The 60,948-nt window shown below is 42.2% G+C and overlaps 1 protein-coding gene across 2 annotated transcripts; it reads left to right on the plus strand.

Annotated features, from left to right (window-relative positions):
• Positions 1–26,955: 26,955 nt before the first annotated feature.
• On the plus strand, positions 26,956–53,865 carry RGMB (repulsive guidance molecule BMP co-receptor b). Of its 2 annotated transcripts, XM_048850369.2 has the most exons (6): positions 26,956–27,101; positions 27,267–27,555; positions 28,478–28,569; positions 32,606–32,817; positions 37,940–38,448; positions 50,584–53,865. In XM_048850369.2, the coding sequence occupies exons 3-6, from the start codon at positions 28,565–28,567 to the stop codon at positions 51,250–51,252; spliced, it is 1,395 nt and encodes a 464-aa protein (XP_048706326.1). In that variant the 5' UTR covers positions 26,956–27,101; positions 27,267–27,555; positions 28,478–28,564; the 3' UTR covers positions 51,253–53,865. The 2 variants fall into 2 exon arrangements, with proteins under 2 accessions (XP_048706326.1, XP_048706327.1); XM_048850370.2 differs by having other exon boundaries at positions 26,970–27,555; positions 28,509–28,569.
• The last annotated feature ends 7,083 nt before the right edge of the window (positions 53,866–60,948 follow it).

Consider the following 60,948-nt stretch of genomic DNA (forward strand, 5'->3'; position numbering starts at 1 on the left):
AAAATGACCTTAAAGCGGGTTATTAGTCGTATTGAGCAAGTAAGGTGAGGGCTTTCAGCAATTAAACCATATACATTGGTTTACCTCTTTAACTCAGGGATTTCTTGACATCATCAACATTATTAGAGCAAGGTGAAAAACAGAATATTCTTTATTTTTGTTTTTCATTAAAATTCAGTATTTTTATTTTGTCTTTTTTTTTTTAGCCATTTCTGCTATTTATTTGTGTTACAGCAGTGCCTGGAAGTTTCCCATCAAGATTGAGATTCCACTGTACTAGGTGATATACAAGCCTACAAAAAGGCAGTCTGCCCAATTTTTTCTTCAGTAGCTCTGACCTAAGGATGTGGTGGAGGAAATATGGATGACAGTCATTTTTTGTAGGTCAACACCCATTGTTTGGCAGCTGTGAACCGTGAGGAGTAAAATGCTTAAATGAGGTAGATTCCTAGATGTGTAGGAGCTAATATGAAGTAGTGATCAATAAAAATGAGGTGTGATCAACTAACCAATCGTAACACAAGTGGTAGCTACTGTCTGCAACAGTATAGCATTTGACTGCATGGCTATAGGTTAAGATACATATTACCTGACCTGCTAAATTTTCCACTATATTGTCTTTGCCAGACAATTAAGCTGTAGAAAATTTAGACCCTGGTTCAGCAAGGTACTTAAGCTTGTGCCTAACCAAGTATGTGAAGTAGTCCCATTGGCTCCCAGGAACCTACTCCCATGGTTAAAGGGGGGCACGTGCTTAAATACCTTCCTGAACTGGGTGCCTTATATATTAAAGCCCCTATCCTGCAGAGACTTATGCATGTGCTTTGATTTTGATACACATTGATTTCAATGGGACTACTCACAAGTGCATAAAGTTAAGCTTGTGCCTATGGGACCATGACTACATTCCTTATTCCAGAAAATCTCCTGTTGACTTCAGTGGGAATTTTGTCATGGTAGGGACTGCAGACTTGGGCCCATCATGGAGGAGACAGTGATATAAGGTAAATCAAGACATGTTTTTATTGACAGTTGGATGACCATTAAAATGAAAGAAATGGGATTTGGAGAGGCTCTGAAGGCCTCACACACCCTTGTGCAGCATGGATCACTCTTCTAGGAGAGCTCCCTGCATGCTATCATGTGTGGGGTATTGGCTGAAGGTCAAGGGTTGGCAGAGAGTTAGAGGCATGATAACATGACTCCACTGGCTGTGGCCTCCAAGGAGCAGAGGTGTAGTAACCTTAGAAATTACTGCAACCTCAGGACTGCAGTGCAACTGTGGAGGGCTCCAGAAACGCTCCACTACTCAGGGAAGGAGATTGTTTTATCCTCCGCTTTCCCAGAGGAGAACCTTGCCAGTTCAGACTGTGCACTGCTTTCCAAAATGCTTGTCTGAGGTTTCCCTACAGGGAAAGAGGAAGAGGGAGGGGATTGAAAAGCTTCTTCTCATTATTAGATGGATAAATATCACATAGACTTCAGGCATATGTGCATTCAAGCTGTGCAGATAGGAGGAAGGATTGTTGAATGGTTAGGGAACTAGCCTTGGACTTGGCAGACCTAGGTTTAATTCCTTGTTCTGCCCAAAACTTCCCACACATGACCTCTGTTCTTAAGTTCCCCAAATGGGGATAATAGGAGTGTTGTGATGCAAAATATATTAAACCTATTGTGAGATGCTCAGATACAACAGTGAAGAGGAACCTAAGACAGGCAGATGTACGTGAAGATTGAATTTTGGCCTCCTGATATCAAAAGGAAGGCTAAGCTGACTGATTAAAAGTAAGCCTGAGTTGGGATCAGTGGCATTACACCAAAACTGAATTTGCCCTCAGATTCCAACACAAACTGGTGTGCTTGTTCTCTGTTTGCTCCCCTGTGGTCTTTAAATGGTCGGCCAGACTTGATCTTTTTAACACTTTTTTTTTTAAACAAGAACATTTTTAAAATATTTTTTCAGTGTTGCATTTTTCAGCGTCTCCCAAATTGCTGAGCTAGATCGCTGTTTGATTTAGTTGCAAACTGACATTTAGATCTGAAAAAAATAGGACACTCCAGTGGCTTGAAATATCTCTCTGCTATGCTTAGTGATTACTGGAGTTCTTCAGATGCTTGTAAGTGTTTGACTCTGAAAAGCATAGGAGATCTGGGGATGTACCATAGATTGAGTTAAATGTACTGAGGTACTGCTTCAACTTTTTATCAGTTCTTTGGTTAGGAAGTGATGAGGATCCTCTGGGCTTGCCCATGGCAGAATGATCTAAAATTATGTGAGAGACAGGATGATTTAAAATGCAAGGAGCTTCTCATTCCCAAAAATGTGGTTACAGTTACAGCGCCACAGTATTTAAAAAGTCTGGGAGCAATTAGGACTCAGATGGAATTTTATTTTCTTTACTTAAAACTGTTTTATTCCTACGTCTATAATAACGATAAACAGTGTTTGCTGTCTACTGTTTGCATTGTAGATACTGGAAGAATAAACATTACAATAGTAACACGCACGAATGCAGTTTATTAATAAACCAATAAGGAGACTAACAATTAAGGCCACAGGAAAAAATGTAAAGGAATGAGCAAATATAGATTCTGATTTTTTTTAAAGGAAGTACTGTGCAACTATCTGTTCATGTTTGGAACTAATACTGAATTATGCATGAATACCATATGCTATCTTGGCTATCCAACTTTATTTAGGTGTAGGACCTACAGTAAGTATCATATTTGGTTTTTTCTTTGTTTATATTATCTCAATTTTAAATTAAAATACTGAAAGATAAGCTCATTGAGCCACCTACGCAAATGACACAGCTCTACTCAAGTCAAGGCAGCTATGCTGATTTACACTGCTAAGGCCCTGCCTGGCCCACTTTTTCTTATTTTAATATAAATTAATCCCTGTGGGGGCTATTTTTAATAAATTGTAGTGTTGTGACATCAGTGATGCACATGTGAGGAACACCAAACCAAGCAGAGTTCTTCCAGTAGCCATACCTATAAAAGGAAGGCAATTTTAGGCTAGACCCTCAGCTCATGTAAATGATTATACAACTGAGGATGTGGCTCTCTAAGAAATAACTCCCAGCAGCGAGTATTAACTTATTACAAACCATCCAGGTCTTTTATGAGTTAATTTATATTACACCAGAAGGCAAACAGCTTGCCTCTTCACTAGTCAGCCAGTCACAATTTCCCATTGTTCCGAGATCTGCGCAAGATTGCTGTTTTCTCTTCCAGGCATAGGAGGAAAACACTTACCTCAGATTATCCATAGAACTTGAGGAGCTGCATTTCCAACACAGCATTCCCATTCCTGAATGGGTTTGGCAGTGACAGAATGTATGCAGGGTGGAGTCAGGCCACTAGTGTAGGCCAAAAATTTGTAGGGGTGTGGATGAGACCAAATGTGACCCTAGCACTGTGAATCTGCAGGCCAAGGGGCAAAGGTAGTCACTGGTTCTGGACTGCCCTTTTACCTTGCTCCTTCTTCCACTCCACAATGGCAATACACCTAGCACACTATAACTCCTCAAAGGTTGACTTCAATGGGAACAGAGTTAGGCTCATTCTGAATGAATGGCCTTGAAAATCCCACCTGAAGAGATTAGCTAATTCTTCTGCAAGCACCATTAACAAATCCCTTTTAGGACTGCAGATGTGAGGCCACAGAGGAAGGAGATCATTCCAAGGAAAGTGGCTCTTACTCACCGCCTCCCCCAACCTAGCTCTACTCCATTTCCTGTGGTGGGTGAGCCATGTGGATATTTGCTGAGAGGCTTCCATAAAAGCAAACGTGTGAGGCTGCCACCGGAGTTATGTAAGATTTGCAGATTCATTATTTAAGGTTTAAATGCAAGGAACTGCAAGGATGATTAAGAACTCATTTAAAAATTCCCTGTGTGCTAACCCCTGCTCCCATCCTTTGTCCGTCTTGTCTATTTAGATTGAAGATCTTTGGGGCAGCATCTGTCTCTTAGCATGGGTTTGTAAAATGCTTAGCACAATGGGGCTCCAATCTTGATTGGGGCCTCTAGTCACGTCTGTAACAGAAACTAATAATGATTGTCATATCCTTGCAGTACTCATGTATGACCCTTTTGTCAACAATGCACATGGCCAAAGGAAGGGAGCATATAGTTCACTCTTAGAAAAATAAGAATGCTTCAGAACATTAGAGATCCTGAACTCTGACTGGCTTCTGGGGGAGTAATGACTTATAACACACTAGAAAGCAAACTAGGGAAAAAAATTTAGTGCCCAGCATGCGAAAGCAATATAAAACTGCTCTCGGCCAGTGGTAAAATGCATGAGGAAGGGGCAACTGGTATGCCGTGTGCATGACAGCTGCACATGCCTCACCAGATGCACCTGGCATCCCAGTTTCCAGTCACAGCAGCATCACAGCTGAAGGGATTTGAAACTGAGATGATTCCAAGCACCCGCTGCTGCTCTGAGATCACAGTGTAGAGGCGTGTCAATTTCCAGCCAGTTCAGCTATTGTGCTGTGATGGGGTACATCTGGTTTGTGTGTGGGATAACACAACTGGGAAAGGGAGACCACAGAGACAGAGGAGTAGTTCAGAGGAAAACAGAGAGAGAACTGCTGAAAGGAAGAGAGTAGGAAATAGAGTAATCAAAGGACACTTGAGAAAGGCAAAAGGAGTATGCAAGAAACAGAGAAAAGAAAAGAGAGGATACAGAAAATGGGGTGAAATGGACACAATGAGAGAGAGACAGGGACAGAAATGGAAGAAACAGTAAAGAAATGCAAAGCAAAAATTGAATGGAGACCATAACAAAAGAGAGGGAAAACATCTGGGGAAACAAGGATTTGAAGAGGAAATTTGAAGGATAAATGTATATGGCGAGTAGACAAAATAGGGCCACTTCAATACTTTTTGAAATTTCAAAAAGAAAGAAAGAGAAAATTCCCACAGAACTTTGTTACTGTTTTTTTTCCCCTTCAACCACCTTTACTGCTTACAGTTTACAATAATGTTTACAATAACAATGTGTCAAGTCTTAGGAGTCTGTTTTCTTAGCTACATATAAAATCACACCTGGTTACTTACCTGGAACTTTTCCTATTAACCATTAAAAAAAAAAAACCCCCCAAACCCCTAATGCTGACATGAAAACAATGAGGCACAGGCACCATAACATGGTTAAATGCACAGGCTACAACCTCAAAGAATCAATCCTGAAGCACTTGCATGAGAGGAAAGTGATCAGGAACAGCCAGCATGGATTCACCAAGGGAAGGTCATGCCTGACTAATCTAATCGCCTTTTATGATGAGATTACTGGTTCTGTGGATGAAGGGAAAGCAGTGGATGTATTGTTTCTTGACTGTAGCAAAGCTTTTGACACGGTCTCCCACAGTATTCTTGTCAGCAAGTTAAGGAAGTATGGGCTGGAAGAATGCACTATAAGGTGGGTAGAAAGCTGGCTAGATTGTCGGGCTCAACGGGTAGTGATCAATGGTTCCATGTCTAGTTGGCAGCCCGTGTCAAGTGGAGTGCCCCAAGGGTCGGTCCTGGGGCCGGTTTTGTTCAATATCTTCATAAATGATCTGGAGGATGGTGTGGATTGCACTCTCAGCAAATTTGCGGATGATACTAAACTGGGAGGAGTGGTAGATACGCTGGAGGGGAGGGATAGGATACAGAAGGACCTAGACAAATTGGAGGATTGGGCCAAAAGAAATCTGATGAGGTTCAATAAGGATAAGTGCAGGGTCCTGCACTTAGGATGGAAGAACCCAATGCACAGCTACAGACTAGGGACCAAATGGCTAGGCAGCAGTTCTGCGGAAAAGGACCTAGGGGTGACAGTGGACGAGAAGCTGGATATGAGTCAGCAGTGTGCCCTTGTTGCCAAGAAGGCCAATGGCATTTTGGGATGTATAAGTAGGGGCATAGCGAGCAGATCGAGGGACGTGATCGTTCCCCTCTATTCGACATTGGTGAGGCCTCATCTGGAGTACTGTGTCCAGTTTTGGGCCCCACACTTCAAAAAGGATGTGGATAAATTGGAGAGAGTCCAGCGAAGGGCAACCAAAATGATTAGGGGTCTGGAACACATGAGTTATGAGGAGAGGCTGAGGGAGCTGGGATTGTTTAGCCTGCAGAAGAGAAGAATGAGGGGGGATTTGATAGCTGCTTTCAACTACCTGAAAGGGGGTTCCAAAGAGGATGGCTCTAGACTGTTCTCAATAGTAGCAGATGACAGAACGAGGAGTAATGGTCTCAAGTTGCAGTGGGGGAGGTTTAGATTGGATATTAGGAAAAACTTTTTCACTAGGAGGGTGGTGAAACACTGGAATGCGTTACCTAGGGAGGTGGTAGAATCTCCTTCCTTAGAGGTTTTTAAGGTCAGGCTTGACAAAGCCCTGGCTGGGATGATTTAACTGGGATTTGGTCCTGCTTCGAGCAGGGGGTTGGACTAGATGACCTCCTGGGGTCCCTTCCAACCCTGATATTCTAAGATTCTACGATTTAAAACTTTAGCTGATGTAGCCATCCAAAACTATCCAGCAGGGTTGTTCCAGTGCTGTTCTCAATGTTCACTAATAACCTCAGTGGACTATAAACCTGAGGAGGGATGTGAAAGTCACACCCCCTCTACAGGCCTGGCCAAGGAACCCTGATTGGAAGCCAGAGTCCTACTCAACTCCCCCCTTCCGTGCCAGAGGTAGGGGAGCTAAGGGATGCTACAAGTTGCATGAGAAGCAGAGATGTTCCCCACCCTCACCATGCAGGGTCATGCCCAGGGCCAGTTTCGAGGCAGCCCACTGGGTTCAGGGACCTCAGTCAGACACTTTCTAATGCCCCAACCACAATGGAACCCACCACATTTGTGACCATTGTAACTTAATCCTCTAAAATCAAACTTCCTGGATGCCAGTTGGGAGCTGAAAAAATCCAGGTGGGGGAAGGGTCGAGAGAAGACTAGCCCCCGTACACAGAAAGGAAAGGGGCCATATTGAACACTGCATCAACTGTTCCCCATCAAGATCGCTTTCCCGAAGAGTAGCTCCGCTGCCTGCAGTGTTACCAAAGCCCCACCCCATTTAGCGCGATAAAGCATTATTTTTAGGGGGGGGGGGAATCGTATTTATTTACAGTTAACTTGTGCCTTTTTGCATTCTTCCCTTCATTGTGTGCTTATGAACAGTAAATTAAGCCTTGCAGTAAAGAAACGAGGCCACTGTAGTTTGCTAACCTTTCTTTGGTTTTCATGTTATAAATTAAAGAAACACCAGCGGATGAAGAGTCCAGTTTTATTTCGCTTTCTGAACACAGCTAGATTTCATGAGCCATATGAGAGCAGAAATAATTAATGTACCTTTTATTCCTGACTTTTAAAAAAAAATCAAGTAAAAATCCAAGCTGCACACCAAATGAGCGTAGCAGCTGGTGTTTTGCTCTGTAAGACATGACAGGTGTATGTGTGAAAGTTTGGGGCTAGAGGTGTGTGACGCTGGCAGATACGAGCCGAGCACTGACAAATTCGTTGCTGAAAACCAGTCTGTTGCCCCTGTGTGTTAGTATGGTTATAACAATGAAATGCTTGTAAGTTGCTGTATGCATTAAGCTCCCTTATAGTGTCTTTATCACATGCTATAAGGTAATAATTAAGTTTTTGCTTTATGACTGTAAAAAATGTTTGCTCTGAAATTGTGAACCAGACAGGAGGGATGGTCTTCTAACCATCAAGAAGGCCCATCAAAACTAAATGGGCCACTGTAGGTCATCACAATACTTGTTAATTGCCCCCCTTCTCATCCATGAGGAGGCTATGTGCAAAAAGGCTTGTACCATCAGCTTGAATTCTGGAAGAAGGAAATAAAAACAACTGACAAGAAAATTTTTCTTCTCTCTCTTTTGCTGTTTGGACACCCATAGGTCTGGAGCTACGAAACAGAAGCAGAGATCCCCAGGGTCTGCATGGGTTAGCCCTAAAAGCCATTCACAGCTGAGATTATTACAACTCTATCACCCTTTAAAACCATAGACTGCAAGTAATTTGTGTGTATATGTTTTCTTGCTTTAACCTTGTAATAACTCTCATTTCTTTTTCCTAATTAATAAATCTTTAGTTAGTTTATTACAGGATTGGCTACAAGCATTGTCTCTGGTGAGAGATCTAAGGTACAAATTGACCTAGGATAAGTCCTGTGGGACTGGAAGCAACCTGTATCTTTTTGTGATCTGTGGTGTATAGCAACAACCTATCACTAAGTCCAGCTTGCCTGGGTGGCAAGAGAGACTGGAATGCCCAAGAGGACTGTCTGTGACTCCATGGTAAGACTGTTATAGTGCTTTAGGAGTTCACACTTATTACTGGGTTGGTGAAATCTAATTATAGAACACACAGTCAGTTTGGGGTCTCTGCCCTTCTTCTTGACAGTCTGCCCTGAGGTTGGCACTCACGGTCGTGAACCACTTCAGACAGCTTGACAGGGTGCATCTAGCACATCTGTGTGTGCACTGAACAGGATCAGAGAACATACGTTATTTACTTGTAAATTACTAATGGAGGTTTTTCTTGAAGTGTTTTTCAAAAGTAGGGTTCAGATATTAAAGACCGTCTCTGCAAAAACTCACAAGTTTGGCAACATATGTTTATAATGTGACATATTCATGGTCAGTATGCCTAAGGGTAACATTTAGCAAAAGCAACTTAACTTAACATAAATATAAAGGGAAGGCTAACCACCTTTAAATCCCTCCTGGCCAGAGGAAAAAACCCTTTCACCTGTAAAGGGTTAAAAAGCTAGGATAACCTCGCTGGCACCTGACCAAAATGACCAATGAGGAGACAAGATACTTTCAAAGCTGGAGGGGGGGAGAAACCAATGAAGGTTCTCTCTGTCTGTGTGTTGCTTTTGCTGGGATCAGAGCAGGAATGCAGGTCAGAACTCCTGTAAAGGGCTAATAAGCAATCTAGTTAGATATGCGTTAGATGCTGTTTTGTTTAAATGGCTGATAAAATAAGTTGTGCTGAATGGAATGTATATTCCTGTTTTTGTGTCTTTTTGTAACGTAAGGTTTTGCCTAGAGGGATTCTCTATGTTTTGAATCTGATTACCCTGTAAGGTATTTACCATCCTGATTTTACAGAGAGGATTCTTTTACTTTTTCTTCAATTAAAATTCTTCTTTTAAGAACCTGATTGCTTTTTCCTTGTTCTTAAGATCCAAGGGTTTGGGTCTGTGTTCACCTATGCAAATTGGTGAGGATTTTTATCAAGCCTTCCCCAGGAAAGGGGGTGTAGGGTTAGGGAGGATTCTGGGGGGAAAGACATTTCCAAGAGGGCTCTTTCCCTGTTATATATTTCTTAGACGCTTGGTGGTGGCAGCAATAAAGTCCAGGGGCAAAAGGTAAAATAGTTTGTACCTTGGGGAAGTTTTCACCTAAGCTGGCAAAAATAAGCTTAGGGGGGTTTTCATGCAGGTCCCCACATCTGTACCCTAGAGTTCAGAGTGGGGAAGGAAACTTGACAACTTGCTTGAAAAGTGAGGCCAGTTTGAGGCTTAAAGGTGGCTTGTAAAAGGAAAAAATGGGTTTGTGCCACCTTTTGTGCTTCTTTATCTGATATAAAGTGTGATGGGGCTTTTGTGTGTGTGTTTATTTTTTACATTAGAAACTCAGGGTTTGGCTAGCTTGGGAGATAGTCTCATGCTGAAATGCTGATATCACAAGAATCAAGAAATTGAAAGTTGACTGTTTAAAACTCATTGTTTTTTGTGTGGTTTTGTTTTAATACTTAGTTAACTTCAGTGACTAATGAACATTTTGGAGAAAAGATATTTTCACTAAAGACATAGCACCCTCACACCTGCAATTAAGAGGCAGTTAATCAAAACACATACCTGAGATATCCAGCAAAATCAAAGATCAGACTTCACATTCCTGATATTACCAAGGCATTAAACAAGAAGGAAAAAAAAACAAACAACACAACTTCTCAGGTCTTCTCTATACTTTAGAAAGAGGGTGTGGGGATAACAAAGATTTTAATCCTTTTCTGGTCTATTTAGGCTTCAGTCCTAAATAGATACTTAAGTAACGTTAAACATTAATAGTCCCACTGACCACAATGGTACTGCTCACATGCTTAACTGTACACGTGTGCTTAAGTGCTTTATTGGATCAGAGCCAGAGTGTTCAGCACCTTGCAGGGCTGAGGGTTTAGACCAGTCAGTCTCCGCTGATTCTATCTCAGAATGGTGCTGATCATCCCCAGGCTCTTCTTTGGTTATAGTGTTTGAATCACTGTGCGTGTTGAACCTATTGATGACAAGCAATCTAACAAGAATACTTTATTTTAAATGACCATAGAAGTCAAAATTCTCTGTAGATCCCAGGGGATTTATGCAGCTCTCATGTGACCCATTGACTGCGGGAGCTGAAACTCCTACTTTTCCCCCCGCAGAAGCAAACCCCTCACTCAAAGGGAAAACACAAAGGAAACAAATCAAAACTGGGTGCCTTCCTGAAAGAAGATACGCTTTAGTCAAACACAAGTTACTGCGGGTCAGACTCACTACAGAGTAACTGGGTGAAATTTAATGGTCTGTATTATGCAGGAGGTCAGACTGTTTGGTCTAATGGTCCCTTTAAAATATGTGCAAAACACCACAAGGGGAACTTCATGGCATAGTCACATAGGGGATGATGTGATTCAGAATGACTGTGAAGAAAGCATCAGAGTTTGGAGAGGGCACCCAGTTCTCAGCAGCCTAGCTTTCAGAGTGGGAAGTTAATCTCTCCAGGGGAGATTTTCAATGGCATCAGTGGCCGTTATTATTTGTATTATCATAGCACCTAGGAGCCCCAGTTGTGGACCAGGATCCCAATAAAAAAGACAATTCCTGCCCCAAAGAGTTTATAGTCTAAGTATAAGATGAGAATGGATGTTAACAGATTGGGGAATACAAGGAAAAACTGAGACAACATTGTATAAATAGACAAAACAGAACAGGGAAAGGCTATATAACACACCAGTAGAGTGAATGGTGGGAAACGCCATGTTAGTGCCATTTTTTTTTAAATTTATTTATTTAGGGCAGATTTACTTAGATCAGCTACATAGGAAGGGAGGTGGAGCAAGAGAGGAGAGGGTAAGGTGGGCAGATGAGGCAAGAAGCTAGTGTAAAGAGCTTGAGGGAGAAGGGGGGGTTGCAGCAAACAGCCAGTCCTCACAGGGCAGAGAAAGTCAGAGAACATTCTAGTTTTGACTGGAGTTTCTAAAGGTGCCTAACTCCCACTGAAAGTTGATGGAAGTTAGACACATCTGCTCTGTGTGCCTTAGAAAATTTTTCTCTCTGTCTCTCAAAGACAAAGACTTGACTTTAGCTGTAAAAACATTTTTTTTAAAATAGAATCATCCTTCAGAAATAATGAAAATATGGCTTTATATGACAGGTAGACAAAGATAAAAAACAATAACCTAAGGTTCAAAACACCCCCAAAAAAGGAAATCTTGAGGTTCACCCATCTCCTGCAGCCTGGAACTCTTAGATGGAAAGGTTCACTCATTCCTGCTCCTGAAGAGTGTTTCTACATTACAACAATGCTGATTAGCATGTCAGTCCTTCATATGCCATTCACTTGCTCTACATAGCAACTCGCAGAAGCTACTAGATTGCACGCCCTGGTTCTCATGGGTGACTTTAATTTTCCTGATATCTGCTGGGAGAGCAATACAGCGGTGCATAGACAATCCAGGAAGTTTTTGGAAAGCGTAGGGGACAATTTCCTGGTGCAAGTGCTAGACGAGCCAACTAGGGGGGGAGCTTTTCTTGACCTGCTGCTCACAAACAGGGAAGAATTAGTGGGGGAAGCAAAAGTGGACGGGAATCTGGGAGGCAGTGACCATGAGTTGGTTGAGTTCAGGATCCTGACACAGGGAAGAAAGGTAAGCAGCAGGATACGGACCCTGGACTTCAGGAAAGCAGACTTCCTCAGGGAACAGATGGGTAGGATCCCCTGGGGGACTAACATGAAGGGGAAAGGAGTCCAGGAGAGCTGGCTGTATTTCAAGGAATCCCTGTTGAGGTTACAGGGACAAACCATCCCGATGAGTCAAAAGAATAGTAAATATGGCAGGCGACCAGCTTGGCTTAACGGTGAAATCCTAGCGGATCTTAAACATAAAAAAGAAGCTTACAAGAAGTGGAAGGTTGGACATATGACCAGGGAAGAGTATAAAAATATTGCTCGGGCATGTAGGAATGAAATCAGGAGGGCCAAATCGCACCTGGAGCTGCAGCTAGCAAGAGATGTCAAGAGTAACAAGAAGGGTTTCTTCAGGTATGTTGGCAACAAGAAGAAAGCCAAGGAAAGTGTAGGCCCCTTACTGAATGAGGGAGGCAACCTAGTGACAGAGGATGTGGAAAAAGCTAATGTACTCAATGCTTTTTTTGCCTCTGTTTTCACTAACAAGGACAGCTCCCAGACTGCTGCGCTGGGCATCACAACATGGGCAGTAGATGGCCAGCCCTCTGTGGAGAAAGAGGTGGTTAGGGACTATTTAGAAAAGCTAGACGTGCACAAGTCCATGGGGCCGGACGAGTTGCATCCGAGAGTGCATAAGGAATTGGCAGCTGTGATTGCAGAGCCATTGGCCATTATCTTTGAAAACTCGTGGCGAACGGGGGAAGTCCCAGATGACTGGAAAAAGGCTAATGTAGTGCCAATCTTTAAAAAAGGGAAGAAGGAGGATCCTGGGAACTACAGGCCAGTCAGCCTCACCTCAGTCCCTGGAAAAATCATGGAGCAGGTCCTCAAGGAATCAATCCTGAAGCACTTACATGAGAGGAAAGTGATCAGGAACAGCCAGCATGGATTCACCAAGGGAAGGTCATGCCTGACTAATCTAATCGCTTTCTATGATGAGATTACTGGTTCTGTGGATGAAGGGAAAGCAGTGGATGTATTGTTTCTTGACTTTAGCAAAGCTTTTGACACGGTATTCTTGTCAGCAAGTTAAAGAAGTATGGGCTGGATGAATGCACTATAAGGTGGGTAGAAAGTTGGCTAGATTGTCGGGCTCAATGGGTAGTGATCAATGGCTCCATGTCTAGTTGGCAGCCCGTGTCAAGTGGAGTGCCCCAGGGGTCGGTCCTAGGGCCTGTTTTGTTCAATATCTTCATAAATGATCTGGAGGATGGTGTGGATTGCACTCTCAGCAAATTTGCGGATGATACTAACTGGGAGGAGTGATAGATACACTGGAGGACAGGGATAGGATACAGAGGGACCTAGACAAATTAGAGGATTGGGCCAAAAGAAATCTGATGAGGTTCAATAAGGATAAGTGCAGGGTCCTGCACTTAGGAGGGAAGAACCCACTGCACAGCTACAGACTGGGAACTGAATGGCTAGGCAGCAGTTCTGCAGAAAAGGACCTAGGGGTGGCAGTGGACAAGAAGCTGGATATGAGTCAGCAGTGTGCCCTTGTTACCAAGAAGGCCAATGGCATTTTGGGATGTATAAGTAGGGGCATAGCCAGCAGATCGAGGGACGTGATCTTTCCCCTCTATTCGACATTGGTGAGGTCTCATCTGGAGTACTGTGTCCAGTTTTGGGCCCCACACTACAAGAAGGATGTGGATAAATTGGAGAGAGTCCAGCGAAGGGCAACAAAAATGATTAGGGGTCTGGAACACATGACTTATGAGGAGAGGCTGAGGGAACTGGGATTGTTTAGCCTGCAGAAGAGAAGAATGAGGGGGGATTTGATAGCTGCTTTCAACTACCTGAGAGGTGGTTCCAGAGAGGATGGTTCTAGACTATTCTCAGTGGTAGAAGAGGACAGGACAAGGAGTAATGGTCTCAAGTTGCAGTGGGGGAGGTTTAGGTTGGATATTAGGAAAAATTTTCACTAAGAGGGTGGTGAAACACTGGAATGCGTTACCTAGGGAGGTGATAGAATCTCCTTCCTTAGAAGTTTTTAAGGTCAGGCTTGACAAAGCCCTGGCTGGGATGATTTAATTGGGGATTGGTCCTGCTTTGAGCAGGGGGTTGGACTAGATGACCTCCTGAGGTCCCTTCCAACCCTGATATTCTATGATTCTATGATAGCTGCTGTAATATTACATAACTTTCTTCCATCATAGCCTGAAACGGAAGTTAATAAAGTCGATTTATTAATAACTGTTTGTTTTAGAATAATAGGCTAGGAACTATATTTTCCTTTTTTCTTTTTTAATTTTTAATGTAATGTTTCTTGGCAGCACAGCAGTGCAAAGCAATCAAAGATAAAGTGTCTGCTAAAGCTCAGGTATGCACACTACACTGAGCACAGTGTGTCGCTATAAGAAACAATAATTCATAACGTTATGGTATAATCAAAAGCCTTTTTATGTATCTCCTAACAATTATGGCATAATTCAGCTAAAAAATAGATCAGAAATTCTGTGACACTAAATTGCAATATAGAGATAAAAATGGAACACTCATCATCAAGCTAATAACAGGAAGATGATTGGAAGCTCCAAGCATTTTATCAGCTGCCTGCTGTTCTTGGAACAAAGGCCAATAATAAAAGGAACGTGACTAACATAGAAGCAGCTTTCCCCTTGCATTCGAAGTGTAAGATTGCTTTAGGCTTTTAATTTTCCTGATGAAAAACATTTTCTGGGGGAAATGAAACAAAAAAATTGTTTTTACGTTTGCATTTTTAAAAAACGTATAAGGTTTTCAAAAAAGTTATATAGAAGGCAATCTTAAACACCATTCTCTTAATTTCCTGGCATCCAAGTTTAGCTAGTCTTGGAATAGAGCATTCAGATAATAGTGATGGGTCTGGTATAAAAACTTAGATACACAAATTATTTGTCTAAACTAAGATTTTGATAAATAGCTGGACTTAAAAATGTCAAGGCGAATTGCAGTTTTATTATTTTTAAGTATCATTGGCATCCTTTTCCTCATGCAAATAGCCCAGAAAACATCACTGATGGCTGAGTTTATGAATTTGGTACTGATTTTTCTTAAAAATCACAGATTTGGTGTTCCATACAGCCACGTATGACTAGCCTTTGATGCTTGTGAAAATCCTGCCCACACAGGTTCCTTGATTTCTGGAAGCACCATAGATCAGTCTGTGAGTGGGGCAGGGAGGGGAATGGCTGTGCTGCTCAGACTGCTGGTGATGGCCCTGGGGCTGATACATATTCCTTCATAATCTGTTGCCTTCAGCTCAGCCACTCTACTGGGCAGTCAGCACAACCTCTGCTCACAGGAGGGACAGATCAGTAGCATGAGAAGGAAATACTCGGAGCACAGGTAGGTGACTGAAAGCAAAGGGTTCCTGCATTCTAAATCCAGTGCTGATACTGACTCCCTCTGTACCCTTGATCAAATCAGTGAACTTTTCTGCTTCAGATTCTCCAGCCGCAAAAGTTTGACAATTAAGAAGTTAGGCCCAGATCCTCAAAAGGTATTAGGTACCTAACTGCCATTGAAATGAATGAGAGTTAAGCATCTGAATACCTTTGAGTAACAGGGACTTAATATTGATGAAGTAATGTATGTATTAAAATGTACTAGAATGCCACACAAAATCCTCCAGTGGAGGGAGTGTGGAGTGAAATGTGGAGAACAGAATGGGGACTAAAGCCATCTAAGTCCCACTTTATTTACATAATTAACCCTAGCAAAAGATTTTTTAAATTTGACTGCAGCTATGCACAGGCCCCAAGAGGCTGCGAGAATACAAGGAGAAACATAAAAATGTAAACCATTCAGGTATATTTGGAATATGTCCCAAAGAATCAGCTGGGAATCCTTCTCATCATCCACAACCTGGTCCTCTGACTAATGGTGTGATGATCATTGTGAGCAGAAGTCACTCACATATGGGGACTAGTGAAGCTGGCTCTAGCAACAGACCTATATAAGTATCATGACACAACACACCCACTAATGAGATAACACAATGTACCTCCTGGTCCAAGTTTTAGCTTTCATTTACCCAATATGAAATTTGTTTATAAGGTAAATTGTTCACAAACAACATTAATTTAATATTGTATTTAAAACTCTTACCTGTGAAATAATTAACATTGCTGTAATTACTATTCACTGCAGCACAGAACAAAGGAGAGGGGAAAAAAAACCCTCACAATCCTTATGCTGCCCTTTTGTATAATAGAAAAGTAAGATTGACAATATTAACATGTATAAACAATGTCACATTAGTTTTCACATTTGTCAGACAGGCATTTACTGTTCAAATAGGACATGTAGTGTTGCTGTTTGTCAACACAATACAATAATAAAATGTTTTAAAATGTATGCAAAGTTACAGATCAGTTGTTTGTAAGCGGAGGAACAGAGTAGAAGTATAACATTTTACCATACATCTGAGCAGTGGTACAGACTAAAAATTACAACTGTTTGGCTAATTTGCTTTCAAGTAATAATTCAGTGAGTTTAGTCCTTTATGCAGAGGCTGATTTTTATTTTATCTTTACACACACAAATGTATTCATTTGTTTGTTGTTTGATGGACAGTTCACGCAGTAGTAGCTTTGGAGAGGCTGGTATGTTGCACTGTAATTTCAATGAGGAGTTCATCCCTTCCACGCCCCCAATAGTCAGGCTTTGGCACGAAAGTTGTCCCTCAGCCCTGCAAACTGATCCACACAGACAGACCCTTATACTCACACAGAGCTTCTTTAAAGTGAGAGAGGCTCCACATAGGCACATGGACCAACTCCTGTTGAAGTAGCTTGCAGCATCAGGGCTTTAGTGAATGAAAATCAGTGTAGCAGATTTTGTGTGTCTTAATGATAGCAGGACACTTAATATTGTTCCACTGCACAGTCTCACAGGAAAACTACAACAACAAAAAGAATCTACTATGAAAGGAGAATACAATTAGCTACTGAAAATCAAATGCTGAGAAGAATTATTAATGGCAATGTGGTCTGGGGGAGAGGGCAGTAGATGGAAATTAGGAGCCCTGCCTTCTGATCCTGGCTCTACCACTGCCCTGCTTTGTGACCTTGAGTAGGTCACTTCACCTGTCTGTGCCCCTGTCTCCCTTCTCACCCTTTGTCTTGTCTATTTAGATTGTAAGCTCTGGGGCAGGGATGGTTTCTTGCTATGTGTTTGTACAGTGTCTATCAGAATGGAGTCCTGACCTTGGGGGCTCTGAGCACTACTGCAGTACAAATGGTTCATTGTCAGATTGGAGAGGTAATTATTCTGTACCCAGATACTTAAACAACTTGAAGGGGAGAATGCACTAATCAAATTTAGGGCTGTTATGAAGCCAGGAGGGGTTACAATTCAATTCATACAATATAGTCTTGAGAAACCGGAGACAAGATTTAAATTGATAAAGTCAAGGTAAGCAGGAGATTTCCTCGACCTTATTATGGAGGAGATTATTCTGCCCAGAAGCAAGAACCTTGATGATATTCCCGCCTGCCCGCCCCTGGGAACTTCTACAAAATTTCAGACCTTAGCCTATAAATCTCACCTGCTGAGGATCATCTATATCATTTCTCCCGGGACAGCCATGCTCTACCTTTCCACTCTTTTTCTACTCCCGCCCCTTCTTCCAAGCCTCCCCTCTCATTCTTCTTGCTACTCTTTTACTTAACCTAAAGCACAAAGGGGCCCATAGGTGCTACAGCAATATAAAAAAATTAATTAAAGCATTCATTTCAATAACCTCACTAAACTAAAAAGTGAACACATCCAAACTGATGCTACGTGCCATTGCATCAATGTAACTCCAATGAAGCCAATTAAATTATACTAGGATAAAACTAGTGTAATAGAGAGAATGATCTGATCCATGGTGCCAGATCTCTTATCTACAGATTTAACACCATTGATGATTTGTGTGCAAGTGAAATCAGAATCAGGTGTGATATATAATCACCTTGTCTATTTTGTATTAATGTACAATACATTCTTTATCCCTTCTACATGTTCAAGAAAGATTTCTTTTGCATTCAGCTTTTAATAATGTACCAGACAAATTTTCCTTCCCTAAAGCAAAGGGTGAAATCCTACCCCCATTGCAATCAATGGGAGTTTTGCTATTGGCTCCAGTGGAGCCAGGATTTCTCCCAGGGTGTTTAAGGGGGCTTGGGAAGTTGGTGGAAGTAGTTCAAATAGTGGCCGTACTGGCTAGGAAGTACCAAAGAAGGATCTGAGTTTTGTATGGATGATAAAATAAACATGAGTCAACAATGTGATTTGGTCATAAAAGAAAGCAATAGAACCCAATATGACATTTAACAGGAGAATCAGGGGTAAACAAGAGTAATTATTTTGCTTTACTCGTTAGTACATCGAGATCACTTGAAGCAGAACAATTAGTTGTGGGTACCTCATTTGTAAAAACACAGACAAATTGGAAAGAATTCAGAGAGCAACAAAACTGATCAAAGCTTTGGAAAATAAAAGTTGTGAGCACTGTTCCCTCTAAGCTGCGCACGTGTGCACGTACACACAGATCCTAAACCCCACGCACACGGCGAAACACCGTGTGCAGAAAAATTTTCACAGAAGCACAACAAATTTGAACAGAAGAAAATTTTTGTGCACACGGTCTGTCAAAAATTAGAGGGAACATTGGTTGTGAGGAAAGGTTATTCTGGGCACTGAGCATAATCAATCCAAAGAAAAGATGAGGAATTAGGTAATATACATTAATCAGCAACCTATCCATCAAAAGAGGCTGTCATAAATATAAAGGGAAGGGTAACAACCTTCCTGAATACAGTATTATAAAATCCCTCCTGGCCAGAGGCACAATATCCTTTTACCTGTAAAGGGTTAAGAAGCTCAGGTAACCTGGTTGGCACCTGACCAAAAGGACAAATAAGGGGACAAGATACTTTCAAATCTGGGGGGAGGTTTTTGTCTGTCTGTTCTGTGTGCTTGCCAGAGAGAGATCAAGAAAGCAAGCAATCCAACTCCATTAGAATTACTAAGTACTAGCAATTAGTTTACTTTTGTTTTGGCTTGTGATTTTCTCTGTGCTGAGAGGAAGGTGTATTCCTGGTTTTCTTTTTGTAACTTTAAAGTTTTTTGCCCAGAGGGAAATTCTCTGTGTTTTAAAACTGATTGCCCTGTGAGATTAGCTTCCCTTCTAATTTTACAGAGGTGCTTCTTTTACCTTTTTCCTTTCTAATAAAGTTCTGTTTCTTTTAAGAGCCTGACTGATTTCTCTATTGTCCTAAGACTCAGGGGTTTGGTCTGTGGTCACTTTGTAACCAATTGGTTAGGATATTATTCTCCAGCCTCCCCAGGAAAAGGGGTGTAAGGGCTTGGGGGGATATTTGGGGGGGAATAGGAACTCCAAGTGAATCCTTTCCCTGATTCTTTGTTAAATCACTTGGTGGTGGCAGCGTATCCTCCAAGGGCAAAGAGTTTGTGTCTTCGGGAAGTTTTACCCTAAGCTGGTAGAAATAAGCTTAGGGGGTCTTTCATGTGGGTCCCCACATCTATACCCTAGAGTTCAGAGTGGGGAGGGAACCCTGACGGATGCTAATAAGAAACTAGGGATCAGTTATTCCTTCAGTCAATAAGGACAGAAGTTATGGGATTAGAGTAAATATTGAGAGAGAAACAATGAAAATAGGAACAGTTATGTAATGGAGCCAGCAGCCAAAGGAGGCTGTGGAATTGCTGTCAATGCACATATTCAAGGTTAGTCCTGACACCCATTAATTAAAAAAGGTTTAAGAACAACTAAATTAATCCTGCCACAGAGAGATGGACTAGATGTCCCACTAGATATCTGTTCCTTACCAAAAGGATTCTGTGAACTATTTGAGCCAAAATTAATGACATGTTGACACTGTTGCACAGAGAGTATTAATATTCATTGCTTATCCGACATTCACAAGCTAGAGAGAAAGAGAGAGAGAGACTCTCCTTTCAAGCAGACAATCAATCTGCTCAGGTGTCTGAAGTACAAAGAACATCTGTAATATAATTTGAAGAAAAAGAAAATAAGCGTGGAAAGTGCTAAATGGAAGTTGCACAGTATGTGATTCATCCTGCCAGGTCAGCTGTCACCAAGCAGCTTGAGACACAAGACTTATGTCTCCCCAAAAGAGACAGTTATTTCCATCCTTATTAGAAATACCTCATCTGGCAAAATAAAAGAAGCCAGAATTGTTTATCCTCCAGTTATGCAACTCCTGTACCTTTCTGGACAGCCTTAGAGTTTTCTGCACTGCCATGTACCCGGACTGTGATTCAAAAGAGTGTTATCCCTTTTGGCCTGAGCAGTTAGCCACTATCCAGGGTCTTGTGGGTTGTTTTCATTAGGAGGATAAATCAATGATAGTCAGATATTTTTCTGATGCAATTCTGTTGATTTCCAAAGAATATACACAAAGTCCTGTTTCTCTGAAGACAGTAGGATCAAGCAAAAGGAGGCAGGTTGCTCACAATTCTACACTTGCCTTTCAAGCCAGAACTCTGCCCAAAATGCTCTCTCCTGGTTTTCTCTCAAGGCCACATTACAAATGCTTCTCTTGCTGTCTCCTGGTTTCTGCTTACTTCTTTTTTACCAAAAAGAAAAGGAGTACTTGTGGCACCTTAGAGACTAACCAATTTATTTGAGCATGAGCTTTCGTGAGCTACAGCTCACTTCATCAGATGCATACCGTGGAAACTGCAGCAGACTTTATATACACACAGAGAATATGAAACAATACCTCCTCCCACCCCACTATCCTGCTGGTAATAGCTTATCTAAAGTGATCAACAGGTGGGCCATTTCCAGCACAAATCCAGGTGTTCTCACCCTCCACCCCCCCACACAAATTCACTCTCCTGCTGGTGCTAGCCCATCCAAAGTGACAACTCTTTACATAATCAAGTCGGGCTATTTCCTGCATAGATCCAGGTTTTCTCACATCCCCCCCACCCCCATACACACACACAAACTCACTCTCCTGCTGGTAATAGCTCATCTAAACTGACCACTCTCCAAGTTTAAATCCAAGTTAAACCAGAACATCGGGGGGGGGGGGGAAGAAAAAACAAGAGGAAACAGGCTACCTTGCATAATGACTTAGCCACAGAAAGACAGATACAAGCAAGACAATTCCCAGCCCCTGCATTTGTAGTGGTGACTTCCATTGTTTCAGCCACAAAGGGTCATTGTGCTCTCATTTGACCTGCATGGAAGGTGGCTAACATGCCCATCAGCTGAATGAGTTCTGTGACTGCCCATATAGATCAAAGATGTTATGGCGAGAAGCCAGCCAACTTCTAGCATAATAACAGCATGTGGAAAAGGCTAATGCTTCAACTGCCTTCTTCCTTTTTTGACAACCAAGGCATCATGAAAAACAAGTTATCCACAAGCAAAAACAAACAAACAAACCTGGTGTAACTGTGGCTCAAGCAGTGGCTTCTTCAACATCCTGATTTGTAAATCTTTGGCACAGCAGTGCAGTAATCTACATGCTTGGCTTAGCTGGTAGAATGTATAAACAAACTTGTCCTTTGATTTGTTGAGTACCCTCAGCTTGAATGACTCCACCAGAGCTGTATCCTGCAGGAGGCACTCAACCCCTTGTAAGTATCATTTACTTGGGAACTTTTCACTGGACTAGAATGCGTATTCAAACCAACAACAAACAAACTGTGTACAAATTGTATATCTACATGTAATGCAATGGCTTGCAAATGTGTTATAATATATAGCTGCTAAGTGGTAAAAATGTCTGTCATCTCATGATAAATGTACTGTCATATGACTCAGGAAATACCTTGTAGCAAATAGCAGGCCAGGTTCTCAGCTGCTGTACATTGGCATAGTTCCATTGACCTCAGTGGAATTACACTGATTTCCGCCAGCTGAGAATGTTTCATTCTGTGAGGTAGTGAGTAATTATCCATGTATGCCTCACACTGCTTTCTCTCCTCAAACCAGAAAAGTCTCTTTTCCTCCCAAAGCCTAGTTAGAGTCAGTAGTTTTGAAGTTTATCAGTCTAATATCCTAATGTTTTTATTAAAAAGCATGTGAGATCTACAGCTTTGACATTCTATGATGTGGGTGGATGTAGTATATTTGTTTTGACTGGATGGATATAATTTTTGAAGGCAGAGGCAATTCTAAGACAAATGGAAGGTCTGTTTCTTACTGTACAGTGTAAATCAGAGAGTAACTCAGCTGAAGTATATGGAGTTACACCAATGCAAAAATCAATTGAAAAAGAGATTAGAATCAAACTCATAGGGGAGTCTGAGCCTATGCCCTATCTGGACAGACTGACTTTGAGGGTCTGATTCTGATTTCACTTTATATTGGTTTTACACCAGTGTAACTGCTTTTATGACTATAGTTATTCCTGATTTACACCATTGGGAGATCAGAATCAGGCTCAGAGGACATAACAGGAAATGTAAGGCCTGATTCTCCTCTTACTTAACACGGCATACATCAGGAGTAACTCCAATGAAGAGATTTGCAGAAATGGATGGCTCCTAAGTCCATAGGTAGGCCTCTAAATAAATGGCATGATGCCTACTTATGGACCTAGGAGCCACCTGTTTTTGCAAATCTGAGCTCACAGCAGCTCCCACTGAAATCACTGAACACCGGTAGTTTGGTAAATTACAGTGTATGTAAAAAGAAAAGGAGTACTTGTGGCACCTTAGAGACTAACAAATTTATTTGAGCATAAGCTTTCGTGAACTACAGCTCACTTCATCGGATGCATTCAGTGGTGGTTATGTTGATAACACTAACTGTGTGTGGATGAAGAATTCCTGTCCTCCTCCTCTAACTTTATGACTATCCCCCTTTCTTTTGTCATCCTCCATCACCTCATTTTGAATTTAAAACAAAAATAGTATTTTCCTAAAATCAATATTTGTAAAAGATTTTAGAAATGTATTACATTTTATTGGGAGTATATTTGTAATTAGAGGCGTCACCCTAATTGTGGTAATGATGCATATTTGCTTGTGATGATGAACTGAATGGAGTAACAACAAACACTATATGAAATGGATAGCATGTAGGTTAATAGTGAAGGCCCTTCCTCTTGAAGTCACACATGCTCTTTTGCATATCAAAAGGAAGCTTGATGTGTCACAATACGGAGTATGTTATGTGGCCAAAAAAAATATTAAGCAATTTTTTCTGTATAACTGCTGTATAAAATCCTGTATAAATGTATAAAATCCTTGGAAGTCTGGCAGGAAAAAAATGAAAACACTTTATGAACGGGTTACCTTGCTTGGAATATTGATTATCTGGTTTTAGACAAGACACAGTCCAGCTCTATTTAGAGCAATAATTTCCATAATCAAATATGGACACAGTGTTGCTATCCAGCCTTATTCTATCAGGCTAGGTATTCACACTCTACCTTTCACTGCAGTATGTGAGGCCCTGTCTACAGTAAGGAAATTTGCATTGGTGTAACTGATGTAATCTGTGGTGGTGGCATGTACGTCATCTCGGCCCTGCTTCAGTTTCCCTTCCCTATAGGTTATAAGCAAATCTAGACAAACCTTTTCATCAAAGGCCACCTGTTTCCAAAGGTCTCTTTTATTAAGAACAGTCATAAGCATAAGTAGGACCTTACTCAGATACACCCAGGGATATTCATCATCTCAGGCTCAGTCCAACTAGCAGTTGGATACTCTTCTTTTCTGCATCTGGAAAGAGTCTTTCCTTCTAGGACCCTGTCCAGTTCCTTCTCTGGGTTACTCCTTTTCAGTCCTTCCTTAACCAGGAATCTCCAGCTCTTGCCTTTGGAACGGGGCTGTATTAGTTAGTTAGTCCCACACTCTCTTCTTAACTAGGAATTATCCCCTCCAAAGTGGGTTTTGTTAATCAGATCCTCTGGTCCTTTCTAAGCAGGAGCCTCCTCTCTGGAGCTGAGTTGTGGGTTAGCCAGCTGTGGGGCCTTTGCCATGCCAGATTCTCCTTCAGCCAGCCTTTTCCTCAATTAGCCATCAGGCTTCAACAAGCTAGCTTTTCCCTGCTGCTATCTTCTGGTGTCTACCCAGCTCTGAGGAAGGAAGGAAGCTTTATACTGGTCCTCTTCTCCAAGTTCATTCCCAGTTGGTTGTGTGAGAGGGGATCCTTGCCCTCTGTAATGCTACTGGCCCCAGGCCCTTAAAGATATCGCAACAGGATTTCCTTCCAAGCACTACTCATTTGCAGGACTGCTTCCTCTCTATCTATAGCCCGTAGGTCCTTACAGTTATAGTGATCTATATCTATGTAGATCTATGTAGATATATTTAAAACTCTTAGGAGGCCATGTCATATAGCTGGCTGGGCTGATCACTAGGAACTACTGCCCCTAAGGGCCGGACTGCCCCATCACATATCCCCTAAAGTAGATGTTAGGCACTGGCACAAATTGGGGGTTACAGTTGTGCAGTTTATCCTGGTAACAAGGCAAAGGAAGCTGCACTGATTAAACTTTGTTTTGTACCAGCACAGCACATCAACATGAGGGGTCTGTGCAAATTCCCTAAATGTAGGTCAGGTCTGGGGCTCTTGCAAAATGCACTGTTTCCATATGAGTAGCCAACACCTAGGCTTGAGCATGTCTGGGTCTCCTGTTGTACGTAGGCGAAGATAGTCTTTTCTACCAGGGCAGAGCGTGGGGAGACAAGACAAGAGCTGGTGGGAATTTTTTATCTGAAACTGTTTTTAAAGTAAAAGGTGGCCTTTTTTAGAAAACTTTTTTCAACATTTTTTAGACTTTTTAATCAAAACAATTAAACCCCCCAAATCCCATGTTCTATTTTTCAGTATTGTTTTCCCTTTTCCCCTTCCTCCTCCACGTGTCCTCCTTTCCCCTTTTGGGTGGAGGGGGGCATAAGAAAGGAGGAAAGAACAAGATCTGAGAAACTGAAAAATAAACCTTTGGTATTGTTTTGTTTTTTGTTTCTTGGTCAAAAATGCAGAAAATTTTCATGAAAATGTTTGACAAAATTTTGAAAGAACAAATAAAAAAGCAAACCATTTCTGACAAGGGCATGTCATTCTTCCTTCAATGCTCCTACCTGTAAAATGGGTAATGTTTACTAGGTCAGCTGGGAGTGGGAATGCCTACTGAATGTGGACCTTATGCTTTCCCAGCATCTAATGATCTCTCTTCAGTCTTGTGTTTTGCGATACTGTGGGTGCAGCAGTGCTTTTACCACATGCAAATATGTAAGGGAAAATACACTTGTCTGACTCCTAGGGGTGTTGTGAGGCTTAATTAGTGTTTGGAAAGCAACACACACAGATCTTCCATGGAAGTTGTGATATAAATGTAAAACATTAACTCCCTTCATGCTGGATCACAGTGTTAAGAGCAAACTTCAATTTGTGACTAATAAAGATCATTGTGAAGGTACAGAACATTTCAGGTGCCTGTTTATTAACAGTGCAAACGTAATTGTGGGGCGTGTGCCCTTTCTGGTTCTCCAGAGCCTAAAGAAAGAGAGGGTATAGGAAACTCCCCTGTGAATAATTTGCCTAGGTCGGCGTCAGAAGTGCTGGAAATCAGACAAAAATCATAGGAGGGGCAGCTGCCCTAGCCAAGTTGGGTTGGCAATGAGCTAAAGGGATCTATTCTAGCCCAAATTAAAAGGTATTTATTTAATTGTATTTATTTTATACTTGACTTCTAAGGTAATTTCGAAGACATATTGACTAATGTTTCTGGAGAGAAGAAAAGAAGCATGCCTTGCTCGATTATTTCTGTTGCACTGGCAAACGCCCACGAAAGAGAAAGAATAGTAAAGGGCTGGGATTGCATTAGAAAACATCCTCTTAAACCATCTTTCTGGGATTGCTTTGAACTCTCACTCATCATTATTTCATGCGCCGAATCTTCTTTGTGCTTGTGGAAGGGGGGAAAGAATAACACACGAGAGTTGCCTGTAGGATTTTTAATCAAAGCTACTGCTCTCCTGATTGCTGCAGTGGATTTTCAAACGCCAAAGCAAGTGGGTAAATTAAAATCCCATGTTCCTGTGGGCTAGGAACAGAGCTGTTTGAAATGTTCTTTAACGAGAAGAGCATGTTCCTATTGTTTCTCTTGCCTTAGCCGAGAAGTTCCAGAGAGATCCTATATCCAGGGACACCTAGCAAACGGAGACAGAGAAGGTGAAATTAACTAAGGGGAGGGAAGGGCTGGGCTAAGGTTGGTTGCTCTCTCTTATCAAGCTGTTTTAGGACCTAATCCAAAACTCACCGAAATCCACGAAAGTTTCCATAGATTTCAATGGGGTTTTAGTCAGTTCTTCAATCGCTAGCAAATGCGGGACCAGGAAGTCACACAGGAAAGGGGGGAAAAGCTGCTAGCATTATCGGTGTATCTTGCAGTGCATCTGCTCAGTGTTTGCAAGCAACGCACAGTCCAGAAAACAAGAAAGCCACATCCAGCTCCTCCAACCCATTCTGTGGCACTTAAAAAGCCATATTCTGGTTGAAAAGGAGATGGGTCCGAAGGAGACTTTCAGGGCTGGATCCTGAAACTACACAGTAGCGTTTATAATCCGCCCCAACCCCAATAATTTTGAGAATTCAAAACAATGAGCATAAGGCCAAACATTCCTCCTGTTATAAATGTAGCCACTTCTGTGCTAGGTCAGATTTTCAGCCAAAAGTTCTGTGCCGATTCTTTGTTGTTGTCATTTAAATTCAATGTTAGCGCAAGAACTGGACAACATTGTAAATAATAAAACGCCATCGGGAGAGGGAAGGAAAACAGATTGTCAGCTGGCAGCAAAACATCTGGAGAAACCTGGCAGAGGTCGGGGGAGGAGGGGGAGGGGGGAACCTGTTGAAACTGCTTTGCGTGCTCAGGTTATAAAGGGGCTGCTAATACCCAAATAAATAAGGGGTTTGTTGGAGGCTGGGGGGGGGGGGGGAGGGGGGCTTTGATATTGTAACACACTGCCTGCTTTTGCGGAGGAAGTCTGATACCATGTCGTGAACAAGTGTGAGGGGGTTGTAAGAGGCAGGCAGCGTACATTGAGGCAGTGCTACGTGGGCCAGTAAAAGGCTCCTTTGTGCAAAGCCTCGAATGGGAAGGGCTGGCGCGGCCATGCCCAGCTGATCATCCAGATGTGCAGGTACATCCCAGCGGTGGCAGGAGCCCCTGGCAGGGGGCTGGGGACTTGAGGAGGCGGAGACACTGTGCTGTCTTCCTTGGGGAGGGAGCCGTTTCCCAGGCGGGAGAAGGGAATTATTGTGCGCTCGCCCTCGCTTCCCCCTCCCCCCTCATTTGTTTTCTATAGGTGGCGGAAAGATCCCGCTGTCATTAAAGGCACATCCCCTCCCTTTGTGCCGGTGCCAGGGAGAGAGAGACAGACAGTCACTCCGCGGCGGTGGGGGCGTGCGCTCGCGCGCCAGATGAAGCCGATCGCTGGCGGAGGTGTCATTACGAGTCCCATCTTCCAAGGGGAAAGGGGCTGCGCCGTTGCCCCTGCCCTCTAGCTCTGCGAAAGAGCCGAATGACTCGGTGCGCTCTTGCTGCTATTGTTCCAGCTGGCAAGCGTCAGGGATGAAGACACGGGGATGTTTGTGGTGAGTTGTTTTGCTGGAGTCGGGGCTCGGGGTTTTGTGTGTGTCGTCAATCCACCTGTCTTTAGTTTTCGAAGGAGCCGTATGTGGGAAGGAAGGAAAACACGCTAAACAATCCAGCCGGACATCTGAAATCACTTATGTGTTTGCAAATTACAAATTGCATCAGATAAAATAAACACCTCTTGCTCTACATTGTTTTCAACTGATGTAACCCTGGAGCGTTTCAAGGATACTACATAGGTCTGCAGCGCTGGTCTACGTAGTTTTCACTTTTTAGCTGACAACGAGCACAACGAAGGGTCAGTTATTAGCATTTAGAGGAAGAAAGGGCACAAGGTCCAGGGGGCATTAATGGGAACTTGCTCCAAAGGATCCAAAAGCTAGTCCGTGAGTGAGAGAGTGTATTTCTGTCTTCCAAACAGTGCTGGGCTTCACTTCAGGAAGCTCTGTAGGAGCCCTAAAGAAGGAAGAAGTGGCTGGTGTGCTTCCTTTTTTGCACTGACAGTTTCTCTGCTTGTCAGTCTCATGGCAGCTAAATGCAAACTCAGGCTGCGTTAGGAAAACCAAAGTGTAACCGATGGCAGTAATTCTATTGCCTGGAAGAGGGCGGGGGAGTCCTAAACACTTTAGATGGAGATTGCAAAGGTTTTAAAGCTTTCTTGGGAGTTTCTGGCTAATGAGAGGTTAATTTTGTTTCGGAGGGAAGCTTGTGCTGGTTTCCTGATATAAATGGGCAGGAAGAGCATTACCTCCCCGGTTCTGGCAGGGGGTTTCCAAATGCTTTCTGCACCTGCTACTTCCAGGCTTTAGTCAGTGTCTGCAAAGTCCAGGACCACGTCAATATAGTGTCTAGGTCCAAGAAATGAACGCTTCCTAGGCCTTCAGAAGACGGACATAACGTTTTAAATTATCTAATATACAGGTCCTAATTTGCAAAGTATCCCATCCTCTAGGAGAACAGGATGCAGCGTTGATTCCAGCGATCCGCGCAACACCCTAAGGGATAAATATGATGTAAGTACAAAAATATTTAGAAGTCGATTTATTAAGTACTTATTGCTGATACTTCTGCCTTCCTTACACGGGCAAAGAAAGAATAGTGGGGAATATAATGACGTGTTTTGCAAATTGAAACCCCAGGTTTGATTCCCAGCTATTCTTCCTCCACACACACACCAATGTAATAAGCAGCATATCCAAGAGGATATTTGTGTTGTATTTCTGGAAACGGAGATTATATCAACAGGGGAACCGTTAAGGCATCACACATATCCTACCTTTTGGAAAATAAACCACAGCTTGTTTAAAATACAGTAATGCTTCTTGCATGTGGTTGACTTTTACCCAGTTACACGTTCATTTAATTTCTCTTTTTGCTGGGTCACTGCTTGTTTTGCTATTTGTTTCCTTTTTTCCTAGGGGTAAAAGAAAGCGAGAAAGAAACACCCGAGCCTTTTAAAAATCTTGATTTATTTTCTTGTTTTACATTTTCAGCTCACAGCTGGGACCCTCGTTTTGGTGATCTTTACTTTCATGGGTTATAACATTAAATGTAAACCTCAAAAATCCATGCAGACAAATCTGATACTGTTTATAAAAATAAAAAGTTTGTGTGGATTTCAATTAATTAGTAATTAACTTTCATTCGGAAGCACAGCGCACACTAACGGTGACCTTTCCATGCCAATATCACAGCTCATTTAATATCCTGACACTTCAGACTGGGAACAATCTTGCAGTGTAACTTTAAAAAGTAACATCGTCTTCCGCTGGAGGACTACAGATTTTTATAATACTAAAAATGCAAATACTAGGTATCTGAATCTCAGGCTTGACAAAATTTGCAGTTGAACATAAAGCACCTCAGATCAAAAATGTAGTTTCTCCTTTCAATGAACATAGTTACATTTCATGATTCAAATATTTGGAGTAACTCAAGAGCGCCCTCTATTGTCAAAGAGCCGCTCACAGAACAGAACATACGAGCTCAGCAAAAGAATTGGAACAAACCAGAAGTCCTCATAGGCAAAGCCTCCCACTGACTTCAATGAGAATGTTGCTTCAATAGGGATTTCAGAATCTGATTTTAAGCCCGATAAATAACTTAAGAAAAAAATGTACATTAAAACGGTAACTCAAAAAAGTCAACACAAGCAAGAAAACCAAGTCACTTTGAGTTTTCTTGGCGCAGAAATCTGCAGAACTAGCCTTCTATGTTTCTTTAATGGACCACCAAATGGGAGAAGTTAAGGATGGAGTGAAAGATCTACCTTTGAAATTTTTGATTTTTGTCCACTTAAGTCGTATGTTTTGTTGATTTTTTTTTAACTAAAAAGAAAATCGCAAAGCATAATTGTGTACAACATCTGATATCAAAATTGCTCCAAAGGCAATGGTTAATGTCCGACTAGTGTATAGAACAAATCATTCCTATGTGCAATACTGGTGCCATTATGATGATATTTAGAGTAACAGCCCTGTTAGTCTGTATTCACAAAAAGAAAAGGAGTACTTGTGGCACCTTAGAGACTAACCAATTTATTTGAGCATGAGCTTTCGTGAGCTACAGCTCACTTCATCGGATGCAAGTGAGCTGTAGCTCACGAAAGCTCATGCTCAAATAAATTGGTTAGTCTCTAAGGTGCCACAAGTACTCCTTTTCTTTTTATGATGATATTGTGGATGTGAAATGCAAAATTTGAATTGTGCCTTAGGGTTAATCAGATCTTTTTAATGGGCACAACTACAGGACATAGCAGTGGGAAAGGACACTGTAAACATAATGTAGTTTAATATATAATTAGGCTCGCTTGATAAAAGTTAACTACGGCAGTCTTCCTAATTCATAGCAAATAGACATGAAAAAGTTACTATATTTACACATTTCAGAGTAGCAGCCGTGTTAGTCTGTATCCGCAAAAAGAAAAGGAGGACTTGTGGCACCTGAGAGACTAACAAATTTATTTGAGCATAAGCTTTTGTGAGCTACAGCATCCGATGAAGTGAGGTGTAGCTCAGGAAAGCTTATACTCAAAATAAATTTGTTAGCCTCTCAGGTGCCACAAGTCCTCCTTTTCTTTATACTTACACAGTAGTTTGTACAGACCTACAAACTACCATGTAAGTTGTGTGTGTGTGTGTATAAACAGATGAATGGATTAGTCCAAGAAATGACTGTTTATAAACTTTTTTTTTTTGTTAATTTATTTTTGTGTGCCTTTGGTTGGGGTGGAGATATGGGGAGCGGGAAAGTGTATCACCATGGCCAAACAAATTTCAGTACAACTTAAGAAAAGGTGAGGGAATTGCTGTGGATCTGATCACTGCAAACTTCAGACCAAACACCCAGGGGTGCTGGAACAATTTTTATAGTGGGGGTGCTGAGAGCCACTGAAATAAACTATAAACCCTGTATATAATGGAAACTGCTTCAAGACAGAGGCTGCAGCACCCATACAAATATCCTTCATTATATGCAGCCTAATGGATAGGCCTGCTAGGATTTTTTTTTTAAATCATTATTTAATTTCTTTATTATTATAAGCACGAGCAGCAATTACAAAATTTTGCTCGGTATGCTAACTCTTCAACACAGAGCAGTTCTTGGAGAAATGTTTGTGCTAATGAAAGAAGAGAAAGTGGATTCACGTGGTAAAGCAATTCATGAAGATCAGATTTCACTTCACACCTACCGATAACAACAATTCCCCCCTGTAGTTTGTGTGTATTTCCCCTTCTTCCGTCTCCTTGTCTGACTTTCCTCTACATAATCAGGGGCCTACTTGAGCGCATGGGAGCCAGTCAGCAGTTCGCCTACAGGCTACAGCAACTGCACGCAAATTAGCAGCGTTACAACTGTGAAATTCCTTATACTTAGTTCTTAGCGATGTCGCTAAAATCTAAGTTCTCCTAAAATAACCAAGATGTTAAAATTCGCCCAGTCTAGAGTAAACTCAAAGTTCACGAGTCCGACCTGCTTGTTTAACCACAGCATGCGGATGCAAGGCGTCTGTCACTCCAGGCTGATAAAGTGTTTCGATATTAATTTAAGGATAGACAGTCATCGGAAACTAGCTAAAGCCATGGTCAAGAAGGTGAAGTCATTCCCTCGGGCGGAGTCCTCCAAGACTCCATTGATACCCTCCGCAGCCAATCACAACCCCAGCACCGCTGCGCCTGCATTCCGATTAGGAACGCTGGCAAACCCAACGTTCCAAATCGGAATGCTTGGCGCAGCGGTCCCGGGGATGTGATTGGCTGCAGCGAAGATGAATACATCAGAATCATATGGTTTTGGAAGGCACTTTCTTAGATGATACAACGCAGGGCCAGCGAGATTCCTCATTTAGAGACTGGACTGAATTTGTATGCGTCAGAAAGCAGCGTTTTGCGAGTCAGGGCTCCCAGCACGAAAGGGTTTAGGGGGCAGAGCACTAGAGTGGCTAGGGGACCAGGTCCCTCATCAGGAAGGAAGGGAGGTGTCTCAGCACAAGAAAGCGACCCAGGCAAGGCGAGAGATCCCAGCCCCCGAGCGGGAAGCAGGCAGAAGAAAAGCTCTCTTCGCACTTTTCGCTCCCACGGGGGCTGCCGTGCGCTTCTTGAATCCACAGCAGGAAAACGATAAGCCCAGGAGGCGGAGAAAGCAGGGTGGAGACCCGTCAGCAAATCACTTCCAAGCCTCCTCCGCAGTCCACCCAACTCCCTTCGGGGAGGAGGGGGCTTGGCGGAGGCGGGGCGGGAGGGAAGGAAGGAAGGAAGGGTGGGGCTCCTATGAGGCTCGCGTCAGGCTTGTTGGACGGGCGCGGCGAGCCAATGGGAGCCGGGCAGGCGGGGTGGGCCCGTGCGGAGCTGAGATAGACTGATTGGCTGGGCGGGGGAGCGGTGCGGGAGAGGCGCAGGCCGAGCCCGAGCCCGAGAGCTCCGCGCGTCCCGGGGGTGGGGGGCGAGCCTCACTCTTTGTGTTTGTGTCTCTCCCCGCAATGCTGCGTTGCCCGGCGGCGCCCGCTCCCGCCTGGTCTGCTGACGGCCTCTCCCCGCCGTGGGGCTGAAGGAGGAAGAGGAGGAAGCCAGGAGGCCGGCTCGCCTGCCCATGCAGCAGCCCCGTCCCGCCGCCGTCGCCCCGCAGACCTGCATGGACGGGCATGGGGAGAGCAGCACCTTCCTGCGCCGCCGCCGGGGCTGAGCAACGCCGCCGCCGGCTGCACCCGCCGCAGCCGGCCGCCCTGTTTCTCCTCTTCAACGTCGGGCTGCTGCTGCGCACAGGTACCGCCGCCGCCGCTGCTTGCCGTGGGCAGCAGCGCTCCCTCCCCGCCTGGCTGGGGCTAGCAGCCGGGCAGCCGGCACGCCCCGTGCCCCGCCAGAGCTCCTCGCCGGGGCGGAGCTCGCATGCGGGGGCCCGTTGTCTGGCTGGCACGTTACCTGTGCCCCCGGCCTGCTGCTGTCTCTCGTGACCAGTCGTTACTGGGCTGGGATGGGGAGTCGCTTTGTTTGGGGGGCGGGAGTAGCCTTAAAAGGGTAGCGAAGCCCCTGCTTGATCGGCGTCCGGGGGAGTCTGACTGCTCTCCCCCCCCCCCAGGACATAAACCGCCGGGAAACCCCCGCTCCCCAACCTGCCTAGCGATCGCTGGAGGGAGGGGAGCTGTCTCCGTTTGGGGAAGGGGGGTGCTGCTGTGTGAGCTTTAGACCCACGGGGCTTTATTGCTCACTGCGGTGATGTTTACTGAAAGTCAGGGCTGAGATCAGGTTTCTCTTTGCACCACCGCCTCCTCTGTGGGGAGAGAGAGGGAACCTTGTGCTTTTCTTCTGTTCCCTGCAGCTGGAATTGGGGGATGGTGGGAGGGGAAACAAGCTCTTAATGAAATGGCTTTAATTTTCTCTACCGGTCTAGATTGATTTTTTTTTTTAAAGTTTCTAAAATCGCCCCTTAATACTGAGTGATAGTTTCATGGTGGTTTGCCCTTCTGTTGTAAAACTTGATCAGACTGGTTAGTCTGTTTGGGTCTGTAGGGTTAATAATGCCCATCAGCTGTGTGCCATCCGTCTCATTTGTGATGTACAGTTTCCTTCAGGGTTTATGTTTCTTCTAAAATATTTCTTAGGGGAGTTACATTCCTCTGCCGAGAAATGTTCTGATGTGTGGAGTAAGGGAGGAGGAAAAGTAAAGTTCTTCAGGCTGGAGGTGGAGTAAAGTTTATCCTGTTAAAAACTCATTTTAATCTCCTAAATCTGAAATTGATGATGAAGATATAGAAACAAGATTTTCAGTTGTTCATGGGAATAAATATGGTTTAAAGTTATACATTCTCTATAGCTAAGAGACGATAACTGAAGCCCGTTGCAAGAAGGTGTTACATGGAAAAATGCACATTGTGTAAGAGAGTCAGAAAAGTAAACGTCACTGAATCTGTCTTTGTTCTCTAAAATACACATTCATATTAATGAATTGAAATCATAGAATTACTTTTTTACTGTTTTAGAGTTAGAAAAACATAGAAATTAAAGATCAGCCCTATAAAGCAGGCCCTAGAGTGACAATCCTTAAGAAGCAGAGATCTGTATTTGAAATCTTCTTTAGATTAAAAAGTTTTTAGAATTCATATGTAGAAGAGAACTTGATCTTTTTTCCCTGTGTATGTGGAGAGGCTGCTTTAATGAGAATCAGAACAAATAGAAAGCCACATGTGGCTTTTAAATTGTTTCAGTGTTATTTTTTTAATCATTTTAGAGAACGAGGCGCAAACTTATCAGATCTCTTCAGGAATGTCTCTTAGAAAAATCTTAGTAGGTCTTTGACCACTTGTATCTCTCATTATTTGTGATAAAATTATATTACTTATTTTTAGATACCTAAATAATTCTATACTAGAGTGATGGGCAAAAGTGATATGCCCTGTTCATTTGAACTGCCCCTTAAATAATACAGAGTGAAAAGCCAGCCATATTCTACTAATAATATTTTAGCAAAAGTCCCAGGCAAATGATTGGAGGTTATGTAGAAGTCCGTGATAAAATTAATCTATATACTAGTCCACCAGTGGTTAACTGGTGGCATTTAGCTGAGAAGTTAGGCAAGTTGTTCTTTTAACAAAATAGAACTATCTTAAGAAAAGTTGGAAAATGTAACATTCCAAAAAGTATCCTCATTAAAGTCTATATCGTTTTCAACCAGAAATTTGCTAGAGTGATGGCTTTCTTCTGTGAAAGAATGTTCTCTTTAGGTAGTAATTCCTCCAAAATATCTATAATTTTAGTTGAATTATTCACATGCATAAGTGTTTGCAGGACAGAATCCTTCAGATTTAATAAAGTCACTTTCTGACTGTACCTCCTGGCAATGATGATCCTCTCAGAGCACTGCTTTTGAAATGAAATGATTTCTGCTTATTTCAAAAGCTTACACTTCTTAGCCAAGTGTAGTTTTGCGGGTGGGCAGACATGCTTTTATTACTGCTCCCATGTCACTTGCCTCATCACCATGATAGTTTACCTTACATTAATGACACTTTTGTGAGCCATGTTCTTATAACAATAAGAATGTATAAAATGTGTATATTGAGCCTCTTTTTTAATCTGCACTGTCTTGGCATCATGACAGGGTTCACCAATAACAGGCGAAGTGTGCACTGTCATTATAAATTCATGAAGACTGGATATTTCTGGGTGTACGAGAGTTAGTCGTTCTAAAGGAGGGTCATCATAGGTTAGGTGATGAAACTAATTATCCCATTTTCTCTCCCATCTCTCTTTAGAATATCAAATAACAAACAGAGTTAAAATTACTTAAGGGCTTGCTTTCTCCCTCACCACCTTGTGTCTTGTATGTGGTTTAAGAACACTTTTTAATTAGAATTTTGAAGACCACCAACCCCTGCTCACTCTGAAACCTAGGGGAACAAGCAAAAAGTGAGAATAGGTATAAAGAAGGTTCAGTGGGTGTGGAAAGGCTATTTAAAATGGCAAAAATACAATACCTTTTCTCCCTCACTCCCCTGAGCATGCACATATTATTTTCATAAATATTTCCACACTCTCCTTAATCCTCATATTTTATAATTTCAAACAAATTTATACACAGCTGAATTTTATTGCTCATAAAAAGAACGAATAGCCAGAACATGTTTTTAATGGGAAGCTGTTGATGCTTGGACAACTAGCTATTGTGTGAAGTCCTAAACTATATGTTACTAAGTTCCTTTAGCCATAATGTTTGTCTTCAGTTCTTTGCTTTCTTTCCAGTGTAAATATGACTTTTAAAACTCTTGTTCTCTGGAGTAGGGTTTAAAGTAGTGCATGGGTAGTAGCGGGACAACTTAGGGATTTTTCTAGTTTGAATTAGAAGAGACATTCCTTTTACTTTATTTTTACTGTTTAAAACTTTTAATACTCTAGGCTAGAGGTAAGCTTAATATAACTGGAGTGTAGGGTATTTAAACTAACATTGTTTTTTAATAGGAAATTTATCCAGTTCCACACTTCAGAGTTGGAAGGAAATTTATTTTTGGGTGTAAGGAAGGTGAAATAATATTTCAGATGTTTCTTCTTAAGTTTCCCTAGACAGGAATGTTAGCTTATGAAAAGCTTGAGTGTTCATTAAAGGCATTTTCATCTTGAAAGCACTTATACCTTCCTGCTAAAATTTGGTGGTAGGTAGGAGTATCTAAATGCTGGATATAAGCCTATAGCTCTTGTTTTTTTAACAAGATTCATAACACAGTATTCAGTAAAAGATTACCAAAACTGGGTAATCTATACGATATCAATAAGTATTAATCTAACTTTCCCCTTCCTAATCTTTTCCCTTCTTTACACCCTTCTCTCCTCCTGGATGTTAAGTAAATAGACGTTTTTCACTTGTCTTTTCTAAATCCTAGTGTGTTGCATATATCATATGTAAATCACCCTTGATTCTTCCTAGATTGTGAATTCTTTAGGGCAGAGAGTATGGTCACAGCGCTCAGTATGCTATAGATGACACCAGAATATAAAAATAAAATGGTATGTAGATTACTAAAGTAAAGCACCTAAAGTAATATTTTTTTAAATAGATCTATGTGTAGCTAGGCAAGTGTTGCACCAAAGATGTCTCTCTTGAAAGTTGGTTTCCAGTTAGTGGACACAAGGCGTTCAGATGGAATACCTATTTGTTTTTCTTGCCCAAGTCCTCTTCACCTGGCATTGAATAGCTGATTAAGTTCCCCACTCAGTGCAATTTTAAAAATAGGTATTGTAAGAATGTTCCAATTTTATTGCTTCAAATAAATGTGGTTGGATGTTTTCTGCAGTACAGTATGGTGTATATTATATACAGAACCACGTTTTCTGCTTCTAATTGCAATGAAATCTGTCTGCATTCATACCTCCTTCAGTACTACATGCAGTTCTTTGTCTTGTTTTCCACTCCCCCAGGAGTTGTTCTGTGGTAAGTGTGTGCAGAGTAAGGTTAGAGGATTTGAAAGCATGACATTAAGGGCTGAATGGGCAGGGAAACGGAGGGTTAGGGGAAGCAGTTACTTGCCAGGATTGTAGTTATACTTCCTCTTCAGAAGCCAGGTGATCATGGCACCCTGTGAAACTAGTCGGTTGTTTATATGAACTGAAATGTAAGTCTGCCACCTGTATTTCATGATCTACTTCTGTTTCCACCCACACACGCCCTCCGTATCCCAAGTTATAAGGTGCTATTGCAATGCTTGGTTTCCACAGTTGACAAAACCTTAACTGTAGTTTTAAAGTGTAGTGTAAAGGGTTTTTTCATTGGTATAAAGAAAATGACTACTGAAGCACTAGCTGTGGCAGTGCCCAAGAATGAAAGTAAACTGAGTTTATGGCCTGCCTTTTTTTCCCTTCTTGAGGAGGGTGTAACTGTGATCTCTGCACCACGTGGGTCATTTGCTACAGTAGAAGACTTAATCTGTATGTTTAAATTTATAGCAAAATCACCTTTCTTGTCAGGAATATGGTTTACCAACAAACTAAAACCTTTAACTAATTTGTCATGAAAAACATTAGAAGACTAATGGAGATATAATTATCAACTAAGTGATTAATTGAAGCATGGGTTTGCAATATCATCTTGATAGAATCTGGAGAAGAAACACTGGGTTTGTATTTGGCAGGATATAATGTTTTCAAATCAACTACCTGCCATTGTTTTCATGGAAACTAAGTCACCTGTAGGTCACCTCAGCCTTTTGAGAGAGGCAATCTATACTGCTACTTAGTTTTCTAAACTTTTTTCTTTTAAACAATATGGCAAAAAAATTTCCCAATGAGAGAAATTCTCTGATGAGTAACCTAAAGGCTATTGTCTGTAGTGTTCAGGGGGGAAAAATGAATTGCGCTCTAAAATGTTTGATCTATCTCTCCCTTTTATTCTTGTGCTTAGGTAACTGCCAGCTGCAAACACCATGTCGAATCCAAAAGTGCACCACAGACTTTGTGTCATTAACTTCGCATCTAAACTCTGCTCTTGATGGTTTTGATTTGGAGTTCTGCAAAGCCCTGCGGGCATATTCTGCCTGCACCTATCGCAATTCCAAAGTCTGTCGTGGAAACCTAGTTTACCATTCTGCTGTGCTAGGGATCAGCGACCTCATGAGCCAGAGAAACTGCTCCAAGGATGGGCCAACATCTTCTACTAACCCTGAAGTTACCCACGACCCCTGTAGTTACAGTGGCCGCAGAGGAGCCAGAGAACTTCGGGGAGGGGAGCAAACTCCTCCTACTTACCTCTTTTGTGGTTTGTTTGGTGATCCTCACCTTAGGACTTTTAAGGATCACTTTCAGACATGCAAAGTGGAAGGTGCCTGGCCTCTCATAGACAATAACTACTTATCAGTGCAAGTGACAAATGTGCCTCTGGTGCCAGGATCCAGTGCTACTGCTACAAATAAGGTATGGATTGTTCTCTCTTTTCTCTCTTGCTGGCCACCCCCTCAGTGTTGTGAGTGGAATTTGAAGCTTGAAGCAAAGAACAAAAATACAACACAGACTAAATCATTTAATACTCCTAGTTTTAGACTTCTGGGGTGGAGGTCTTTTGGGCAGTAGTTTCTTGATGCATAGATGCTCCAGAAAGCCTCTCTAAACAAAAGAACCTTTTTTTAAAAAAATTTTAATGAAGGAACCACCCCTGCCTCATCAAAAATGTTTGAGATCAGAGAGAAACATTTAAATTAGCCATGGGTGAAACTGGATGTAAACTGCAATTCTTTGAGGTGTAGGCGGGGGTGACAGTTCTAGCCGCTTTGCGTTAATCTACAAAACTGCAAGATATAATAGAGTCAAGCCTCCAATGCTGTCCCACCCCTACCCCCAAGACTGGTGCAAATGGAAAGGTACATAGGAATAGAGAGCTCTGAGCTGAGACAGAGGAGAAAAGAACTATAGAGTACATGTGAAAGGACGAAGATGCGCAAAATGCAGCAGTCTTGAGAGACCAAATGGTAACTGAAATGGCCTGATGAATTCCATGAAAATTCAAAGAGCAGCACTTTGAAAATCTCACTTATCTGAACTTTATTACAAGTGACCCTTAAGGTGGCTGTTGCTAAAACTGGCAGTGTGATATGGGGAAATATCTGTGCATTTGAAATGTTGTATTGTCAGTTTCACTGTTGTTGCTGGTGCATGCCCTGACCCCCACCCCAAAGGGTGCTTACCAGTAACAAGAACAGAAAAGCTGAAAGGGAAACAAGTGAAAAGGCTGAAAGCAGGTGTGTGCCAAGAGAGGGATTGGCATGGGCATGTTTGACGATGATCTTAGATCATTAAAGGCAGCATAGGAGCAAAAATATCTTTGTATTTTTTTAACTACAGAATAAACTGTTTAAAAGGGGGTGATATCAGAAAAAAGCTATCTTTAGAAATCAAAAAAAAAGAAAAAGCAAGGTGACTGCCTTTAGTAGCACAGTGGTTCCTCATGGAAATGACATACAGTGGTGGTATGATAACCATTTAAGGCACAAGCTGGGGGAAAGTACCTTAACATTTAAGCTCTGCTTACCCTGCCCAGATACCACCACCCATAGGCTAGTCTTGGGGTGTTCTCATTGCAGTCGCTAGGTATAGAACTATATCAGGATCTGCAAATTTAACCCCAAGGCAACTATGCTGTAATGATGATAAATGAAGAGTAGCCTTGCTGTCAATTCCTGGGTCACTGTTCAGTTCTGTGATGGCATCTAATGCTGACACTACTGCGGGGAGATGAAATCTCTGGGTTGGACAGTAGTGGAGTTATGTAAGAGAACCAGTGCTAGACTGACTACTAAAAATTCAAAACCTGGGATGCATTTAATGAACCCTCATGTCGAAGCACAATCTGTATCCCCAAATAAGCCTTGAAAGAGACATACTTTCCATAATCTGCCTCTCAAGATAGACTTGCAGCTTTTTTTTTTTAAAGAAAATGCTTACTGAAGCTGATTCTTCAAGACACTTAAACATAGGAATACAAGAAGGGAAAATATTTAATAGAATACAAAATACTTTTTCATACTAAGTTTTGCTAGGCAGCTGTAGAAAACAAGAGGGAGGTTCTCTTGGTAGGGATGGAAGGAGGAGAGAATGCCTATGTGTGTGTACAGCTGTGTGTATAGCCCAGGTGAAGCTATGTGTTAAAATAACATGTAAAAGTAATGTGAGAGGGTAAATTTCAGTAGCCTGCTGGGATGGAGGAACTTGTTCATTTCTAAGCATATAGTTCTTGTATTACTTCCGGTGTAAAGCCAGGGAAGCAGTATTCTCCTCCTGCTCCACAAGCCCTCTGGAGGAGTGCTGTTTGACACTTTCTCTTTATAATAAGTATGTTAATGTTAAAATCTGACCTAAGAATTCACCTCAGCATCCACAGGGATGTTTAATATGCAGAAGTAGTTAATAAGGAGCCTGCAAGAAGGCGTTCATTTTAGAATGTTTGAAAGTGGTTTATTGGCACCAGTGATAGATGCTGTGCAATACTTGAGGTTTTTCTTTCTTTGCCAGGCAATCACACTTTTATCAGAACACCTTTTTGTGGGAGCTGGAGGATGTGTATCTACTGCACTGAAAGCATTGCAAGATATATGTTGTGAACTAATGCATCTTTCTGAGCCCTAGATTTATTTACTAAGCACAGACTCCTATAAGTGAGAGAAAAAGGCCTCTTAAGTTATCTTGTCAGTGCAGGATTGATCCCTACAATATATTTTCTATTGTCTTGTTCCATTTAGTTTCCAAGGAGCTTCCACCACTTCGTGGCAGAATTTGACTCTCCTCATAGCGAGTATTACTTAGTTGAATTTTAAAACTAATTACTGGTGTTGCTGATTACTTAGGTTTCAGAAATTCACTTTGAATCTAACCTTTCACTAGTTACAGTTTATTTGCTGTATTTCTCTCAGCTTAGAGCATGAAAATAAGCTAATCAGTTTCTCATCAACCTTACTTTCAGGACTGCATATGCTAGCAGTCATGCAGTGTTTTGGATTGCAAACAGTCCAGAGGAATGTTGTGGGTTTTTAATAAAGAAAGAAGAAGGGGAGATCGGGGGTGGGGGGAGAAGAATCTTTCTTTCCCTATCGGCTTTCAGTTTTGCAGAAGTTTGTTTTCAACAACATTCTGAATTTTGGATCAAATGCTACCTGATAATGAACTGCTTGACCCATTCCAGGGGGAAACCAATGACAGGAGGAAATGGATGCTCACCTTGTAGTTTCCTCTGCGTACTTTTCTTGAGATGAGAAGGGTTTGGGGCATTACATAGGATTACAGTGGATCTAGGGCAATGATTGGTCTATTTGATAGATTCTACCTGGACTCCCCCTTGGTAGCATGGCTCCCTCAAGAGCCATACTGCTATTGGTTGTGTCCACTTACCCCACTTTCCCTCCACCTTGACAGGCAGGTAGAGAGATGTGTAGCTTGATAAGCCATAGCTAGCTTACAGACTTACTCGGGGAAATCTCTCTGCAGTTTAGGAGATCATGGCATGTATAATGCTTTGCTTCCTCTTTTCCCACCCATAAAAACTCCAGAACCCTAACGGCAACAGAGGGAGACAGAACCTGCTGGGGTGGCATCCTTATGCCATTTTTAATTGGGGGCGGGGGCTCCCCCTGCTTTTCTTGCCTCTCACTTCTCTGTGGCATGGAATAAAAGAGCCTGGGGCTCACTGTTCCTGTCATTCCTTACGTGAAGGCTATTTCCTAAGGGTGGAAGGAGTGTGCTTATACACTTGGTGCTGTTGGCAGTTTCAGTTTTTTAGGTTTTTATTTTATTGCTTTTCATGATGCAGACAGCAAGGAAACCTTTTTCTTTAGAATTAATTAAATTAGAGGCATTGCGTAGTCTGTAACCAAGATGGGAATAGTTGGGACATGTCATTTTGCTTTCTTTCATACCTAGTCTTGATTTATACTGTGCACATCAGTGTGGGAACCCAGTGTCTTTCAGATGGAGGAGGAAGGATAGTCCAGTGGGCTAGGGCACTAGCATAGGACTCAAAGACTTGGGCCCAAGACTCTGCTTCGTTATGGACTTCTGTGTGGCCTTGGGCACATCACTTATCCTCTCTATATCTCTGTTCCCCATTGGTAAAATGTGTATAAATCGTACTTCCCTCCCTCACAAAGGGCAGGGAGCATAAATATATTAAAGATTGCAGGAGCCTTATAAGTACCTTAAAAGGAAGACTCTACTTTTTATAGTGACTTTTTTTATTCTAGGGGAGGAAAGGTTTACTTACCACATCCTTTCAGCGAGTGGCCTAGATGCCAGTAATGCATCTACTCTCCTCTCACCAATACTTTGTCTCCAAGCCCCTCTGAGCAGCAGAAAAGAATGGTGTAGAAGCACAGTCCCATCTGTGCCCCTACATAGGTTAAGTGGTTGGTCTGTCTTGCATATATTTTGCAGCCTGGCTTCTGTTTTGCAGGAAGAACTTCCACTGTACTGAACTTGCTCTGCTACTCCCCTTTGAATAATTAACTGGAATGAGAACATATTATTATTATTATCATTCTATTGTCATTCTAAGAAGGACCATGAGATTTTCAGCCATGTAGAATAATATTGACCTTTTTGTGCTTCTTGCAGTGGTGTTAGTGTCTGAAGTCAGGATGAACTCAGTTTTTATTTTCAGAAAAGGCAAAACTTGCCTCTGTAGAGTGAAATAACTAAAAGGAGTAAAGTGTAAAAAAAAAAAAAAAAAAAAAAAAAAAAAAAAAACCCAAAACACTGTATGAGCTGATAACTCCAACTTGATCTTGTATAATTGCCAACAAAGCAGATCCCTTCAAGAGGGAAAATAGTGTGCAAAGGAAGGGTCTGAGGCATCCTGCCTGTTCAAGTAATTAGAGCAATCAGGCATGCAAACTGGGTAGTAACCTTGGTAAAAGGCTTGTTAGGCACCAAATATCCATTTGTGTGTGCACTTCGATGAACTCTCACATGCAGTCACCAGAGCAACTTTCATGTAGACCTGGGCCTCTGACTTCTGGAAAGGTTTTTGTTCATTAGCTTAAGATCAAGAGCTCCATCCTGAATGAAAAGAAGTTCCCGTGTATGTCTATGCTAAAAACGAGCATGCTGGCTCTTTAAAATCTAGCTGAATCATTGCTTGTGAAAGGTCAGACTGGCAGCTTTGCTTGAGACTGAAGTCATCTGTTTACCTTCAAACAGGTAAAGCACAAGCTTTGGCAGTGAAAGGTACTTTCTTCCTAGTACCCTCCCAAATGTGCTTCAACCTGAACCTAGAAGAGCCACTTCTAGTGTTGAATAATCTCAGCTCATTCAGTCTTTTTTTTCTTTTCTTTTTGGTTATTTGTCTTTGTGCACGGGGCAGGGAGGGAGGGATGGATATCTAGGGAGAAAATGTACTGGTGAGTTCCCAGCTCCCACGCTGTCGATTCCTTAGGAGTGGAAGGGTATTGTCCTGGAGCCCTGTTTGAGGGACCCCATCTTTCCTTTCAGCTATGGTAACGAAGCGACTGCTAGCTCACAGCATGGAGTGTGAGCAAGAAAGCCATTAAAAATGAATGTTTAACTTCTTGAAGGCCCCACAGAAGTACATATTAAGGATCAGTTTGAGAAGTGGGGGGTGTGGCAAAAGCAGGAAGTTAGTTATGGGAGAAGCAGTCAGATGTGGTACTGAGGCTGGTTTCGTGAGCAGCGGAAGAAGCAAAAGAGAATCTTTCACTGTGCTAAGAGCAGTTGCATGTTTCCTTGCCAATTGTATATAACGTAGAAAAATGGACTTTCACAAGAAAGGAACATTTCATGCTTAGAGTTAGCAGTGAGGTCGAGATCTCATCACCAAACTTACTGAGTACTTCTGTCAACATTATCAGCCTTCAGGGTTTCCCTTACTAAATGGCTTTTCTTGTTTGTTTGTTTTTTTGCCTCCTCCCCCCCCCCCCCCCCCACACGCTCTGCTCTATAAATGTTCATGAATATTGTGCTCCTTGCATCATTTCTATTTCTGAGGGGATAAAAATGAAGTATTTGTTGATGAGTATGTGTGGAAAGTGCACAAAACAATAATTTTTTCAAAGATATGGGTGGGGGGGGAGGTAGAAAAGTTAGGTTAGTCTAACTTGGAGCCTGCTAACCTTGACTATGTTACTTGATTTGCTTAATATTGCTTAAGAACATAAAACTGCTGTTCTGGGTTAGATCAATGGCTCATCTAGTTCAATGTCCTGTCTCGACATTGCCTATTACAAGAGTTTCAGGGGGAGTGTACAGAACAGGGCAGCTTTCTTGGCCTCCTGTCTTCTGGTAGTCAGAACTCCCTAGACATGGAAGCTATAAAAACTTGGGTTAACAGGCTCAAGGGTTAACAGGCTTAAAGGTTATCTAGTTTTATGAGGTCCTTTGCTGAAATTTTAGTTCTGTAACTTCTTAAACCAGTGCTTGGTGAATTACCCCAGTGCATTAGTAGGACTACATTTCTCTTCAGACGTTGCTCCTACCCCAGTCTCTTTTCGTGGACTGGAAAAGAACCATACTAAATCAAGATACTGCATTTCCTTCCAATGATGCCAATAGATCATGCACTTCAAACTGCAGATTTAAACACTAATGATAAATCTTAACTTCAAGATGCAAGAAGCACAATAGTGTTTTCTGCTGATTCAAACGGCATACTCAGCAGTCTGCTTGACTACAGAGCTTTTGCTAAGATATATAGATAGCTCAGGTAGATAGAACTGTTTCTGGATCACATTTATTTGCAAGCCATCACTTACCAAAGGAAACTCTGTGGTAAAGTATATAATATTTCTTGTGGCACAAGGGTGATGCTACTTTCATGTTAAATATAAATTTAAAATGCCTGCACCTTAGAATAATTGCACAAGTTTCTTATTGCTGTAGACTTTGTTCTTCCACATGTGTAGCTATCTTGTTACAGATCTGAAATCCACATGTAAGCTCTTCAAGGCAAGGGATCCTGTGGCTTTATCTGTGATGGCAAGCATTTATTATTCCTTGTATTACAGTAGCATCTGGAGGCCTCAGTTGAGTTTCGAGCCAGTAGTAGTAGTCTGCATGCAAAGGTGTAGTGAGATACAATCCCTGCCTCAAAGAGTTTATGGTTTAAATAGGCAAAGGGTGGGAAGGGAACACGTACAGAAGATTAAGTGACTTGTCCAAGTCACAGCAGGCCAGTGGCAAAACTGGCAATAGAACTTGGCCTCCTGGCTCCCACTGTGATTTTTAATGCTGTAAAATAATACTTAGTTTGGACTATTCTATAGCAATATCTAAATTCAGAATGATGGTTTTTTGGCCTAATCCCATACAGCCTGTGCAGGCAAAAACTTTGACTTTTGTAGGGGGTTTTGCCTGCAGTAGCCATAAAAGATTGGTCCCTTAATGTTGCATTCTGATATATGAGCTGGGTTGTACTTAATATCTCTTACTTGTTCTTGTGGGTGGGGACAATCACAGGGAATGAAATACTGAAAGTGAATGAACAGAGCCAGAGTAGTTTGGAGGGAGAAATGTTTAACAAAGGCATTGATGTTTTAAATGCACAGCAATACAATCCATCAATAATAAATGGGGTGGTATAGTGCAAATGTGCCAAATTGAGTTATTGCAGTATATGGATTAGTTTATACAAACAAGTAAGCAATACTGATGTTGTGTTGAGGCTCACTCTTTCAGAGACTAAAATGTTTCCAAGGACACCAGGTAGAAGAGTGTGTGTGTGTGTATAGGAAATGTGCTGTTTCTGTAACTCCTAAAGAGGGGAGGTGAAGGGGAAATAGCAAATATGTAACCCATATTAGTCACATTGCTTAATGCACTCCTGGAAGGTGTTCCGATACTTTGGTAATGAGAGAGGTATAAGAATCTATATAGAATAGAAAACCAGACATTGTGGGAGAGAGGAAATGACTAGGAATTCCATGGAGGTGGTAAACAGACATAGTAAAGGAAGGAGGTGGGTGTTTAAATGTTGGTACTTGCAGTCTTGATAGTGTTCTCTTTTTAAGAGGAAAAACAGGAATTAATGTAAGCATGTGAATACTACATATAGATTTAAAAAATGACTTAACACTTGTTTGGGCTAATAGCTTGCATGCCTCATGCACAATGGAGGAGGTGATGCAATACAAGCTGCAAAACCTCATGTATAAAATAACATTTTTGCATTTGGTAATGCAAGCTGAGGAGCTAACTACACTAAAATTAAGATACTTAAAAAAAAAAAATCCAAGGTTCTAGCAGCAATGCTAACTCACTCATGTTGCACATACTGTTTGTTTTACAATCTGCTATTAACATGCCCTCCCTTCCCACCCCCCAAAAAATTGCCCCAATTCTGCTCCCTGCTGTGTGCATCACTCCCTTTTCAAATAAATGTGATTTTAATTTATGAATCTGAGAAGAGAATTTAGTATGTTTAATATGGCTGAGTTGGGTTCTTAAGGAAGGGGAGCTCTTCAGTTATCTTTTGGGCTGAAAATGTAACTACAAAATTAGTTACTGCATTGAATTTCCCTGGTTTTTGTCATATGAGTGAAAGTCTTTTTGCTTCCCTGTGGTGTTGCACAGTTACGAGTACTTAAGAACATTTTGATGGCTGAATGCAAGAGAGTTAAAGTAAAGCCTAATAAGGAGCTGCAGTACTGGTAATCTTATTAAAATCTCTCCCTCTTGAAGGGGAAAGATTAAAATGTTAGCTCCTTGTTCCAGTTGTGGAAAATTCAAGTGTACACAGCTGTGGAACGCTGCAGTGAAATAGCAGCACCAAACCACTCCAACTAAAGTCTGACTCCAGTACCGTAGTTGTAATCCTAGTCCAGATGAGCCCCATAATGCAAGTATTTTTAAAACATGTTGGCTGAAATGTTGTAGCTAACATGGATAAAAAGGTGTATAGTTTTATAAGTAAACGGATGGAGAAGCAGTAGCTGCTCCGTATTTGAGAGAACCCATAGAATCTTCCTGTATTTACTAGCAGCTTGGGAAAGTTTCACCTTCAAAAACTTGGCTCTTCATGAGGTCTTTATGCAAAAGATGAATTTGTTTTTTAAAGTAACTTTTTTGTGTGTTCAGCAAACTGAAAGTGGAGAGGATTTTGCTCATCCCAGAAACACATTTGTCTTTCAGATGAGACCAAGCAGTGGAAAGTTTGAGCCCAAAACATTGAGTAGAAATTTACGATTTTTGTACATAACCTTTATGTAACTGAGGCTGGCTTAGAGCTTTTGGTTTAGAGTGGGAATGGGAAGTGTTGTTTTGGGGTGGTTCATCCTAATAATTGCAGTAACTTTTGAGAGCACCACGCATGCCCAGAACACTTGGTTGGCAGACTGACTTTGCTTTATGAAAGTGTTTCCTTCATACAGATGCAAATACATTAAGGTACTTCCCGCAGTTGGAATTCCTTTCTGGCTTTTTTTTTTCTGATCTTTGAACACTGTAATAGAGCAACAGCTGTGTGTGGGAGTTTACTTGGCTTGCATCAAGTGTTATATGTGCACACAGTAACAAAAGGCAAACTTAGATGCAAAGATTTTGAAATGATGATTAAATATCCATCTGTTTTTAAAATACAGTTTGATGCAGCAGAGGGAGGGATTTAGGGTGAAATTCACCTCTGCCCCCCACCCCCCCAAAAGTCCAGGAATGGAGTACTCTACAGGTGTGGGGTGCAGAGAATCAAGAGGAAGGAAGTTGGGTAAGGAGTATTAAATCCATCACAAGTGGGTATTCTAGCCAGTGCTTAATTTGTAATGAGAGGTGCCGAGACTCAAGCAATTTTTTTTATTCATAACTGATGCAGGAAGCCCAGGGGTGCTGGGGCTATGAACTGCCAAGCCTAGAGATGCCAGGGCTCAGCCATGGCAAGACCTGGCACAATTTAAACACTGCTTCTAGCCCACTGTATCTCTAAGTGTGAAGCCTAGCACATTTCAGTGGCCATCTCTTTGCTAGCCAGTTTGGGGACATTGTGGAGACCTCAGAGAGTATATACCCTGCCCTTTCATAGCTATTCAGCTTGTGCTCCTTGTGCAACACCATTGCAGGACTGGAGTGGTGTGGAGGCCTTTCTCTCCCTGTGTATCCGTTTTACCCTTGATGAAGAAAGCAGAGTCCTAATGAGAGCAGTTGGGGACTGTTCCTTATTTCTGTTGTATCTTGCCAGAAGCAGAGTACAAATGTTTGTTTCCTTCTGTCACATCCAAATTCTCTGCTTGGTGAAGACCATGAGGAAAAGTGTCCCTCTGCACAAGCAGGACCAACTAATTGAAATTTAGGTTTGAGAAACTAGAGACAAATTACTCAGCACTTAGAGAAGCATTAAGTCAGTCATGGAGCCTATTGATATGATTGTTAGGAAATTAGCGTGGGTGGTTATGGAAAAGCAAGTTCTGTGTTGTCTTTAAAGCCATTTGAGCTGTTAACCTCAGACTCACTCAGGTGCTGGGCAGTCTTGCACAGAATTTTCCTTCAGCTGGGATATAAATCATTCTTCTCTTGCAGAGTGTTGAGAATGTGCCTAAAGAACACTACCATTGCTGTGCCATTTGTGTCCAGGGCCTTAGATTAAACTGTTTTTTCAGTATTGTATGAAAGCAGTTTTCTGGAAGCTTCATTTATTGAGGCACGGGAATCCGATGCACAGCAAATTACTCAGGAGACAGTGTCCAGGATATCTCCCTTCTGGGCTGCTGGACTGAACTAAACATAAAAGATTGGAAGTAAAGTGGAATAGTGGGCTCACTACACTAGACAAAAGCAGTGACTTTCTAAGGGGGAGTAAATACTTCATATATTGTCTGGATTTTGAACAAAATCCTTCAATCTCAGCTGTGGCTCAGGCGTATGAATTTCACAGATTGCTTGACTACAGCAAGCTTGGGACCAGCTGTATAACTTGATTAAAGCAAAGAAAAATCATTGGAAAATTTCAGTCAGACAGTACCAGTGGCAACATGTGGAACTAAAATAGTGAATGCTCTGTCAGTATGTGTGAGAATATAATGCTAACTAACTGGGGCAGTTGAAACATTAAAACTAAATATTGTATTTTGAAGAGGGTTTGGACTAGAGAGAGGAAGTGATAGTAAGGGAAATCTTCTTGCTGTTAGTAAATGAAAGTGAAGAAGGGCACAAAGTTAATCTTCCTCCTCCTAGAAGGGAGAGGTGGTGTTCCGATTGACTGTACTCCAGCTGTTTGAGTCTTAACTCTTGTGTTTCAAAGCTGAGAGGTAAGAAACAAAAGCTGATGTGGACTAGTATGGTGGCTAACTGAAACTAAAACATTCAAAGGCTGCTAGAAACTGAACACGTTCATAGTCCTGGAAAATGTTCACAAACACATTTTGGAGTACTTTGAATCTCTTGGCAATGTACTTAAAATTGCTTTGCAGTTTGTCATTTTTCTCCTGCTTTATGATGTATATAGTTTGTCAAGTGTGAACATACAGATATTAAAATACTGCTTATTTCTGTATTTAAAAAAATCCTTAGACTGTTCAACTCAGTATTTTTTCTCCTCTTCACTGTTGGAAGGAAACTGCAGACATGCCATTTATTTAAATAAAAATAAGAGCCCTCTACAGAGCTCTAGGGACCCTAACAAATAATGTAATAACATAACCTGCTTGCTTCCCTCTGTGAAGACTGGAGGATCTGATTTCTATTGTGTGATTTTTAAATAACAAACGTCTTAGATTTAAGAAGCCATTCGTTTGCATAATAAAAAGGCACAAACTTCTGGGTGCGCTTTGCAAGCCACCTCTTAAATAAAGCAAAGTTTGCTCTGCACTTTTATTATCTTGTTCAGAATGGTGCATTTTTGTATAAGCCCACCTATTTTATTTCCCTTCTGCCTGTAATACATATGTTCTGTAGCTGCTAGTGGACTGGAGGTGTCAAATCTCCCAGTTTATAAAGGCTAAATCCAAACACTGAATAACAAAAAGCAGATTGTCAAATAATTACAGAAGAGTAGCTAGTCACTGCATGCCTACTGAATTGATGGCTGAAATAATACTGTGCTCGTTCTACAGCATTTTCAGGTTGTTGCAAGGGTTAGCTATATATTAGAGAGGGTACAGTGAATATTCTGTCCATGTTCACGTAATCAGTGGCACCCCTTACCCTCTGGTTGCTAATTGCATTAGAGTACACTCCTCTTTCAATGGAGAGAAACTGGTTGTACCACAGAAGATAGTGGCATGGGAATTATTTGGCACATACAGCTCCATGAGACTGAGTTCCAAAGTGTTGAGGGAGCTGTGGCTCTCAGTGATGTATATAGCCTGTTCCCTTTTTGGCCTCTTTCTGGTTGCTGTCCTCCTCTATTGTGGATTTCCTGCTAATTTAAGAATTCCATTTTAAGTTGCCCTCTGCTAGACTATGTATTAGGGTTTTGGGAATGGGTGCACAGTTAGATATACTCTGCTGTAGGAACGAATGATGGTCAGCATGGGCTTGATGGGCAGCTATTCAACCCTTGGTCATTCTACAGTGGTGATAATGGTTTTGAGATGAATTTCCCCTCTAATTTCCCTTGTTTTCTTCCAGATAACTATTATCTTTAAATCATACCAGGACTGCACAGAGCAGAAGGTGTACCAGGCAGTCACTGATGACCTACCGGCGGCTTTTGTAGATGGCACAACAAGTGGAGGAGACAGTGACACCAAGAGTTTGCGCATAGTGGAGAGAGTCAGTGGCAGATACATGGAGATGCACGCCAGGTACATCGGGACCACTGTGTTTGTGCGCCAAGTTGGACGTTACCTAACGCTGGCCATTCGCATGCCAGAAGAGCTGGCCATGGCTTATGAAGAAAGCCAGGACCTGCAGCTGTGTGTGAACGGCTGCCCCTCGAGTGAACGCATTGATGATAGTGGTCACTTACCTTTGCCCGTTATGGGGCAGCTTCTTCCACATGCTGCCTCTGCTCAGCCCCAGTCTGTGTACACACTGGAGAGTGCCACTACCAAATGCCATGAGAAGATGCTGGTGAAGGACATCTATTTTTACTCTTGTGTGTTTGATCTGCTCACCACTGGTGATGCTAACTTCACCGCAGCAGCTCACCGTGCTTTGCAGGACGTAGAGGCACTGCACCCCAGGAAAGAGCGCTGGCACATCTTCCCCCACAGTGGAAATGGTGACGTGGGCAAGAATAGCAAATTGTCCGTTAGTCTTGGACTTGTGTGCTTAATCCTTGTTGCGTTTTTGTAGGGTTTTTTGTCTCTAACAAAGTTTTAAAATATATATTGTCATAATATATTGAGTAAAGCTAAGAGTATATCTGTATATACCATGTATATGAAGGGATGTTTGTCTTGGGACACCCGCCAGATTGTACATATCGTGTTTCTGTTTTACATGTATGTTGGATGTAATATTCTTTGATTGTATCAATTTGTTTTGCAGTTGGTGAAATGTTTTATAATGTCCCTGCATTGGGACCTCATAGAAAGCACTTTATTTTTTATATATCAAATATTTATGTGTGTATCTGGGTAATATGTATAATACACATGTACATACACCCCACCCAGTGCTCCCTCTAAGTATTACATAGTTTTACAAACTTTATATGTAAGTACTTTTTCTATGTTCCTCTTCTTTCGATCCTTAATTTCTTCCCAAGACCACCAGTCATTCTACTGTGAATACAACACACTAACTTGCTGTTCTCTCTAAGTGGATCGTTCAGAACAGAGTCTGCTTATGATTTATACAGCAATGTGCTGTAGGTAGAACAGTCTTGGGTGTTTGAAGTGTTCTCTAGCTCATTTGACATGTTTTAATTGCATAGCATGGCATTTGAATATTGCCCTTCCCTCAAGACTGTTAGTTTTGTTCTGTGAATGGGTTGAAATTGAGGGATCATTTGGTTGCCTAGGCTTAAGGAGAGCACCTGACATTCTTTTAAATTTGCCTAGGTTAAGTGAAGTTGGTTGTGTCACTGTAGGATGTCAAGGAGCATGCTGGGAAATTTTGCCTATGCGCGCACTCCACACAAGCACAGTTTTCCTTAACAGTCCCTGTCACAGCTGTCCACCTTCTCTGGGGCTGAATGGGGGCTTGCAGTTTGAATCTAATCAGCTGGAGGGGTGCTAAGTGACCTAAAATTCCCTTCCATAATATAGGGAGAGGGGGATTTTAGCAGAGTCCTCATGCATGGTAGGGATAAAGTTCAACCATTGGGTCACTGAATCAATCTAGTGCCTTAAATTATTTCAAGAAAGAGGTAACATCTTACTTAGTAAAGATTTTTCAAGAGTAAAAATACACACATGTGCCACTCCCTCTCTCCCCCTCCCCCCCCCGGTCATGATTGCTAATCGGTCTAAGTGTTGTATTCTGTTTTTCCCTTGGAAACAGTTTAGTGTAGATTAGTGAGTCACTAGCATTCCAAGGGGTATGTCTACACTGCATTTTAAAACCTACAGCGGTGAGTCTCAGAGCCCAGGTCTACAGACTCAGGCTTGGGGGCTCACTCCATGGCACTAAAAACCATAGTGCTCTGAAACCCACTCACCTCCAGGCTTCATAGCCTGAGCTCCAGACCCAAGCCTGAATGTTTGTGGCTATTTTTAGTTCTGTAATGTGAGCCCCAGTCTGTAGACCCAGGCACTGAAATTTGCTGTTGCAGGTTGGTGGGGGGTAGTTGTGGGTTGTTTTTTTTTTGGGGGGGGGGGGCGGGGGGTGCTGTGTATACATGAATAACAGACTGGAATAGTCTTGCTTTCATTACTCTGAGTTCAGCAAGTAAACTTAACTAAGTGCTTGTTCGTTGGGTAGTGTGAGAGGTGGTAATTGGAAGTTAAATCGCTCCTCTCTTTGCATGGAATGATGAAGGGCTAGACAGATTAGGGATGGTCTCCTTTTAGCATATGCTGGGACTCTCTGTTGGCAGAGAGACTTAACTTGACACTGGAATGGGTGAAAGATTTACATGCCGCTTACATTGAGCTGGGAATGCTATTTTGAAAACCAGTTAAGCTAGCTGGGTTTGGCTGGCCAGTGTGGAAGACAGAACTGTGTACTAGACAAGAACCCTGTCTAATCTGTTCAGACAGTTTGCCCCATCCTTTCTGCCTGCCCACCCAGTGTAGACTGAGTTAGCTGGAAATGGTTTTCCAACTGCTCTAGGTAATGTGGTTTCTGGCCTACTGTAGAATTGGGTAGAGGAGGGGAGCTTTCCTGTTTTGCTGCTCTAACATAGTGTGTGTGTGTGTGGTGGGGGGGAGACCGTTTGGTACACTGAGTTTAAAAGTATTGTGAAAATTGTGGTGGCTGAGCCTAGAGTTGATGCCCCAGTACAAGTACATGGTAAATGATGCAGGTCTACTAGCTAGTTTCCCATACCCCCAGTCCCACAAATACTTGTATATACACTAGTGGTGAATTGTGAGCCCCATAGACAAGTAAAATTTCAGAAACGTAGTGCTTCCTTGAAAGCGTTTTCTTGTTCCTGCTGTGGGATTTCTTGAGAAAATGTTATTTGCACATGTTGGTTCTTGAAGTCCACGCTAGCCAAGAGCTTTATTTAATGCCAAACATCTGGATATTTTGAAGCTTAGTGAATGGTCTCTGGGGAGAGCTTACGCTTAGAGGGAACACTGGTTTTCACAGACACTCCAAATGGCTCTTTTTTAGAAGGTTTCAGATTTTATTTTTATGCTTGGAAACCCCACAATGTGTCAGTCTTTGCAAAACTTCCTAGATGTGGTTCATGGATATACCAGTAAGTATATGTTTGTGTAAAAGAGTGACTGTGCAGTGTGTAAATACTTTAAATTATTATGATAGAAGAATAAAGTTACATACCATGCTGTGGAATGTTTGTAATGTGGTATTAGTGACCCCTGGTGGCTTGACAGAGAAACTTATGCACATGTAGTTATAGTATCTGGTAACCCTTAAACCAGAGCCCTGTATGTATTTTCTGCTAGTCATTTGCTGTACAAGACTGTGCTGTACACAACCTCCATGCTCACTTACACAATTAATTTATAAGAGGCAAATAAATGTCTTTGCCTGTTATAAATTAGCAAGTGTAGTGAAATTTATAATTAGTAATGGCAAAACGGGCCAATTTAAATGAGTGGATAGTGTGTGGCAGCTGATACCTGGAAACATCCACTTAACATCTCGCTTACATACTCTTCTCCACACACAGTGCAGGGAACATTTGGCTAATTGTAAATCCAGTGGTCTCCTTTTGTTGCTTCTGTTGTGAGAAAGATTTATCAATTCCATAAGTGTTTCCTATCCTGCAGCTATGCAATGTCTCCGAAATCAGAAGAACCTTTGAAAGATGTAGAAAATCCACCACAAACTGCAGGTGGATGTTGACATTTACAAAATGTCCAACTCTGGATTTTACAAAAGTTCATGGTATTCTGTGAAAACATGATTTACTAAACATTCATGGAAACATATTTTAGATGCAACATATTGTTTGCCTTGTATAAAGTCCCCACCCCCGCCAAGCTTGGTTATATTTGATGCATTTAAAAAAAAAAAAAGGGAAGGCCTGATAAATGCAAGTTTGGATAGCCTTCTTCTGGTACTACTCACTAGGGCTGAAAGGTGACGTCTAATAAGTGGCAGGTGTCCCATTTAGAAGAGCTGTAGATGGAGGAGACTTTAGATGTACATGTGCCACTAATGTGTACAGCAGGATGACAGGGGTTTCACTAGAGTATAAGTGCAAATGTGCATGATTCAGCACTGCTAGATTTGTAGAAGGTCATACATAAGACATCAGCAGTTTAACTTTGTACAAAGCTTAATTAAACTGAAGATAGGCAGTGTGTTTCCTTTGCACTTACTTGGATTTTTCAAAATGTTTGTTTGGTGTCTTGGAGGCTATTTATTCGTAGAATTAAATGTTAAGCATAGGGTTTTCTGTAGTACTTGTCACCATAAGATCTCCCAAACCTATCCTGATTTATCCTCATAACCTTGTGAGAGAAGCATATCTCCATTTTACGAATGGAGAAACTGAGGCACAGAGTGACTTGCCATAGGCCACACAGGCAGAGAACCCAAGATTTAGTCCTATTCCAGTGCCTTAATTGTACATTCAGCACCTGGTGCAATAGTTTGAGTGGAGGCCTTTGGGTGCTTCTGCAATAAGAATCTTCCATCTCCCCTTCCCAAAAAGCCTGATAAATAAGCCTTGCACTGTGTAGACTCTCAACAGATTGTGGTTCTTGTGGAGCAAGAGAGAAAGTAACTTCCCTGAAAACACTGTCTGTGGCCCCTTTGTGGTTAAACTTTTTAGCTTGAGCACCTTAGTTCATCTCATTGTACAAGAGTGCAATGATCTTGTTAGTTAATAGAGCCCAAGTTATTTAAATCAGTGTAGGTTATTGATGTATATTGCTTATTTTTTTCATAGCTTCTGAGGCCTGGAAGAATTGTAACCTTTCTGAGAGTGAAAGTGGCTTTTTTTTTTTTTTAAAACTACTAGACTAATCAGTGAGACTTGCACCAGACCAGTCATTGACATTTGCAACAGTGGGTGTTCCATCAGCAGCCAGGCTTACAGAAATATTTTGCCCCAACTCTTTGATACTCCCCTTTCTCACCAGTTTCCAATCTTGTGATCCAGCCTGCTACTCATCTGTCTTCATACATGCATTTTGTAATTCTTTGTTTTCGTGAGTTGGGATGTTTTGGTAGGTATTCATGTTTCAACTCAGAAATAGCACTTCCTTCCCTCTCACCAGACCTCTGGCTATTAAAAAATCTCATCTATGTAATGAGACAAGGTGGGTAAGGCAATATCTTCTATTGCAGCAGTTCTCAACCAGGGGTATGTGTACTCCGGCGCGTACATAAGTCTTCCAGGGCCTACATCAACTCATTTGCCTAGTTTTATAACAGGCTACATAAAAAGCACTAGTGAAGTCAGTACAAATTAAAATTTCATACAGACAAAATGACACAGTAAGCAATTTTTCAGTAAGTGTACTAGACACATATATTATGTCTGATTTTGTAAGCATGTAGTTTAAGTGAGGTGAAACTTGAGTATGCAAGACAAATCTGACTCCTGAACGGGGTACAATAGTCTGGAAAGGTTGGGAACCACTGTTTTATTGGACTAACTTCTGTGGGTGAGAGACACAAGCTCTTGAAGAGTGCTGTGTAGCCTGAAATCTTCTTTCACCAATGAAAGTTGAAGATATTACCTCACTGACCTTGTTTCTCTACTATCTTGGGACTAAGATTGCTACAACAATACTGCAACTAATCTAGGTAATGCTCAGATGTATCCTGGAGGTTTCTCAATAGAGGAGAAGAGGCAGTGGCTTGGGAATATGTGCACACAGTGCATTAGGGCCTCCTTGTCCCAGATATCGTTGAAGAAACCAAAAAAATGGGAGGATACTGTATGCCTCCATGTACATAGAACAGAAAGTCCTTGGCTGAAGCCTAGGCCTGTGGGAGCAACGTGAGCTAGATGGGGGGAGGAAGGGGTGGAAAATAAGTGAGATGAGACAGTAATGTTGGTTGTATGGGAACTGAGAGATGGAGGGAAGAAGTAAGACAGAAAATAGGCATAAATTGCAACATAGCATTAAACCTAAGTATTGCAGCACTTTACAATTAGGTTTGTCTAATGTCACCTATCATGCTGCCCTTGAAACAAATACCCATCCCTCCAAATCAAGCTACTGTATCCACCCCTGCTCCCTTCTTTCCACTCTTAATTCCTACATCATCTTGCATTAGATTTAGATTATGCAACATAGCTGCATCAGTGCACTTATGTTGCTCTTCTAGTGGAGACTAGCCCTAGGTTTGTAAAGCACCATGTTAATTTATGGCCTGGAAGCACAAAGAGACATAGGCAGTGCAATGCCTAACTATTAGACACCAAGAAAATCAGTGGAACAACAGTGGGCTCCATAAAGGTGCCTAGGCTCCCTGTACAATGCATGGGGAGAGATAGGAGGCCTAGGAATAGGATCCCTGCAAAAAACAAAAACAAAAAAACAGCTTGCTTGGTGAGGAGCCACCTAAACTAGCCAATAAAAGATGCTGACAAGAGAAGTACATCCTAAACCCCACCCCTCTCATGGAGTTAGGCACCTTAATCTGAGCTGCAGGGACGGCATCTGTCTGTGCTTGTGAACCACATCGAGGAACGGTCTCCTGGAGTCAGGTGGTTTAGGCATCTAAGCCATTCCTGTGAGAAATGCCAGAAGAGGTGGTACTACTGCCCTCATAGCTTTTAATCCATGGGTTAGAACACTCACTCAGGATGTGGGAGACCCAGGTTCAAGTCCCCCATCTGCAAGGGAACTAGGCCCTACTTTCCAGGGGGTAGAGTCTTTCTCATGCTCATTTTTAAATGACTATTCAAGTATTTATCCAAAGTGAAACAGAAGAGTCCTGTGGTTAAGCAGGCAAGTTTAACGCCTGCCCCCTGTTCAACTCCTTTTGCCCCCCCTCAGACCTAGGTGGGAATTGAAGATGATTCTCCTATGTTTCTGGGCTAAAAGTTATAAAAGTGGTGGCATCACCTCCTGAGCCTGGTTTTTTTAATGGGGCCTGAGGCAGGAGGAGGGCTCTGACCCCACCTACCAGATCTAGTGCTGCAGGCAAGCTAGGCAGAGGAACTCCTAGCTTCCCCATTTGTGGATTGTCCTGCATTTTAGACATGAGCTACTCCTACAGATGCCTGAAGTGAGGCAGCAGTGCACATGCTCAGAGACAGACACAAGCACCTAGGAGCCTTTTACAGCAAAATTTTAGGTGCCAAGTGAATTTAGGCACCCACAGGGTTAAGCAACAGTCACACGGGGGTTGTGGTACCAAAAACCTGGGGCTTGGGCACCTGAAACCCAGCTTTAGGCACCTAACTCCCTTTGTGGAGGAGGGGGCCCCATGCTTTTGTATACATTTTGAGGGGTTCCTACCAGTTTCCTCCATACTCATAGGTGCTGACTCTGTGGTGCTCCAGGGGTGGAGCACCTCTGCACCCAACAGCAGCTAAGCTCCCCACCCCACCTCACCTCCGCCTACTCCACCTACTTCCCAGCGCTTGCTGCCGCCAACAGCTGTAGTACACTCAGGGAGGGAGGGGGGAGGTGGGGAAGAGGCAGGCCTGGGCTGGGAATTGGGAGAAGGAGTCAGAATAGGGACAGGGAAGGGGTGGAGTTGGGGCAGGGACTTTGGGGAAGGGGTTGGAATGAGGTCAGGGCAGGGGTGAGTCAGGGCGGGGCCAGGGCAGACAGGGGTCAAGCTCCCACCGATGCCCGTAGAAGTCAGCGCCTATGCCGCCATACTTAGGCTGTCTCCCACCTTCCATTATAAAAGATGTGACCTTTTTTCAAAAGTGCTAACCTCCACTTTTTGCAACAGGCCTTTGAAAATTAAACATGGAGAAAGCCCCCTGCTCCAACCCCTCCCCTGAGGTCTCACCCGCCCACTGCTCTCCACTCTTCCCCAGCCGCCACACAGTGGCTTGAGCCCCAGAGCACCCACGGAGTTGGCACCTGTGGTACAAAATATGGCTATTCCCAGTGCTGGGAGCTACCACACTGGGCAGAAGTGCTCCTAAATTATCCAGGAGCTGGCTAGGGGGGTAGGAGAGAATCAGTCTGGGCTCCCCTCAGCACCTGGGCCCAATAACCTTCTATTGGTGACAACCAGAGCCGTCCCTTGGGTATGAGAAATTGAGGCCACCGCTCCAGGCCCTGCAGTTTAGTAGGGGCCCCGCAGGTCGGCGGTGTGATTGGCCAGAGCCAGGCGTTGTCAGTCCTGGAAGTGACAGATTAGTCCTGGAAATGAAGGATTCATCACGTCCATCCTGGGCCCTACACCTCCTAGGGACGGCCCTGGTGACAGCTGATGTAGTTAGTTGTGTAAATCAAGGGGTAGATGACTGTGCTACAATAGTGAATGTTCAGGTTTCTGCTGCTGCTGACTGATGGGGGTGGCATAACATTTGCACATTTAGCTTTTTAGGGAGTCTAGGGAATTACATCTGTGTTAAAAGAAGATTATTTAGATTGCAAGCTAAGCACTCACAAGTTAGGAACAGCCAGGTGCCATTTTACTTCTGTCCTTTTGTGCATCCAGCCTGTGTACTGAATGAGGCAGAGGTATATGGGAAAAATAATAATAATAATAATTAATAATAAAGAGTGCATGAGCAGCAGAAGAGAAAAGCATGTGTAAAACGGGAGGGGGGAGAGGAATAGTCCTGGGAGGATGAACCTTTGCTGGGTTTTGTGGTGTTTATGTTTATCTGTTATAATACATGGAGTTAGTCTAAGAGAAAACAGACTCAGAAAGAGACCAACCCCAGGAAGGAAATAAAAGTGGTGTGAGGAAAGAAAAAGAAAAAGAAAGAACAAAAAACAAATTAAAATACTCTGAGAGGAAGAATCCCTCTTTATACCTTCCTTGAAAACTGTTGCTGCAGAGGAATCCCAGTACATGTTTTGTACCTTGAAGGATAAATATTCTCAAATATGTGTGTGACACCAAGGGAGGTGCTCCCTCACCTAATTCCAAACTGTCTCCACCCCCATCTTCCCTCCCCTGCCAAAAGAGGGATAAAATTGATAGACAATACTTCGTATGAAGAGCTAAAAATAGTCAGTGCTGCATGCTTGTCAAAAGGATGCTGAAGTTAGCTTCCGGTAATAAATCAATACGGAATTCTGCTAGGTATTGATAAACTGAAACAGATTTTAAAATTCCATTCCAGACATTTGTATGCAGTGTGGTAGCCATGACAAGGATGGTGTTCCGAGGCAGATAGTTAATGTTGCGCACTTTCTGGAGGAAGCTGGTAGTGTCCTGGAGTAAGTTGGCCATTTGTGTGGTGAGTGGTTTAAGGATGGTTTCTATGAGTCCCAATATTCCTTCACTAAGAGTTCTATGTCCAGATACGATGGGTCTGCCTGGGTTCACCCAAATACCCCAAGAGAACCTGCTTCAATATGGAAATTAAACCCTCTCTGATCATGCATCTCTGGTTGTCACACTGGACCCCACATGGGATATCATCAAACAATTACAACCAATACTCAATGGGGACCACACCCTGAAAGAAATATTTCCTGAATCCTCTCTTTTGGAATTCAAACAACCCTTCAGCCTGTCCAAGCTCACCATCAGAAGCAAGCTCCCTACAGACCAGGACACACCAACCCAAAGCAGCACCAGTCCCTGCCAGAACAACTGATGCAAAACCTGTGGACATGTCTCCATTGCTATGATGATCGATACTTCCCACAACACACCTGTCAAGATCCATGGGTCCTACACATGCCTATCACAATAAGAGGTGTACCTCATTCAGTGCACTAAATGCCCCAACAACTACTATGGGGTTGAAATGAGACAATCACTATGTTTTCAAATGAACTCATACAGGAAAATGATAGAAGACAAAAACACCACATCACCTGTGGGTAAACAGTCTTCACAAAGTAATCCCTCCATATCTGACCTCTCAGTCCTCATTCTCAAAGGAAATTTACACAACATCTTCAAAAGATGAGCCTGGGAGCTTAAATTCATAATTTTGCTAGATACTAAAAATCATGAACTGAATAGAGATACTGGATTTATGGCTTATTACAACAATCTATAACTCACTAACAATACCCCTCTACAAGCTTCCATTCTGCCCCGCTCTCTGTTCTTTTCCCTGCTGTGACTGGAGGGGTGAGGAGTTTTTTCATGACCCTGAGTGACGTAGTTATACCCACATAGGTCTGTAGTATAGATCTGCCCTGAGTATGTTTCCCTGACCTAAAGAAGAGCTCTGTGTAAGCTCAAAAGTTTCTCTCTCACCAAAAGAAGTTGGTCCAGTTACAGATATTGTAAAAAGTACTTAGATCATATCTCAAAAAAACAAGACACTGGACAATCAAATTGTGGGTTGCA

The sequence above is a fragment of the Caretta caretta genome, chromosome 5, assembly GCF_965140235.1.
Source record: "Caretta caretta isolate rCarCar2 chromosome 5, rCarCar1.hap1, whole genome shotgun sequence".
In the NCBI taxonomy this organism is placed as follows: Eukaryota; Metazoa; Chordata; order Testudines; family Cheloniidae; genus Caretta; species Caretta caretta.

What these genes read in the sequence shown, in the direction of transcription:
- RGMB (XM_048850369.2), top strand. An exon ending in CGGGCTGCTGCTGCGCACAG is followed by an intron (nt 32,818 to 37,939) that starts GTACCGCCGCCG and finishes TCTTGTGCTTAG; the next exon opens with GTAACTGCCAGCTGCAAACA. An exon ending in GTGCTACTGCTACAAATAAG is followed by an intron (nt 38,449 to 50,583) that starts GTATGGATTGTT and finishes GTTTTCTTCCAG; the next exon opens with ATAACTATTATCTTTAAATC.